Here is a 54,469-nt window from a genome sequence, read left to right as displayed (position 1 = left end):
GTAATTAAATTAAAAAATTGTATGAAAAGGTTGCATATTATAAATAAAGGTTCATACAATAAAAAAAATCGTGGGTGTGTCCCATACAGTAGAATAAACAGAGGCATCATACGAGCTTCCCTTTTAGCTACGTCACTCCACCCAGTGACAGTGCCGCGCAGCCCGGAAATGCTATCTTATTTTTCAAAATAAAACAAGTCGTTTCGGCCGTACACCGAAAACAACCCAAAAACAACCCCCTGGCGCTGTTTTTGTACGGTTTCTGTACTTGTTTTGATTATTATTATTTCTTGATTGTATGTAAATGTTGCATATTATAAATAAATGTTTATTAAATAAAATAAATAAATGTATGTAAAGGTTGCATATTATAAATAAATGTTTACACAATAAAAAAATAAAAATAAAAATCGTGGGTGTGTCCCATCAGTAGAATAAACAGAAGCATCATACGAGCTTCCCTTTTAGCTACGTCATTCCACCCAGTGACAGTGCCGCCTACCCCGGAAACGCTATCTCATTTTTCAAAATAAAACAAGTCGTTTCGGCAGTACAACGTCATCACAGCTAACTGTTTGCGAATGATTAGACGTCATTGCCTACGCTTTGTGATAGTCATTTCATGACTTATTCGAACGGCACCGACATAATTGTAACCCCGCATAGCGCCATGACAAGTTTAATCTGAAAAGAAACAAACGGAACTCGCTTCAGCCGAACATCGCGTATTTTCGCCTTCTTGCTTTCCTCCCGTCACCGCTGCTCGCCTTCTGCCTTAGCGACATCGGCCGAGCGAGCCGAGCTTTCACAGCGTCTAACGTTCCCAAATGATGCCGGCAGCGTGGTTTTAAGTCCACGCCGCCCGTTATGTCGCGCTGCTTGTAAGGCTGTTGTTCGCTCGGGAGAAAGTGAAGTCCAGGAAGCTTGGAGGAGGAGGAGAGAAAAAGGAAAAAAAAGAAAGAGAGCAGTCAGGAGGCCATAAGTCCTCCTCTCGCTAACACATAAATACACGCACACATCACCACGGCCTTGATGGTGATGTATGCAAGGAAACCAGCAAGAGTCAGTGATGGGTAAATGAAGCACCGCTGTCAACATTTTAACACTTCAAATACATTTTAACACAAGTCGGGTTTTCTGTTAGCAGTTAGCTGCTAAATGCTAACAAGTTGCTAACAATGCTAACATTTTTGTTTTAATATACCGTTAGCTAAACGTCAACAGCGCTAAACTTCTCTTCACGAAACATTCAGCAACAATTGTTAAGAATGAAGACGTGTATTTTGTTTTATTGCTAAATAATTTTATTACGTATTGCTTGGTCATCTTTGATAATGTGTTTCTTCTACGTAGGTGCACCGACAGAAGGGATTCACAATCCTATCAGGTATTCTTTTTACTTTATTTTCCCCCTTCCCATCAATAATTATATGGTTTTTAAACTCCCAACTATCTCTTAGAATAGAATAGAATGCCTTTCATTGTCACTATACACAGGTACAATGAGATAAAAACAGTGCGAGAGTCTACAAATATGCAAAACATAGAAAGAAAAATAGTGCTAAAAGGAGGTAAGGTGCACAGTCCGGTCCTAAGAACGAATGTTCAGAATGTGTTGTTTACAGGAATAAATATTATACTATATGTATATATATATATATTTATATATATATATATATATATATATATAGGGCTGTGTATGCCTTTTATTGTCACTATACACAGGTACAATGAGGTTAAATCAGTGCGACAGTCTACAAATATGCAAAACATAGGAAGAAAAGAAAGAAAAATAGTGCAAAAAGGAGGTAGGGTGCACAGTCCGGTTCTGAGAACGAATGTTCAGAATGTGTTGTTTACAGGAATAAATAGTATACTATATACATATATATGTAGGGCTTTGTATGCCTTTTATTGTCACTATACTCTGGTACAATGAGGTTAAATCAGTGCGACGGTCTATAAATATGCAAAACATAGGAAGAAAAGAAAGAAAAATAGTGCAAAAGGAGGTAAAGCGCACAGTCCGGTCCTGAGAACGAATATTCAGAATGTGTTGTTTACAGGAATAAATATTATACTATATACATATATATAGGGCTGTGTATGCCTTTTATTGTCACTATACACAGGTACAATCAGATAAAAACAGTGCGAGAGTCTACAACTATGCAAAACATAGGAAAAAAATAGCGCAAAAAGGAGGTAAGGTGCACAGTCCGGTCCTGAGAACAAGTGTTCAGAATGTGTTGTTTACAGGAATAAATAGTATACTACGGTATATAGAAATATATAGGGCTGTGTATGCCTTTTATTGTCACTATACACAGGAACAACGAGATAAAAACAGTGCGAGAGTCTACAAATATGCAAAATATAGGAAGAAAAGAAAGAAAAATAGTGCAAAAGGAGGTAAGGAAGGTGCAGTCCGGTCCTGAGAACGAATGTTCAGAATGTGTTGTTTACAGGAATTAATATTATACTATATATATAGGGCTGGGCGATATGGCCTTTTATTAATATCTTGATATTTTTAGGCCATGTCACGATACACTATATATAAAAATAATAATATATTTTATTTGTAAAAACACTTTACATTGAGCAAACAACCTCAAAGTGCTACAGTGCAATCAAAAAAATAAAAATAAAAACAGCCTAATAGCTAGAACTAGCACACATATCTAAAAAGAAGGGTTTATAAGCCTTTTTTCTAAGCGTCCACAGTCTGTGGTGCCCTCAGGTGGTCAGGGAGAGCGTTCCACAGACTGGGAGCGGCGGAGCAGAAAGCCTGGTCTCCCATCGTTCGGAGCTTTGTTGGAGGAGGTTAGCCTGTCCGGAGCGGAGGTGTCGTGTGGAGGATTTGGGGGTGAGCAGTTCTTTGAGGTAGAGGGGGGCATTTCCATGGAGGCACTGGTGGGTTAGTAGGGAGACTTTGTATTCAATCCTGAGTGGAACAGGAAGCCAGTGAAGGGATTTGAGAAGTGGTGTGAGGTGGTCGTATTTCCGCACTCTCATCATGATTCTAGCAGCATTATTTTGTAAGCACTGCAGCTTCTGGATGTTCTTGCTGGGGCTCCCGACAAGAAGTGAGTTGCAGTAGTCTAGCCTGGGGGAGACAAAGGTGTGGACGAGCCTCTCGGCATCAGGGAGAGTGAGTGAGGAGCGGAGTTTTGCAATGTTCCTGAGGTGGTAGAAGGAGGTTTTGCACAGTTGTTTTATGTGAGGGTCCATTCTAACACCCAGATTAGTGACTGAGGATGAGAGGTGAATGTCGTGGCCGGAGAAGGTGATGCTGGTGATGGCGGATGACCGGGTCTGATGTGGAGTGCCAAATAGAATGGCTTTGGTTTTGGAGCTGTTCAGTTGCAGAAAATTGTTTCATCCACGCCTTTATCCCCTCCAGGCAGTTGGTAAGTGTGGAAGATGGCAGGGCCGCAGAGGGGGTTGGGTTGGTTTTCAGGTAGAGTTGGGTGTCATCGGCATAGCAGTGGAATGATATTCCGTGCTGGCTGATGACACAACCAAGGGGGGAGCCGAGGACTGATCCTTGAGGGACACCATAGGTGACAGAGTGTCTGACTTTGCCTCTCCCAGAGAGACAAACGCCGTTCTTTCGGTGAGGTAGGACGTGATATATCTCGATATTTTGCCTTAGTCTTGAATGAACACTTGATGCATATAATCACAGCAGTATGATGATTCTATGTGTCTACATTAACACATTCTTCTTCATACTGCATTAATATATGCTACTTTTCAACTTTCATGCAGAGAGGGAAATCACAACTAAGTCAACTTACCAAAACTGTATTTATGTAGCAGTGGCACAAACATTCATGTCATTTCCAAAACAGAAAGTGCAAGATTGTCAGACATTTTAAAACAAGCTATTAGTGTATATAAACACAGTATAACATACATCTAGGGCTGCAACTAACGATTAATTTGATAATCGATTAATCTGTCGATTACTTCGATTAATAATCGGATAAAAGAGACAAACTAAATTTCTATCCTATCCAGTATTTTATTGGGAAAAAACAGCATACTGGCACCATACTTATTTTGATGATTGTTTCTCAGCTGTTTGTACATGTTGCAGTTTATAAATAAAGGTTTATTAAAAAAAATGAAAATCCTCTGCGCATGCGCATAGCATAGAACCAACGAATCGATGACTTAATTAATCGGGAACTATTTTAATAATCGATTTTAATCGATTAGTTGTTGCAGTCCTACATACATCCATAAACGTGGATGCATATGCAAAAGTGCAATATATTTATTTATATCTGCACCTTATTGCTCTTTTATCCTGCACTACCATGAGCTAGTGCAACAAAATTTCGTTCTTATCTGTACTGTAAAGTTCAAATTTGAATGACAATAAAAAGGAAGTCTAAGTCTAGTGCACTTTTTGTACAGAACGCCACTACAGTAGTTTAGAACAAATAAAGTGCACTTTTGTGCATGATGTCACACAACATATTTCAATAACTGTCAAATAAAAATGAGCTACATAATAGGAAATCAAATAGTTTGTCCTTCGATATGTGATACTGCGGACGTTATGTCCTTCTGTTGACTATTTTTTTCACACGGTGTTGATGTGGAAATGGTTGCTTCGGCATTTTGTTGGGTGGCACCGAACGGAGATGTTGACATGCGGAGTTTCAAGCACTTCATTCTCTAACGGGTGACTTTTCAAAGTAGCAGTGATGCTACTTTTTGTAGCAACGCTTTTGCCGCATACTTGACATATTACGTTTGTCTGTTCGACATCTTCCCGCTTGAAGCCAAACCACCGGCAGACGATGGACCCCCTGCTGTTCTTCTAGGGAATTAATTCTTCCTTCATTTGTTACCAGATTCGCACCTTCTTTCTCTCGTATTACCACTCGCACCACAGCTAACGTTACCCATGCCGCTACCTCTCTGCTCAACGAGGGCGTATACGTATGTGACGTATGTAAGAATGTGCGCTTGTTTTATGTCTCTGAGAAGGAGAGACAGGAAAGAGTGCGAAGAGCCTGTAGTGTAATGCCCGCAACTGCGTGAGAACGTATACTCGAATATAACGATATAGTCATTTTCTATATCGCACAGAGACAGACCCGCGATATATCGAGTATATTCGATATATCGCCCAGCCCTACATATATACAGAAGCATTCAGATTGTGGGTGGGAAGTGAAACTTGCACACAGAAAGGTGCTAAACTATAAAATTAGTGCCGATGAGAGTTCACCGTGGTTATGGCTTTAGGGAAAAAACTGTTCTTGAGTCTGTTTGTCTTAGACCTGATGACCCTGTAGCGCCTTAAGGGCAGCAGGTCAAACAGGTCAGAGCCAGGGTGGGAGCTGTCCTTGGTAATGTTGGTAGCTCTGCTGAGGCAGCAGGAGGTGTAAATGTCTTGTCAGGGAGGGGATAGGGCAGCCGATGATCCGCTGTGCTGCCTTTGCCACTCTCTGGAGCCTCTCACTGTCTGCAGTGGTGCAGCTGCCGTACCATGCTGCGATGCAGTATGTCAGCAGGCTCTCAATGGATGAGCGGTAGAAGGTCAGCAGCAGGTTGGGAGTCCAGGTCGTACTTCTTGAGGACTCTCAGCAAGTGCAGCCGCTGCTGAGCCTTCTTAGTGATGGCAGTAGTGTTATCTGACCGGGAGATGTTGTCAGAGATAAGGACGCCAAGAAACTGAAAGGTGTGGACCCTCTCCACACACTCACCCTTGATGTAGAGGGTGGTGTGTTTCCTGAAGCCGACAACGATATCCTTAGTTTTTTTAGTGTTCAGAGCAAGGTTGTTCTCTAGGCACCAGTCTGCCAACTTCCGGACCTCCTCTCTGTAGGCTGCCTCGTCCCCCTTTGAGATGAGTCCGACCACCGCAGTGTTGTCTGTGAACTTCACTATGAGGTTGTTTTTGTGGGTCGGACTGCAGTCGTAGGTGTAGAGTCAGTACAGAAGAGGGCTTGGCACATAGACCTCTGGGGAGCCGGTATTTAACGTGCGGGTGGAGGAGAGGTGGGGGCCAAACTATTAAGAGAACTGCTGTATTCAGAATATCCATCCATCCATCCATCTTCTTCCCAGACTTCCCTCTCCCCAGCCACTTCGTCCAGCTCCTCCCGGGGGATCCCGAGGTGTTCCCAGGCCAGCCGGGAGACATAGTCTTCCCAACGTGTCCTGGGTCTTCCCCGTGGCCTCCTACCGGTCGGACGTGTCCTAAACACCTCCCTAGGGAGGCGTTCGGGTGGCATCCTGACCAGATGCCCGAACCACCTCGTCTGGCTCCTCTCGATGTGGAGGAGCAGCGGCTTTACTTTGAGCTTCTCCCGAATGACAGAGCTTCTCACCCTATCTCTAAGGGAGAGACCCGCCACCCGGCGGAGGAAACTCTTGTACCCGTGATCTTGTCGGTCATAACCCAAAGCTCATGACCATAGGTGAGGATGGGAACGTAGATCGACCGGTAAATTGAGAGCTTTGCCTTCCGGCTCAGCTCCCTCTTCACCACAACGGTTCGATACAGCGTCCGCATTATTGAAGACGCCGCACCGATCCGCCTGTCGATCTCACGATCCACTCTTCCCTCACTCGTGAACAAGACTCCGAAGTACTTGAACTCCTCTCCAACCTGGAGATGGCACTCCACCCTTTTCCGGGCGAGAACCATATATTGATGTGAATTATGACAGACATGAAAACAAGAATTGACCATATATGTTTTAGTAAGCGCTAGATTTTTAGATGCATCGCAATTTGGACATGGACGATTATTAAATCCATTAGTAAAGGTAAATAATCGCTAATAGAATTAATTATTGTAAATAAAGTAGTGACGACAGTTCTAAACGTCGGCTGACTCAGAGAGCCACCTCAACGAGAGATCCGACCAGTTCCTTGTATTATAGGGCCCTTGTGTTGCAGTTTTGTACACATTTCCATTCATTTTAAAAGATGTGATGGGAATGAATTAAACGGTTTCTTAAACAAATGCATTGTTTTTAATAGTTGCAAGCGAGACACAACTATTTAGTGAAAGGAAAAGAAATGTCAAACGGAAATGTACAGTACAGGCCAAAAGTTGGGACACACCTCATTTCAATGCGTTTTCTTTATTTTCATGACTATTTACATTGTAGATTGTCACTGAAGGCATCAAAACAATGACACATGTGAAGTGAAAACCATTTCAGGTGACAAGCTCTTGAAGAGAGTGTGCAAAACAGTAATCAGAGCAAAGGGCGGCAATTTTGAAGAAAGTATCATAACAAACGTGTTTTCAGTTAAGTATATAACTTGCTGGAATATAAAGACAATATAACATACATCCATAAACGTGGATGCTTATGCAAAAGTGCAATATATTTATCTGTACAGTAAATCTATTTATAGCTGCACCTTATTGCTCTTTTATCCTGCAATACAACGAGCTAATGGAACAAAATTTTGTTCTTATCTGTACTGTACATTTCCAAATGTGAATGACAATAAAAGGAAGTCTTAAGTCTCTAAGTCTAACTCCACATGTGTTCATTCATAGTTTTGATGCCTTCAGTGACAATCTACAATGTAAATAGTCATGAAAACAAAGAAAACACATTTAATGAGAAGGTGTGTCCAAACTTTTGGCCTGTGCTGTATATAAATTAAAGACACCAATAATCGTTTTTTAATCGAATCGTAGCTCCTGAATCGTAATCGAATCGTGAGGTGCCCAAAATTCCCACCTCTAGCAAGTGCTATGAATTGGAAATGGGTAGAATTAAATAAGCTTTACTTCTTCCTACCCCTTTTCGGACATGTTGCAAAGAGGAATGAGAATACAAAAATTATGTAATGCTCGAAATAAACCAGCCAACCTAATTTATTAATCTCACTCATTAATATTTGTGAACACATTTGATTTGAATGGTAATAGGTATGTGTGTAACATTAGAAAATGCATTTACATCCAACCAATATTATCAGACAGGTCTTGTAAAGACGATTGCAGTAGTGTAAGTATCATTTTCCTGTGATAAATATTAAGTGTTATGGTGGAAATGCACCAAATTATGGTCAACTTCTTCAATACAAAGTCAATGGGGCTCAAGATTTTAGGTGTGATCTTGTTAAAAATACAATAACTTTCCTAAAGACGTCATATTATTCTACATTTCAAACACTTCCTTGTGGTCTACATAACATGTAATGGGGGTTCTTTGGTCAAAATGTTGCATAGATTGTTTTATGGACCATCTTCAAGCCGCTTTATGACAGTCTTATGGTGCGTTAAAAGTCAGAATTTACAAGTTCCTAATCGGAATTTCAACTGGAAGACCACTTGGTCGGATTTCCACAAATGCAGAGTTGGCTTCAAAGATGGCTGCTCTGGGTATAAACAATAATATTTGCTTCTATAATACCTGTTTTTAGCCTTTTTGTCGCACTAAATCAGCCATAAACGATCTATTGTTGAACGTTTACATATGGTAACGTTACTGTAGCTACATTTATTACGTGCGGTACATACGTTCTACATTGCTAGGAATTTCCTAAAGATGTCATATTATTCTACATTTCAAACACTTCCTTGTGGTCTACATAACATGTTATGGTGGTTCTTTGGTCAAAATGTTGCATGGATTATGTTTTATGGACCATCTTCAAGCCGCTTTCTGACAGTATTATGGTGCATTCAAAGTCAGGATTTATAAGTTCCTAATCGGAATTTCAAACGGAAGACCCTTTGGTCGGATTTCCGACTTGGAAAGTCTGAGCATTTTCACAAACGCAGAGTTGGCTTCAAAGATGGCTGCTTCTATAATACCTGTTTTTAGCACTTTTGTCGCACTAAATCAGCCATAAACAATCTATTGTTGAACGTTTACATATGGTAACGTTACTCTAGCTACATTTATTACGTGCGGTACATACGTTCTACATTGCTAGGAATAGCGTTTGTGTTCTCTTTAAGGTTGCAAAACAGTGCATATGTTCACATAAGTTGTTAATGTGCAAAAATAGCTTTTGTGGATGTGGCTGTCTTGATTCCCCGCCTCCTATAACAGTGACGTCATTCCAAGCTCCGATTTCCAACTTCCGAGGTTAATGGAACGCACCATCAATTACGCGGCTCGACTTCGGCAGCGTCTTCTCCCCGCCATCTTTGTTGTAGGGTTTTGGCGCTTCCGTAGCGAGTTTACTCACCGTTTAAGTTCAAGCAGTACGCTATTTGGTATTAGGAATAGCAACAGCGGTGGATTCACGTGCATGTACGAGCCAGTCTGCCCCACAACAAGAGGATGGAGAAAAAGAAGGACCCTTTTATTGACTAAGATGTCGGACCCGCGCAAAGCCCTTTGGGTACATTTGTACCATATATGGATAATCCCTTGACGTCACTAATGGGGCAAATTTCGAACGGCTCGTTTCCAAGAGGTATGAAGGAAGGCAAGATTGTTTTATAAATATTTTCACAATGCCTCAATAGTTTCATTGCACATTTTCAGGACTTATTCAGATTTCAAATACACCTATAGGTAAGAAAAGTCGATTTTGCATAATAGAAAGAGCTCCATTTTAGGTATGTGTAGAACATTTTAATATTTGATTGATTTACATCAGGGGTGTCCAAAGTGCGGCCCGGGGGCCATTTGCGGCCCGCAGCTAATTGTCCGCCACACAATCTTCAAAAATTGCAAAATTGATAATATTGCAAAAATTGAATGAGGTGAAATCTAAAAAGAAAAAGTTGCAATGTTGACACAAAGCTTCCATGCAGGCTGTTTTTTTTCTTTTGTCTTTGTTTATTTTTCTTTTTTTTTTGCCATTGCTAAAGAAAAAAAAAACTAAAAATTTATGTTATAATGAATTATCACTTAAAAAATATCACTTTCAAATGTTTTATGTGGAAAAAATATTGCATGTATTGTGTGGTTGCCATAAAAAAACATCAAAGTTTTATTTGACAAAAGAGCATAATACAAACAAAATAATAGTTCAAACGTAAAATTGACAGATATATCTGAAGTTGATCTCGTAATTTAAGTGTTAAAAGTAAAAAAAACCTAATAAAAATGTATCACTTTGAGTGGGGGACCTTTTGGATCCCAAATATATTTAGTAGGATTTTATTTAACATTTCACTGTGATTACTCAAAAATATTAAAGAATTAAAATCAATGGTGTCCTGCATTATTGATCTTTTAGGGCTCTAATTCCTAAATACTGCATATTTCAGTTTTACTATAAAAAACAAAGTTGTGTTTGACAGAAAAGGCATAAAACCTTTTTTTTTTTTTTTTTTTACTTTATATCAACCTGAAGTTGATATAGAGATTTACTGTAAGTGTTAAATAAAAAATAATAATAATTTGACTTATTTTTTACATTTTAATGACTGAGACCCTTTATGGTCCCCGGGAGCCCTAAAGGTTAAAAAAAAAAAAAATCCATATATTTTGTTGAGGTTTGAAAATGAAAAATATCAAAATGGCCCCCGCATGCTTAAATTTTTCCGTGTACGGCCCTCAGTGGAAAAAGTTTGGACACCCCTGATTTACATGAAACCAGTATCATCAGACAGGTCTTGTAAAGACGATTCCAGTAGTATAAGTATAATTTTCCTGTGATAAATATTAATAAAGTTATGGTGGAAATGCACCAAAGTGTGGTCAACTTCTTCAGTACAAAGTAAATGGGGCTCAAGATGTTAGCTGTGACCTTTCCTGGTAAATATGTCGTATTTTTCTTAATATTTATGCTACTTTTAAAGGTTGGAAACTTTGGAAAGAAAAGAACCAAAAAAAGGGGATTCACAGTTACGGTGTATTTGTAAATGATTCATGAAATTAGCTTTGGTAGTTATGGAAAATTTGAGTGAACATGGCTGGTTGGACTTGACTTGTAAGTAACATAAAAAAATCATTGTGCGAATCGATTATTTTAAAACATATTTGGCAAACTCCCAGATAAATGCACAACTTATATTATAATAAGGATTCCAATGAACATTTTACTAACCAGAGATGTTTTGCAGAGGAGTTTTGTTGCGTTAACTTCCCAAATTTTGTTAGAGCTTTGTGGTGAACTGTGAAAACAAGGGTTTGGTTGGTACTCAGATTGCACGACGAGTGACCACTGCGATTATCCAGCCAGCGGCGAATACACACATACCCTCCTATTAGTACGGCAATCCCAGTTAACATGGCAAAGGACATCCTGTTTTTCACCCCTTACTAAACAATACACATCCGACCGCCAACATAATGTATTTACGTCATATTTCTGCTTTCCAGACCCACAAATCTCAGCCAAAGAGCCAGTCCAGCAGCCTTCACCGTTACGACAAGGTGCGGGATGCCTCGTCCGAGTCGACGCCCCCTAATAAGATGCTGCGGCGCTCAGATGAGAGTCCTGTCAACAGGCACGTTGACAGCGCAGGACACGGCAAGGCAAAAATCTCGCACACGGTTCGGGCCAAAAATGGTAAGTCAGAACTTTGGAGTGTCGCACATGTGTTTTGTCTGCAGACAGAATACGACATGTCTTGTTTGTGACCGCGGAGTTCCAAAATGTTTATTTTTTTAAATGCAACCATTTTAATTTCCCGCTTTCTATGTTGAGATGTAATATGTATTGTTAATGTTTGTAATGTATGAAAGAACAAAGAGGTCAATGTCACCATTTAAAAAAAGTTGAGTTGCAACTAACTCGTGATAAGATAACAATAGTAACACAATGCAGATATTGTTATACAAAGTATTACATTATCTATGTCAGTGTTTTTCAACCACATATAGTCTGGTGTGCCGTGGGAGATTATCTAATTTCACGTATTTGGGTTAAAAATATTTTTTGCAAACCAGTAATTATAGTCTGCAAATGATGTGTTGTTGTTGAGTGTCGGTGCTGTCTAGAGCTCCGCAGAGTAACCGTGTAATACTCTTCCTTATCAGTAGGTGGCAGCAGGTAGCTAATTGCTTTGTAGATGTTGGAAACAGCGGGAGGCATTGTGAAGTTAAAAAGGTGTGAAGTGAAGTGAATTCTATTTATATAGCGCTTTTCTCTAGTGACTCAAAGCGCTTTACATAGTGAAACCCCAATATCTAAGTTACATTTAAACCAGTGTGGGTGGCACTGAGAGCAGGTGGGTAAAGTGTCTTGCCCAAGGACACAACAGCAGTGACTAGGATGGCGGAAGCGGGGATCGAACCTGCAACCCTCAGGTTGATGGCACGGCCGCTCTACCAACCGAGCTATACCGCCCCTAGGTGTCTAATGCTTAAAGGCCTACTGAAATGAATTTTTTTTATTTAAACGGGAATAGCAGATCCATTCTATGTGTCATACTTGATCATTTCGCGATATTGCCATATTTTTGCTGAAAGGATTTAGTATAGAACGACGACGATAAAGTTCGCAACTTTTGGTCGCTGATAAAAAAAAGCCTTGCCTATACCGGAAGTAGCGTGACGTCACAGGAGGAAGGATTCCTCACAATTCCCCGTTGTTTACAATGGAGCGAGAGAGATTCGGACCGAGAAAGCGACGATTACCCCATTAATTTGAGCGAGGATGAAAGATTCGTTGATGAGGAACGTTAGAGTGAAGGACTAGAGTGTACTGCAGGGTGTATCTTTTTTCGCTCTGACCGTAACTTAGGTACAAGGGTTCATTGGATTCCACACTTTCTCCTTTTTCTATTGTGGATCACGGATTTGTATTTTAAACCACCTCGGATACTATATCCTCTTGAAAATGAGAGTCGAGAACGCGAAATGGACATTCACAGTGACTTTTATCTCCACGACAATACATCGGTGAAGCTCTTTAGCTACAGAGCAAACGTGATAGCATCAGGCTCAAACGCAGATAGAAACAAAATTAAAAAAAACCCTGACTGGAAGGATAGACAGAAGATCAACAATACTATTAAACCATGAACATGTAAATACACGGTTAATAATTTCCAGCTTGGCGAAGCTTAACAATTGAAGCTAACTTAGCTACGGAGCGGCGGCGGGCGTTGTAGCTTTCGACGACACCCCGGCCAACATCAGAGTCGGCAAGAAACATATATTTCCCCAAAGTTACGTACGTGACATGCACATAGCGACACGCACGTACGGGCAAGCGATCAAATGTTTGGAAGCCAAAGCTGTACTCACGGTAGCGCTTCTGCTATCCAGCTCAAACACAACACAACCTCCTGGTGTTGCTACAGCCAGCCGCTAATACACAGATCGCACCTACAACTTTCTTCTTTGCAGTCTCCAATGTCCATTAAACAAATTGCAAAAGATTCACCAACACAGATGTCCAGAATACTGTGGAATTTTTCGATGAAAACAGAGCAGTTTGTATGGTGACACATTGGGTCCGAATACTTCCGTTGCCGTCGTGACGTCACGCGCATACGTCCTCATACATAGACGTTTTCAAGCGGAAGTTTCCCGGTACATTTAAAATTGCACTTTATAAGTTAACCCGGCCGTATTGGCATGTGTTGCAATGTTAATATTTCATCATTGATATATAAACTATCAGACTGCGTGGTCGGTAGTAGTGGCTTTCAGTAGGCCTTTAAACCAAAAATAAACAAAAGGTGAGTGTCCCTAAGAAAAGGCATTGAAGCTTAGGGAAGGCTATGCAGAACGAAACTAAAACTGAACTGGCTACAAAGTAAACAAAAACAGAATGCTGGACGACAGCAAAGACTTACTGTGGAGCAAAGACGGCGTCCACAATGTACATCCGAACATGACATGACAATCAACAATGTCCCCACAAAGAAGGATAAAAACAACTTAAATAGTCTTGATTGCTAAAACAAAGTAGATGCGGTAAATATCGCTCAAAGGAAGACAGGAAACTGCTTCAGGAAAATACTAAAAAAAGAGAAAAAGCCACCAAATTAGGAGCGCAAGACAAGAACTAAAACACTACACACAGGAAAACGGCAAAAAACTCAAAATAAGTCACAGCGTGATGTGACAGGTTGTGACAGCACACCTACTTTGAGACAAGCGCTATAGTGATGCATGCTTGGTTATTGTTTAAAGTCACATCCAACAATTGCGACAACGACTTTTGAGTTTCGTTTTTTAATGATTTCTGCTGGTGGTGTGCCTCCGGATTTTGTCAACGCAAAAAATGTGCCTTGGCTCAAAAAAGGTTGAAAAATGTAACTGACAGAGCAAACATTTCTAGAAATTGTGTTCTTACAAAAATTATTTGATAAACTACAGGTTGGGAAAATTATATTCTCCGACGGCTGATTCTGAATAAATGGACAAATGTCCAAATATCGATTATTTATGTACAGTACAGGCCAAAAGTTTGGACACACCTTCTCATTTCAATGTGTTTCCTTTATTTTCATGACTATTTACATCGTAGATTGTCACTGAAGGCATCAAAACTATGACACCTGTGAAGTGAAAACCATTTCAGGTTACCTCTTGAAGCTCATGGAGAGAATGCCAAGAGTGTGCAAAGCAGTAATAAGAGCAAAGGGTGGCTATTTTGAAGAAACTAGAATATAAAACATGTTTTTAGTTATTTCACCTTTTGTTGTTAAGTACATTACTCCACATGTGTTCATTCATAGTTTTGATGCCTTCAGTGACAATCTACAATGTAAATAGTCATGAAAATAAAGAAAACACATTGAATGAGAAGGTTGTGTCCAAACATTTGGCCTGTACTGTATATATTATATGTATATTTATATGTACTTCAACATATTTATTTATATAAATAAAATATTTATAATATGTATATAGATACATGTATATATATATAATCTAATCCAAAAAATGTAAATAACGCAATACCGCATACATATATATTATTGACGATCAAATATAATGCATTTATAATATATAAAACAATGCAATATAATAATTAAAGATGCATACGTAATTGATTTATAATCAAATTGTAGCCTTAAATCGTAATGGATTCGTAAAGTACCCAAAGATTCCCACCTCAAAAGCACACCTTTCTTTCACAGTGTTTAAACAGGTTGTTTCATGAAATGCTGACGTCCCATTTTTTTTATCAGCAAAAAAAAATCACTTTCACCTTTAAATAATCGATAGCAAAATAAAATGTCTATAGAAAGACAGTTATCACTATACTGTCCTTATATGTTGTACTGCATTGATCAGAATTCATGCTCATTGCATTAGTTTAGCACAATTATAAGTTTTCATGGTTGGCTTTCTTCTCAAAACATACTTTAAACATTTAAGGTTGGTGCTACAGGGTTTATTAAAAACAATGCAACAACTCCATTTTTCCACAGTATTTTCACAATTGGTTTTAAAAATCATTAAAAAGCAACTCCTCATTCCTGGCCAGCAATACAATCATTATGTAATGTTAGTGTTGTGATACTGTGATAACAAATAACAATGACAATAAATATAATGTTAATGTATAAATAATTACGGTATACTAATTACAATCAGTTCAAGGGGAAATTAATTTTACAGTCTGCTGTATAAAATGTTGCATACCATGCATACAGTCATGGTCAAAAGTTTACATACACTTGTAAAGAACATAATGTCATGGCTGTCTTGAGTTTCCAATCATTTCTACAACTCTTATTTTTTTGTGATAGAGTGATTGGAGCACATACTTGTTGGTCACAAAAAACATTCATGAAGTTTGGCTCTTTTATGAATTTATTATGAGTCTACTGAAAATGTGAGCAAATCTGCTGCGTCAAAAGTATACATACAGCAATGTTAATATTTGGTTACATGTCCCTTGGCAAGTTTCACTGCAATAAGGCGCTTTTGGTAGCCATACACAAACTCCTGGTTGAATTTTTGACCACTCTTCTTGACAAAATTGGTGCAGTTCAGTTAAATGTCTTGGTTTTCTGACATGGACTTGTTTCTTCAGCATTGTCCACACGTTTAAGTCAGGACATTTGGAAGGCCATTCTAAAACCTTCATTCTAGCCTGATTTAGCCATTCCTTTACCACTTTTGACGTGTGTTTGAGGTCATTGTCCTGTTGGAACACCCAACTGCGCCCAAGACCCAACCTCCGGTCCGATTAGTTTAGGTTGTCCTGAAGAATTTGGAGGTTATCCTCCTTTTTCATTGTCCATTTACTCTCTGTAAAGCACCAGTTCCATTGGCAGCAAAACAGGCCCAGAGCATAATACTACTACCACCATGCTTGACGGTAGGAATGGTGTTCCTGGGATTGAAGGCCTCACCTTTTGTCCTCCAAACATATTCTGGGTATTGTGGCCAAACAGCTCAATTTTTGTTTCATCTGACCACAGAACTTTCCTCCAGAAGGTCACAAAGGTCCATGTGATGTCAGACTTTTGACCACGACTGTAACTTAACCATACTAACAAATGTTTGCAAGCTACTTTATCTGTTCTTTTAACTTGTATGATGTGATTAAAAACGTTGTGAAAATGGCCACCTTGAATTACTTGATGAAAAATATGATGAGTCATGTCATTTGTTTTTAGGGACCAGTGAATCTCCTCATGAGAACGCTCAGAACAACAGCGCACACCATGGTGCCGACTCGCATTCAGCTCAGAGCAAGCCTGCGGAACGAGTAAGAGGGTGTTTGGCGTTGATTGAAAACCTTTCCTATAGGGCTGGGCGATTATATGATCGTGATCGTTGACCGTGATTCATTTTGAGTTTGATCACGGTCATCAGATGTAAGCATATTTCCTCGATCAAACATGGCGGAACTGTCTGTTAGAAGTTACCGCAGTAGTAAACAGTAGGGAAGCAACAATGCTTTGTACAATCCACCTTTACTGATCGTGATCGTGTGTGTGAATGTGTGTTTGTGTACGTTTGCGTGTGTTTTTGGGAAAGTGTTTGTGTCCGTGACCTCCTGTTACACCGTGCGAAAATCAGTCTCGTCACAACATATTTAATGTTCAATCAGCGTTGTGCCTCTTCCCTTTACACAGCTGGAAGTGCAGCCCAGAATAACAAAATAAAGAAATATGACAAACACGAGCGTAGAAGTTGAAACAGCATTTAGAAGGAGCAGCGGCTTTAGTGACACCCTTTAATTTTACTATCTGCTGCAGCACACTAGTAATCCTGCCCTGAATACAGACTTGCAGGCAGTCACAGGAGTCTTTATTAGTCCCGACTAGGATTAATAAAAACACACCCACTAGTTTAATCAGAATAAGGCATTTTTATATCTAAATGTCAGAGTTTTTGTTTGTGTCTGCAAAGATTAAACTCCTCTGACATAACATGTACTAAAAAACTCTGAAGACAGACACTTTGTGTTCAAATCTTTTTGAGTTTGTGCATAAGAAAACAAATTTTTCCTGGAATAATCATTAAACTTATTTTACAGTACCGTATTTTCTGGACTATAAGGCGAACTTAAAATCCTTTTTTTTCCCCTCAAAACTCGACTGTGCGCAAATGTAAGGAATAAGTTTGGTTGAGCTTACCCACTTCAAAGCAATATTATTTGGTACATGGTGTAATGATAAGTGTGACCAGTAGATGGCAGTCAAACATAAGAGATACGTGTAGGCTGCACCGTTTGATGTGCTTCAACATAGGAGTATTATTATGGTGTGTGTATAAGGTAAGACATATTATCTAGTGTTTTGTTTCGCAATATTATGCAGAAGCAACTTTTCTTACCTTCTGGTACCTGCTGATCTGTATTTGGGATCTGCATAAAACCTGAAAAATTGCGCGCATCTGCCTTCGTAGTCCGTGGTGACACCGTAGTCAATAAGCTTGTTCTTTTTCCTCTATCTTCTTGTTATGGGATATTCATCCTCAGCTGTTGCCATTTCTAAACTAAAGTAGTGTAAAGTTATTATTTATATCTGTCAGTAAACTCGCCATGAAAGCGCTAAAACATACCGGTGTAGTGAGTTTACATTATTCACCCAAGGAACTTGAGTTATTAGAGAGTTCCGGTCGGACGTTTTTTTCACAGGACACATTTCCGGTGTTGTTTCCGGATGAGGAGATGCTGCTCCGTTATTTGTTTTAAGTAAAGTCTGAATGTCATTAAAACAGTTAGCTCTATCTTTTTGACACTTCTTCCACTCCCGTCCTTGCACGCTACACCGCTACAACAAAGATGACGGGGTGGAGACGCTGTCGAAGGTGAGCCACGTATATAAGACCGCCCACAAAACGGCGCTTCCGGAAGCGACTGTCAGAAAGCGGTTTGAAGATGATCTGTAAAACATCATCTATGCAACATTTTGACCAACGAACCACCATTACATGTTATGTAGACCACAAGGAAGTGTTTTACATTTAGAAAAAAATTATAATAATATGACTCCTTTAATGCGCCCTTTAATCCGGTGTGCCTCATATATGAAAAAAGATAAAAAATAGACCATTCATCGGCAGTGCGCTTTATAATCCGGTGCGCCCTATGGTCCGGAAAACATGGTACTCAAATTCAAACTGCTTTTTATTGTAATTTTATTCAATATATGCTACAGTATTTGAGTTTTAAAAACTCCACGATTTGGGTCACCACTTGTTGTTTGCCAAAGCACTGGTGAGAAGCACTGATGTATACAACTAAAGAGTACAAATAATAATTTGTCATTTGAAAGTGTTGTTTAGTAAATGTTAACTTGAAGTAGAAGTATTTCAGTATTCGGTAAACAAAGTATCATTGGTGTACTGAATGCCGTAAGACTTTTATGCACTTTTTGATGACAAGCAAAATAACAAAAGAACTTCGAGAGAGAAAAAAAGTTGTCTTTACTCCCACAAAATGTACCGAAAAAGAAGCAAAACCGAGGTACGGACCGGAGTGTGGGTTGCCTGTACTGTAAGCACAATTATATATACAAAACAGTCAGTTGTCAGCTGTTAGCATATATTATTACCTCGATCATACATGGCAGAAATGTCTGTCACAAGAAGATACTGCAATACTAGGGAAGCAACGGTAAACTCTATACACCTGCACGGGACAATCCGACTTTAATTAAAAAAAGATAATCGTGATATTAATCGAGATCGGATGCTATGAAAAAGTAATTGTGATAATTTTTTGCCATATCGCCCAGCCCTACTTTCTTAACTACACATGACCATATGCAATACACTATGCAAGCCGTGATGCACTGTTTTCTATCAAATTGTCCTTTTTCACCATTTTCCCTTACAGTGAACATATTAATGAGTGGTTTATCTCATTGAAATAGAAATGCAACTATGTCTTGTCATGACCAGGAACCAGCGGATGACTGGACAGAACACATCAGCTCTTCTGGGAAGAAGTACTACTATAACTGTAGAACTGAGGTCTCCCAGTGGGAGAAGCCCAAGGACCTGTTGGAGAGGCAAGCTCCCCCTGTTATGACTACTGACATTGTTCCTTGCTTATTGGAATGTTTTTCTGTTGTAACTTCTGCTTTGCATTTCCTCCAGAGAGCAACGGCAGAGGGACTCAGTCAAGTTGCCAGCAAACAGTTTCCCACGGGACATGGACTACAGACAAGAGGCCTTACAGGACAAATCTACAAGTAAGTGTGAGCGTGCCTTGCAGAATTTAAAAAGTGTTGTTTTTGAAGCGGCGACTTACCGTATTTTTCCCACCACAAGGCACACTTAAAATCCTTTCATTTTCTCAAAAATCAACATTGTGCCTTATAACCTGGTGCGCCTTATATATGTATTCTGGTTGTGCTTTTTCTGGTTTTGGTACATGGTATAATAAGTGTGACCAGTAGAGGGCAGTCACATGTAAGAGATACTTGTGGACTGCAGGTTGACAACTGTTCAATAAATGACCTGAGCAGGTACCAGTAAACAAGCAAGACCAAAACTTTGATGTTTCATAGGGAATAAAGAACATTACATATGGCGCCCAAAAATCTGTGAAAATGTTTTAATTTGACTTTTTTGTCCATGTTGATGTGAAATGGTCTGAAATGATATTTATTATGATCTTAAAAAAAGTCTTAAAGTCTTAGATTTGACCTACAGTGGTATTAAAGGGTGTTCTGATCCGGGATTCATTTTTGCTGCCAATTCTGATACCGATCATCCATAAGTGAAATCAGTTACTACAATCACATGTATTAACTGTAATTGTTTGAATTTGTTATGAAGACTGCCACTTACTGTATGATCTTAAAAAAAGAACAAAGAAAATCACCTTAGTTTTTGGGAAGTGAAATAGTGGGTCATATTACAATACAAATTTGTGAATCAGTCCAATGGTATGTCGTTACCTGGGCAGTATTGATTGATTGATTGATTGATTGATTGAAACTTTTATTAGTAGATTGCACAGTACGATTTGTGAATCAGTCCAATGGTATGTCATTACCTGGGCAGTATTGATTGATTGATTTTTGATTGAAACTTTTATTAGTAGATTGCACAGTACAATTGACCACTAAATGGTAACACCCGAATAGGTTTTTCAACTTGTTTAAGTCGGGGTCCACGTTAATCAATTCATGGTATTGGCCCAACCGGTTGTGATACCGATACTTTTAAGGTCACTTAATGATTTTTCTTTTCAAATTTTAATCACAATTAAAATCAGCAGAAAGACACAGGAACAACAAAAAATGTTGGCAACATCTTGCTGCGTGTTTAGATAACGATACAAAACAAACAATTTTTGGAAGGTCTGGCTCCATTTCTTGCCCAAAAGTCCACCACGTTGGCGACAGTTTGAACACGTACAACTTCTTAAATGCTATTACCGACTTGTGTACTACTCTTTGCAGTGTAGATCTGCTTTCTGAAGCAATATTGAACGATGTTACAATTGTGCTACTAGAGTTTCAAACATGGGAAATCAGTTATTTGCTGGTTCTTAAAAATGTCTTATACAAAGGTTATTTTGATTACACTCTGGCTGAGCACAACTCGATTTGTAGACTTGTTGACAGCTGCCTGAGACAACATATTGGAATTGTTTCATCAATTGTCTCCTTTCGATCGCCTGTAATTGTCCACACACAGCCAAGCTTAAGTCTGCCGGTAAAAAAAAAAAAAAATCGTTGTGTGTTCTGCTTCAGTCCACCACCACTACCAATTGGAAACAACTGTTAGTTTTCAGCCTAGTTGTATACACATTGAGCGAACATGATCCATCTAAGCATCAGAAGCAAAGGGTTATAACTCATGACCATGTGTTGATTAACCCCAATGACATTCAATCAATAAAAACTCTCTGGAGTATTGATGATACAGCATTGGCTAGCCATACTATCACATTCACATTGGTTTTGCTAGTTCTCTTCTGTGCTGCTATGGAACCTTTTAGTCTGAATCGCTTGCAATGCTTGCAGAACGACTAGAAAACAAAGTGACTTGTCTATCCACAGTGATACTGAAACAAACAATGCTCCAATGGTCAATATACAGTCGTGGTCACTTGTAAAGAACATAATGTCATGGCTGTCTTGAGTTGCCAATAATTTCTACAACTCTTATTTTTTTGTGATAGTGATTGGAGCACATACTTGTTGGTCACACAAAACATTAATGAAGTTTGGTTCTTTTATGAATTTATTATGGGTCTACTGAAAATGTGAGCAAATCTCCTGGGTCAAAAGTATACATACAGCAATGTTAATATTTGGTTACATGTCCCTTGGCAAGTTTCACTGCAATAAGGCGCTTTTGGTAGCCATCCACAAACTTCTGCTTGGATTTTTGACCACTCCTCTTGACAAAATTGGTGCAGTTCAGCTAAATTTGTTAGTTATCTGACATGGACTTCTTTCTTCAGCATTGTCCACACGTTTAAGTCAGGACTTTGGGAAGGCCATTCTAAAACATTAATTCTAGCCTGATTTAGCCATTCCTTTACCACGTGTGTTTGGGGTCATTGTCCTGTTGGAACACCCAACTGCGCCCAAGACCCAACCTCCGGGCTGATGATTTTAGGTTGTCCTGAAGAATTTGGAGGTAATCCTCCTTTTTCATTGTCCCATTTACTCTCTGTAAAGCACCAGTTCCATTGGCAGCAAAATATTTTCAGTAGACCCATAATAAATTCATGAAAGAACCAAACTTCATGGATGTTTTTTGTGGCCAACAAGTATGTGCTCCACACTCTATCACAAAAAATAAGAGTTGTAGAAATGATTGGAAACTCAAGACAGCCATTTGAAAAAAAAAATTTTTTCATTTATTTATTTATTTCAGGCAATGACATAAAAAAATAATAATTAAAAAAAAAAGTACAAAGTTGACAACACATAATATAAATTAATATAGTGCAAAAGGTAATGTACATTATGTAAGCATGATTGTCCAGTTTTGCCTGAAAGGGAGTGGGAAGAAGATCATTTATTTAATCCCACCCCCAGTTCTCCATTCAGTGATTATTCACATGAGTTTCACTGTTACTTTGTTTAAGGATTATAATACAAATGTTGTATCATAGTAGCATTACCACAGGTAACAATAATTATTACACTGTAACAATAATTTGTATCAACAATATAGGAAGAATGAATATAATGGTAATACACAAAATACCAACAATGGTATTAGACAACATAGCAATAATGACATTGTTCTTTACAAGTGCATGTAAACTTTTGACCACGACTGTATAGTCAAGGTATTGGATATTGCACAGAAGGGGGTTCACTATCGCAGTTGTCCATTTCTGTGGGAAACCCCAACAATGGTCTCGCTGTCTTTGGATCTGTAATGTAAGCAAGTTCCTTTCTACTTGTCTTTTCAGAGAACACTTCAGGGGACCAATCTAGCGCGTCCAATTCGGGGCATGTGTGCTCTTCCTCACAGAGCCTAAACACAACGTCCGTCCCCACGACCACGTCCTCGTCCTCCTCTTCCACGGCCCAGTTAACTCAAAGCGTCCAGTCCCCGTCTCCGGCGCTACTTCAGGACCCGGCCCTGCTGCGCCAGCTCCTGCCCGCACTTCAAGCTACTCTGCAGATGAGCAATGGAGGGATGGACATGGCGAAGCTCAATGAGGGTGAGGATGATATGTAGATATCATTTCATCATATCATATTGTGCTTATTATTGCTGCTTTTAACATGTAAGAAGAGGTGTCTGTTATGTCCTAACAGTCCCAAGAAAAGTCCTAACACTCTTGATTTTATAGTGCCCCTAAATGTTGTGTACACAGCTCATAAAGCTTCCGGTTTGTTCCTTGCCTGTTAGTGTTTGTTTTTGAACCAGTTTTTAGTGGCTGTTCCTAACCAGGATGTGCCGATTAGACACGAGCATGCTTGTAAAGTTTCATTTTTAATAAGCTGTCTGTTGACGGTGATGTCTATGTACAGATGTGTATTTTTGTTTCTACTGTTTTCTAACATCGCTGTACTTTAGCGCTGCACCCACTTGTTGTGTGTCACTCACCTGTATGTTTGTGTGTGTGTGTTTGCGTTTCCTCTTCCTCCAGTCTTGGCAGCTGCTGTCACCCAAGCTTCCTTGCGGTCTGTGCTTCATAAGCTCCTCACTGCTGGACCCGCTTTCAACATCACTGCTCTGCTCTCAGCTGCTCAGCACGCCAACCAAGGTACGAGCTCCACGCTGTTTTTCCACCACCTGCTGGTGCTAACCCTGTACCTTGTCGACGGTCCGACTGTCCTTTATGTCCCTAACTCAGTTTGCTGAGTGCAGCCTCAAACCCACTGTTGTCACTGACCTTCACGCAGAGAAGTTCCACACAATGTTAACTTTGAGTCTACAGTCTGAGACCAGACTGGGGTTGCAAAGGGGTGGAAAGTTTCCAGGAAATTTCCGGAAATTTACCACAGGAAGTTAAGCTCGGGAAGTTTGGAAACATTGACCATTTTTTGATTATTCAAAGTTGGACACCGTCCATGAGAATATCTGTGAATTAATGGGGAATTACAATAATAATATATTATTGGGCACTTGTCTATATGCTGCTGCATTTTTATGGCATTTTTGACGTAGTTCTTTGCACAGTATTTGCTAGGAGTGTAACGGTACACAAAAATTTCGGTTCGGTACGTACCTCGGTTTAGAGGTCACTGTTCGGTTCATTTTCAGTACAGTAAGAAAACAACAAAATATACATTTTTGGGTTATTTATTTACCAAATTTGCAAAATCTTCCACCAAAAATATTTTTCTTCGTGCAATATTTGATGTGAAGTAATCGGAACCTTGGATAGGTCCATAATTCATAATAACATTGATTTTGATTCAATATTATGTTTTGAGCAATGACCGTTTGAAAGAAAAAAAACCAGCTTTCTTTTATTAGTCAACATTGCAACTTTTTCTAAAGTAAGCTTTTTTATTTCACTTTTGTTATGTTTTTGTTTATTTTAATAGTATTTTTAGAATGTGCCGTGGGCCTTTAAAACATTAGCTGTGGGCCGCAAATGGCCTCCGGGGCACACTTTTGACACCCCTGCTATAGATAATAAAATATTAAATCTGATAAATCTATGGATAAAAAGCAGAGCCTGGCGACGCATGCGCGTTTATCATAACTCTCTCGCTCTCTCTGTCTCTGCCCCTCCCTCACCAATGCTGCTGCGCGCACAATTTGTTTTGTTTTTAACCCCTTCTTAACCCTGAACGTACATTGAAAATACATGCAACCCTAACTCAAAATGCCGGACATTTGAGGCATTTAAGAAACTTCGCCCGGACAGCCCCGCCAAAGAGGACATGTCCGGTGATAAGAGGACGTATGGTCAGTCTATCGTAGCCTGTTAGCTGCTAGCATGCCGTGTGTTGTGCCTCGGTGTGCTTGTTTACACAACGTGCGTTACGCTACTTAATATGTCCGTGTGGAAACTCGTTCGGTAGACCTCCGAACCGAACCGGAACCCCCGTACCGAAACGGTTCAATACAAATACACGTACCGTTACACCCCTAGTATTTGCAAATGTACACAGCCTTTCCGCCTACTTTGGTTGGGGTGAAATGTGTTTGTGGCATTATTCTGTTTGTATTTATTTATTCTGGTAAAGCACTAATGCAATGCCACACACAGATATAAATAGTCAGCTAAACAACTGGAGTAGTCTTTAAAAATATTTTACCGAAGGCCAAATGAATAGAAATAGGCGAGATGAATAAATGAACACTCAATCAGCATGCTAAATCAAACTATAACCTACATTCTTGTATGACAACAGAATGGCTAGCAGAACAGAAGGCAGAGGAAACTACACCTTTTGATTTAGTATTTGCTAGTTGAACTTTGCAGATCACAAAAAAGGTAAATTCGGATCGCTAACGTTGTTAGCATAAATGAATGGGATTTAACATAGAGAAAATTAGCATCACGGCTAACGGAGAAATATTTTCGGTTCATTATGAGACTGGTGGTACATAAACCTAGCTAGCTAGATCTATTGGCCCCCAAATCATTTAACAAGTACAGAAACAGCTAGCTAGCTTGAGTGGAAATCTGCTGGAGTAGTCTACAGTCATACAGTAACAAGCAATTACACCTCTATTACACTTAAATACCATAGATCAAATATATTTACCCCAGTAATATCATCAAAACTTACCTGACTGGATGAAGTCCTTGGGCTCAAATACTAGTGTGGCCTCAATAGCCCTGCTTTAGTGTGCTGGGAATTATCTGTGCATGTGATGGAGGAATGCACCGTGCAGGGTTGAAATTTTACTGAATTTGCATTAAATCAGGTTGTTTTAGCTAATAATCATGCTGCAAGTTCTAGCATGTTGCATTCAATGTTTATTCCCATTAATTTCCCATTAATTCTCATTAATTCCCATACATTCCCGTTGATTCCCATGGAAAGTTTCCAACTTTGAATATTCTCTTAATTTTGCAACCCTAACCACTATTAGATATGTTGTTTAGGCAAAACTAATACAACTACAATGTCACTACAATGCAGACCTTTACCAAGGCTGCATTTTTAGAATAATCTGTCCATTGGCAATTTACAGACCTGATGTAGACTTAGTCCACACGTGCCAAACTCAAGGCCCAAGGGCCATATCTTAGACTTAGACTTCATTTTATTGTCACTCAAATTTGAACTTTACAGTACAGACAAGAATGATTAGTACATTGTTTGATTGCTTTGCTTATAAATGATAAATGGGTTATCCTTGTACAGCGCTTTTCTACCTTCAAGGTACTCAAAGCGCTTTGACAGTATTTCCACATTTACCCATTCACACACACATTCCACACACTGATGGTGGGAGCTGCCATGCAAGGCGCTAACCAGCAGCCATCAGAGGCAAAGGGTGAAGTGTCTTGCCCAAGGACACAACGGACGTGACTAGGAAGGTAGAAGGTGGGAATTGAACCCCAGTAACCAGCAACACTCCGATTGCTGGCACAGCCACTCTACCAACTTCGCCACGCCGTCCGTGCTTAATCCATTCCATCATTTAATTCCACATACAGATATACTGAAGGTCTTAAGTGTTGTACGTGCATACAAATGTTTTAAATTGCATTTTTCTCTAAGATTATATTTCTCCTCTTTTTTTGAGAATTGTTGTATATTCTTGGGTAGCAGGTTATAGTTTGCTTACTTTAGCTGTTTGCAAATTCACTATGTTGTGGAATTTCAGTATTTTTGATTCAATAAATAAAGGGTTTGTATGTTCTCTATATCCAACATTACATATTCTAACTGATCTTTTTTGTAACACTGTTAATGAATGAAGTGTACTTTTGTAGTTATTTCCCCATATTTCTACACAATAACTCAGATATGGTAACACTAGCGAGCAGTAGAGAATATGAAGGGATTTTTGGTCTATAGGGTTTGTAGCTATACTGTGTTTAGAACCAAAGACTATACTGGTGGTTTTAGTCGTATTTAAAACCAGTCTATTGCTATTCACCCATTCAAACACTGCATTCAAGTCCTTGGAAAGGACAGAGTTAAGTTCACTTACGGTAGAATCAGAAGCAGAATTAAAGTTGGTTAAAACTAGTTTTTGGCCTTTAAACTGTTGTACATTAAATCATACCAGCATATTCTTTATTTTCAGTGTTTTGTACTGTATGTTAATAACTCAAAATAATCCATACCCTCCGTAGTTATTGAGATGTTTTTGTGATCAAATAAATGCCGTTGTCAAGTTTATTTATGACTTATGTTACTAACAAGTGAAATAACAACAATATTCTTTATTTCATGGATTTTTTATTAATAGATTTTCATGTCACATGTAAGTCCTAAACAAACTGGACTGTGTATTCATTGAAATAATGAGTGTGAATCATTTTGAGGACAAGAGTACGTCTACACTTTGATCAGTCGGTTTGCTTTGGAGTGTCTTATGTAAATGGATCACAGTCTTACTCGTCTTCATTGATCTTACGTCATAACCTCCGCAGCCCAGCACTCCAGTCAGTCGCCTGCATCTCTGACATCAGACACATCGTCGCCTCGGCCTTACGTTTCGCCACGGAATGGCACGCAGCAAGGCAACCAGAAAACCCCCAGCGGCGGCACATCTTTGCAGACTAGAGTGAGGCAACACTTTTGAAGCTTTGTGTTAACTCACCTTGCTGCTGTGGCAACCCTTATTTTGTCCGATAAATCTTCCACTCTTTCCGTCTCCTTTTGCATCTGCAGGGTGGTACATCTTCCGCTAAGCAAGGCCCTACCCCCCTGGCTCAGACTTTGGAGAAGCGCCCAGAGGACCCCAGGACTCTCCAGCAAAGAAGGTAGTTATGATGCAGCAATGTTGATTCCCAACATCTCCTGATTTTCCCAAAAATTAAGGCATTGTGAAATCCGCATTTTTAAACATTCATTTTTATGTCAAAATATCACTTAAATTTTTATGAAATATTAAAAAAAAACAAAAAACGATGTAAACACAGCCGCAAGTACTCACTGTTCCTCTTGTCTAAATGCTGAACTGAGGTCCAGGACGGGGCCCCCAAATAAGCTTGCTAGTTAGCATCAACTAGCTGGCTTACTTGCTGTCGTTACCGGCTTTCTATTTGGATGATTACAATTTAAACATTGTTAGTTCCGTAACTAGAGATGTCCGATAATATCGGCCTGCCGATAAATGCTTTAAAATGTAATATCGGAAATTATCGTTATCGTTTTTTTTATTATCGGTATCGTTTTTTTTGTGTTTTTTTTTTATTAAATCAACATAAAAAACACAAGATACACTTACAATTAGTGCACCAACCCAAAAAACCTCCCTCCCCCATTTACACTCATTCACACAAAAGGGTTGTTTCTTTCTGTTATTAATATTCTGGTTCCTACGTTATATATCAATATATATCAATACAGTCTGCAAGGGATACAGTCCGTAAGCACACATGATTGTGCGTGCTGCTGGTCCACTAATAGTAGTACAACAGTTAATTTTACTCATTTTCATTAATTACTAGTTTCTATGTAACTGTTTTATATTGTTTTACTTTCTTTTTTATTCAAGAATTTTTTTTAAATTTATTTATCTTATATTATAAACATTTTTAAAAAAAGGACCTTATCTTCACCATACCTGGTTGTCCAAATTAGGCATAATAATGTGTTAATTCCACGACTGTATATATCTGTATCGGTTGATATCGGTATCGGTAATTAAGAGTTGGACAATATCGGAATATCGGATATCGGCAAAAAAGCCATTATCGGACATCCCTATCCGTAACCAGTTGTAGTTCTAGTGTATTTATTAGTAGCCTGATTGTAAACAGAGATCACAACACAGGAAGTATATTACCTGAAGGGGCGTGGCAACAGGATAGAGTTGCCAAATGGGAAACATTTTCTCAGTTCCTTGCGTGCATGTTTTAGAATTTTACATTACATTTTTAATGATAATAATGTTAGTAAATTATCTACTAAGAAAAGAAAAAGTTCTATGGTACATTACATGGGACATGTACAGTATACTTGTAAAGAACATAATGTCATGGCTGTCTTGCGTTTCCAATCATTTCTACAACTCTTATTTTTTTGTGATAGAGTGATTGGAGCACATACTTGTTGGTCACAAAAAACATTCATGAAGTTTGGTTCTTTTATGAATTTATTATGGGTCTACTGAAAAAGTTAGCAAATCTGCTGGGTCAAAAGTATACATACAGCAATGTTAATATAAGATAAGTGTTATAAAAGATAAGACCTTCTGGAGGAAAGTTCTGTGGTCAGATGAAACAAAAATTGAGGCCTTTAATCCCAGGAACACCATTCCTACCGTCAAGCATGGTGGTGGTAGTATTATGCTCGGGGCCTGTTTTGCTGCCAATGGAACTGGTGTTTTACAGAGAGTAAATGGGACAATGAAAAAGGAGGATTACCTCCAAATTCTTCAAGACAACCTAAAATCATCAGCCCGAATGTTGGGTCTTGGGCGCAGTTGGGTGTTCCAACAGGACAATGACCCCCAACACGTCAAAAATGGTAAAGGAATGGCTAAATCAGGCTAGTATTAAGGTTTTAGAATGGCCTTCCCAAAGTCCTGACTTAAACGTGTGGACAATGCTGAAGAAACAAGTCCATGTCAGAAAACCAACACATTTAGCTGAACTGCAACAATTTTGTCAAGAGGAGTGGTCAAAAATTCAAGCAGAAGCTTGTGGATGGCTACCAAAAGTGCCTTATTGCAGTGAAACTTGCCAAGGGACATGTAAGCAAATATTAACAATGCTGTATGTATACTTTTGACCCAGCACATTTGGTCACATTTTCAGTAGACCCATAATAAATTCATAAAAGAACCAAACTTCATGAATATTTTGTGTGACCAACAAGTATGTGCTCCAATCACTCTATCACAAAAAAATAAGAGTTGTAGAAATGATTGGAAACTTAAGACAGCCATGACATTATGTTCTTTACAAGTGTATGTCAACTTTTGATCGTGACTGTGTGTTAAAAAGACAGCCAAAAGAGGTTGGTGGATGAGAATAAATCTAAAGGTAAAATGTAGTGTAGAAATGCACACAATTGCAGGAAATGTTGTCTTGATTTTGTACATTTTCTTTCAGGGTTTGCATGGTAGCACATGCTGATAGAAATTTTGCTCGTTTTTTCCGTCGAGTGCTCACATGCCTGAATATTAAACTTTTCCATCACTTGTCTCTCTTCCTGCAGTCAGGAACTTCTCTCAATGGGATCAAACACAGCTGGTGCTGCGTTGTCCCACGCCGCTTCCAGCAACAGCGGTCAAAGTCACTCTGACGCCCCCAGCTCCTTCACCCCCTCCCTGGCAGCTCACTTTGATGAGAATCTCATTAAACATATCCAAGGATGGCCTTCAGAGAACACTGAGAAACAGGTAATGTGAGAAAATATACAGAACTTTTAGCAATATTGTCTTCTGATTGCATCTTTTTCTCTGACTGCAATAGTTTGGTCCCCACATTTTTAGCCTTGATGCTGAAGTTTAGACAATTCCCGTAATTTCTGGACTATACAGCGCACCGGTATATAAGATGCACCCACCAAATTTTGGAAGAGAATTTTTTTTTTCCATATATTAGCCGCATCAGCTGCAGATAGATATGTTGTGAAATGAGGTATTTACGTAGAAAGATTTTCTAAGTAACACGGCAGTAAAACGGCTGATCAAACAAAGCAGAAGTCATCGTCATGTACCCACTAGCTGCGGAAGCAAGGTCTCCGGTCGGTTAAGCAGACGTTTTGGTGAATTTACAGAGGAATGTGTGAAACTGAAACAATGCAAAAAGACTGCCATTGTAAGTTAATAATACTAACACAGACACTTGCAAACTGTTAGCATGTTAGCTAACGCTGACGACGCTAGTTTGATAACATTACGATATTGCGAATTGTTTTAGTTGTATTGTAAAACTTACAAAGGTTGCTTGGAGTGACGGATGAAGAAACCATACAAGTAAAAACGCTCTGGATGACTAGTAGACAGAATAGCACTTGTACTTCCAGTCCATAGCACTAAACAGAAATGACTGCAATGAGTGCGGTGAGCGAACACGTCTAAAATATGGCACCATAGCACAAACAATAACACTATTTCAGTGTTCCATTGGGTGTTTTATGAAAACAATTAGTTGAATACAAAACATTACGGCCGTTAGCGAAGAAAAATCCTACAATTAGCTGCACCGTTTTATAAGCTGCGCAGTGCAAAGCGTAGGAAATGAGTAACGACAAATAGTCCTATTTGATTAGCCCTATTTTATGTCTTTAAGCTGTTTTTCCACGCCCGTCTCCAACAATGTTTGACCGTAACAAGCGCTATTGTACAGGTCTTCTGATTTTTACATATACACTAACTAGCGATGTGTCGACTCTTCGGTATTGGACGATTTTCAATTAATGCCGATTAGTGAATTTTATTGCTGATCACAAACGTCGGTCTCCTCTGGCTGACACTTATCTTTAGTCTTCCTGCTGACAAGCAGCTGGCAGCTATTTACGTGTGTCCATACACAGTGTGGAGTAATAATGAGATACTACCATAACAGAAAATAAACGGCATTGTTTTGTATCTTTAGTATCATTATCCATGGAAGCCAAGGCTAAACATGTTATACACAGTCAAGAGAATAAGGAACCAGTTTGAATATTGTGTTATTTTTAAAGTGTCAAGCGGAACGTCCCCAACACTAACTGCATCTGCCCAATGTAAAAATATGTCCAACTTGATATTACTGAGTGAGGGATGACACAAATGTTAGCAACACTAGCCTAGCTGAGTGAGCCACAGTGCTAGCATCACAGTTTCATTTGAAAAAGTTATGCCAGGTTAACTTGCTTGCCAAAGAAAACAAGGTGATCAAACTTAGGATGGCATAGACTTTATTTATTTCACAATGGGGAAATGATGTGGTTGCGGTGCAGATTCAAAAAGTCCACAACAAATAAGGTAAAAACAAGAGGGAAACAAAACCGCTCCCTTAAGATAGTTGGCAGTATTTATGTGGTGTAGCAATGTCTGCTTTTTACAAAGCTCGGGTGTGGGCCAGTGTTTCCCAGGTTCAGGGGGCTGGCATAAAAATGGCCATAATGCAAATTGTGAGTGGGGGGAGAAAAACAAGAAGCAAACAAAATACGTTCAGAACCACAAACAAACATTCCTCTGTCGTTTCTTTTTGTTGATCTTTTAAAGTCACAATAATATAACTAATATAGACACTTACACCATGTGTTGCCTTCATTATAACACTTATATAAGACTTTTAAAGTCATTTTGATAGTAAGCTAATACAACTAATACAGACACATCATGTGTTGCCTTCATTATAACACTTATATAAGGCTTTTAATTTGTTGTGGCTCGACACAGAATTTTTTTGCATTTTTGGCCCAATATGGCTCTTTCAATATTTTGGGTTGCTGAAAAGCCTGACTGGACTGAAAAAGCCACAACATTTCACCCGCGAGCCAAAAAAAAGCGCTTCCCTGAAAAGACAGTTTGTCGCTACACAGTCCAACGACACAACAGTTGTATCGGTCACATGGTTTTTTCCTTAAAGTGACAGACACCAAAGGACAGAGCGTCGCTCCTCCTGTTTCATAATACTTCTGTAGTGGTCGTCCTACACTACACACTGTCCCTTCTCTGTGTCAGGCGGCCCGGCTGCGCGAGGACATCCACAACATGGGCAGCTTGTACATGTCGGAGCTGTGCACCGAGATGAAGAACCTCCGCTCCCTGGTCCGGGTCAGTGAAATCCAGGCCACACTGAGGGAACAAAGGTGAGGCCACTGACTAAGAAAACAAATGTGCCGTATTTTTCGGAGTATAAGTCGCTCCGGAGTATAAATCGCACCGGCCGAAAATGCATAATGGGGACGGCGTGGCGAAGTTGGGAGAGTGGCCGTGCCAGCAATCTGAGGGTTACTGGTTCAATCCCCACCTTCTACCATCCTAGTCACGTCCGTTGTGTCCTTGAGCAAGACACTTGACCCTTGCTCCTGATGGGCCTGGTTAGCGCCGTGCATGGCAGCTCCCGCCATCAGTGTGTGAATGTGTGTGTGAATGGGTGAATGTGGAAATAGTGTCAAAGCGCTTTGAGTTCCTTAAAAAAAGGTAGAAAAGCGCTATACAAGTACGACCCCATTTACCATAATAAAGAAGGAAAAAAAACATAAGTCGCACTAGAGTATAGGTCGCATTTTTGGGGGAAATTTATTTGATAAAATAAATTAAGGCTGAAAATAAGGCTGAATAAGTACGTTATATGACGCATAAATAACGAACTGAGAACGTGCCTGGTATGTTAACGTAATATACCGTATTTTTCGGACTATTAAGTCAGTTTTTTTCATAGTTTGGCCGGGGGTGCGACTTATACTCAGGAACGACTTATGTGTAAAATTATTAACACATTAGCGTAAAATATCAAATAATATTATTTAGCTCATTCACGTAAGAGACTAGACGTATAAGATTTCATGGGATTTAGCGATTAGGAGTGACAGATTGTTTGGTAAACGTATAGCATGTTCTATATGTTATAGTTATTTGAATGACTCTTACCATAATATGTTACGTTAACATACCAGGCACGTTCTCAGTTGGTTATTTATGCCTCATATAACGTAAACTTTTTCAGCCTGTTGTTCACTATTCTTTATTTATTTTAAATTGCCTTTCAAATGTCTATTCCTGGTGTTGGATTTTATCAAATAAATTTCCCCCAAAAATGCGACTTATACTCCAGTCCGACTTATGTTTTTTTCCTTCTTTATTATGCATTTTCGGCCGGTGCGACTTATACTCCGAAAAATACGGTATTATGGTAAGAGTCATTCAAATGACTATAATATATAGGACATGCTATACGTTTACCAAACAATCTGTCACTCGCTAAATCCCATGAAATCTTCTTCCTCTGTGTCGCTTCTAAACAACTCTGCCAACTCCAAAGGTAGACAATGCGCCACTTCCTCTTCTATTGGTACGTCGCTTACGTCAGAGTCATTGTCAGAAAAATGGTATATAAATTATCAAAAAACTTTCCGTTCTCTGAGTTCCCAATGAACAGACAAGAGGCTGTCTTTGTTGCACCAAGCAAAGGCTTGGAAAATTCCATTGTGTACGATGGGAGGAGACGGGATGGGGGTTATCTATTGTCATGGAAGACCTGCTCAAGCTGAAGCCAGGACCAGCCCAAGCCCATCTTTTTCTTTTGTGTTATTGTGACCGAAAACAATGACTGTTTACATACTCCCCATTCCTTTGGAAGCAGATGTTGTTGTGTAAACAGGGAGTGTCCAAATAAAGGAGGAGACGTAAACCTTTTTCGTCAGAGCGTGCTAAGACACTAAGAGGTTACAGGTCGACGGCGTCTCTCCTCAATTGAGTCCAAATTAAATTCTGTCTCTGTTTGATTCTTTGCTTCTTGTCTTGTTTAATAGACGTCTTCAGTGTTTGAACCTGACAGTCATCGTCAGTTGCAGTTCCAATTATTCCAGCCTTTCTGAATCCGGACAGGATGGTTTCGGTTGCTGATATACGTCTAGTCTCTTGCGTGAATGAGATAAATAATATTATTTGATATTTTACGGTAATGTGTTAATAATTTCGCACACAAGTCGCTCCAGAGCACTGCAAAAACTGAAATCTAAGTCAAATTAAATATTTCAAATAAGGTTGATATTTGCTTATTTTCTGTCTGATAAGATAATTCTTCTCACTAAGCAAATTTTATGTTAGTGTTTTACTTGTTTTAAGGGTTTTGGTCCGAAATGATCTCAGTAAGATATTACAGTTTGTTGCTGAGATTTGATGACCTGTATTGAGTAAAACATGCTCGAAACTAGAATATCAAGTGTTGCAAAGCTGTGTCATCAACACTCACAAGTATAAAACTACCTTTTTAAAATAATAATTTCTTAAAGCATGAAAAAAAAAGCGCATATCATTGTCAAGATAATGGCACTACCATTTACTTAAATTATGAATATTTTTAAACATATTGAGCAAAAAGGTCTCTTTTTTTTCTACCAAGAAAAGTGAACTTGTCATTAGTGAGAATATACTTATTTTAAGGTATTTTTGGGTTCATTGAGGTTTGCTAATTTTACTTGTTTTGGAAAGTCTTGACAAGCAGAATTTTCTTGTTCTATTGGCAGATAATTTTGCTTAGTTCAAGTACAATACCCCTAAATTTTGTATTTTTAGGGACCGCAATGTCCCTTTGGGACAGAGGACCCTATTGAAATTGTAAGGTTTTATTCTTTCTTTCTTATTATTATTATTCCGCAGCTTTACGCTGTAATTTGACCCCCTTAACATGCTTCAAAACTCACCAAATTTGACACACACATCAGTACCGGCGAACAAAGCGATATAATCAAAAACCCAAACCCCAAAACTCAAAATTGTGCTCTAGCGCCCCCTAGGAAGAAAACACAGACAAAACTGCCTCTAACTCCCAGTACGAATGTCGTAGAGACATGAAACAAAAACCTCTATGTAGGTCTGACTTAGACCTACATTTCATACATTAACTTCCTTCAGCAAAAATCAACAGGAAGTTGGCAATTCCCCCTTCAAAACAAAAGTTTACTAAAAACAGTCACTTTTGCCTCTTTGAGCTGTAATTTGACCCCCTTAACACGCTTCAAAACTCGCCAAACTGGACACACACATCAGGACTGGCAAAAATTGTGATCTAATAAAAAAAAATTAAAAAAAATAAAAATAAAAATTGCGCCCCCTAGTTTTACTTGTTTTGGAAAGTCTTCACAAGCCGAATTTTCTTGTTCTATTGGCAGATAATTTTGCTTAGTTCAAATACAATACCCCTAAATTTTGTAATTTTTTTTCTTGTTTTTGAACACTGACTTTTTGCAGTGAGTATAAGTCGCACCCCCGGTCAAACTATGAAAAAAAACCTGCGACTTATAATCCGAAAAATACGGTAATGACCCGCTCTTGAAAACACGACTAAATCCATGCCGTCTGCTTCCAGAATCCTGTTTCTGAGGCAGCAGAGCAAAGAGCTGGACAAGCTGAAGAACCAGAACTCTTACATGGTCTGAGCAGAACTGACTGGGACCGGGGACAGCTGCTCCTTGCCTGCCTGTTTATTCCCCTCACAAGAGCAACTGAGAGAGACTGTTAGATGGCAGCGGCTTTTTCCAAAAGGGTGAGCTCCGTCATCCCGAACATGTCCGCCATGTTTGTTTTAGTTTTCCTCCAACCCTCCGCTTGCGAGTCGCTCTCACTTGAGAGGTGAAAAGTGACGGCTCACCAAGCTGGACACGAGAGGACCTCAGGCTCTTTTCAAACGGCACCTTCTCGGATTGTGTGTATTGTACCGAGTTTTGTTTTCAGGTGTGTTTAGATGTTGTGGTCAGACAAAGATTAGTTTATTACCTTGAAAAAACAACTGTCCAAACATTATCGGCGACGAGCGGTCGGTGGCAGAAGCGTCCACCTTCCAACACGTGAATCAGACTTTTAATGTACGATCTAGTGGCAGTGATGTTACACCTTTCCTTCCGCTACTATTATCACCATTCCGGTTCTACATGCAGCAGACTCACATTTTACCTTTTTTACATTTTGCTTTGTCCCAATTAATGGAGCTCCTTCCACTAATAATCCTAGTAACTTTCAGAATCCTGACGTTTGAAAGCCATTTTGAAGGAGAATTAAAAAAAAAAAAAAGCCCACGTTTTCGGACCTCGGTCAGCTGCTAGTACATACGAGGTCGTTATGTGATCTCTTGATCCGTTCTGCTTTTTTTTTTTTTTTTTTATGTCAAATTTTCCATTCCTTTTGTGCAGTGTAGCAAGTGCTTGTGTAAAATAGCAAAGTGACTGACTTGGCAGTCATGTAAATTATTGTTAAACATGATTGAGTTTTTGTGGTTGTAGTCATAATGCAAAAATCTAGTTGGAAAGGTTTTTTTTTTTTTTACTATTTCAAAATAAAATTCAACATGGATTTTACTTTGTCAGCTGCTGTGGCTGATACCTTTCAACACCCCAAAATAATTTGTGCCGTGTGGGTTTACTTTTTTTTTTTTTCTATGAACCGAGAGATCACGCCGAGCTACATTTGTACACTTTAACACCCGGAAATGCAATTTATTTTGTGTCTCAGCTGTTTTAGTTACTTTTTTTTTGACTAGATTCCACAAGATGATGTGCACACTTTTTCTTGACAGGGCGGGTTGGGTTAGGCTGGTTGGACGAGTCTGTGGGAGGGGGGGGTGCAAGGGCTTTGTATTCCGTAAAATATGAGATTAAAATATAATACCACACCTACTCACACAGTCCTGTTGTCCGAGGGTGTCATTTAGGAATTAATACGTCTTGAAAGCGGTTTCTTTCCTGTGCCCACACGATGGCGACAGTGAGCAAGTGTTCACGTGCGGCTTTCTCAGCAAAATGACCCTGTAGGTCACGTGTTGAGTGACCAGAACAAACAAAAGGCTGGTAAAATGTGTGTCAAGCTGTCTTGAGCAGGATGAAAGCGTCTTGAAAGTCTTTGGCCCATGTTGTGTATAATAGACCCTTTTAGTCACAACTTCTCAGCATCTTTTCCTGTTTGCACAGCTTCAAAATACACACTTTTAGCAAATTGTTTCCCGAAAGGTCAGACCTTAACCTTATTCAAGCCTCACCTAGTTTTTCCACCTCTTTAAGTGCAGAGCTGACACATTTTTCTGCCTGTAAAGTAAGTCAAACCTGTATTGTAATTAAACATGTCTACCACTAATATAATGTAAAACACCCCAGCAGTAAAATATCAGGGTGGCTGATACTGGGAATTTTGGTATCAATATAAGTACAAAACCAGTGAAGTTGGCACGTTGTGTAAATGGTAAATAAAAACAATGATTTGCAAAACCTATATTCAATTGAATAGACTGCAGAGACAAGATATTTAACATTCGAACTGGAAAACTGTTATTTTTTGCAAATATTAGCTCATTTGGATTTTGATGCCTGCGACATGTTTCAAAAAAGCTGGCACAAGTGGCAAAAAAGACGGGAGACAGTTGAGGAATGCTCGTCAAACACTTATTTGGAACATCCCACAAGTGAACGGGCTAATTGGGAACAGGTGGGTGCCATGATTGGGTATAAAAGCAGCTTCCGTGAAATGCTCGGTCATTCACAAAACAAGGACGGGGCGAGGGTCACCACTTTGTGAACAAATGCGTGAGCAAACTGTCGAACAGTTCAAGAACAACATTTCTCAATGAGGTATTGCAAGGAATTTAGGGATTTCACCATTTACGGTCCGTAATATCATCAAAGGGTTCAGAGAATCTGGAGAAACCCCACATCTGCGGTACCCTCCCAAGGTTTCTCAGTGTCATCCCATTGGGTTGAGGTCTTTGTTGCCCTGATGTGGGATCGGAGCCGAGGATGTCGTTGTGGCTTGTGCAGCCCTTTGAGACACTCGTGATTTAGGGCTATATAAGTAAATATTGACATTGATTAGCCGCATACCCCACTGTATGTATTTAATGTAGTTTGCCTTTTTTTTTACCCACCCCTGTAATGCTATATTAATTTCCTCCGCCTACAATAAAACAAAACAAAACGGCACGTATCCAAATCTTGACAAAAACAAAACAAAGACTTGTGTGTTGTTTGGGAACAGTTAGTAATGGTTATGTACCGTAAAACTTTTCATGAACGCAACTTACCTTAATGTGTGTTCCGAAATTTGTGTTGGACGTCTTAAAAGAAGAGAGCAGTTAGGATTTTGGTTTACAGCGTAAACAAAAACTAAGGTTTTGGGTAGAGATGTCCGATAATGGCTTTTTTGCCGATATTCCGATATTGTCCAACTCTTAATTACCGATTCCGATATCAACCGATACCGATATATACAGTCGTGGAATTAACACATTATTATGCCTAATTTGGTTGTGATGCCCCGCTGGATGCATTAAACAAAGTAACAAGGTTTTCCAAAATAAATCAACTCAAGTTATGGAAAAAAAATGCCAACATGGCACTGCCATATTTATTATTGAAGTCACAAAGTGCGTTATTTTTTTTAACATGCCTCAAAACAGCAGCTTGGAATTTGGGACATGCTCTCCCTGAGAGAGCATGAGGAGGTTGAGGGGGGTGGGGTTTTGGGGGTAGGGGGTAGCGGGGGGTGTATATTGTAGCGTCCCGGAAGAGTTAGTGCTGCAAGGGGTTCTGGGTATTTGTTCTGTTGTGTTTATGTTGTGTTACGGTGCGGATGTTCTCCCGAAATGTGTTTGTCATTCTTGTTTGGCGTGGGTTCACAGTGTGGTGCATATTTGTAACAGTGTTAAAGTTGTTTATACGGGCCACCCTCAAGTGTGACCTGTATGGCTGTTGACCAAGTATGCCTTGCATTCACTTGTGTGTGTGAAAAGCCGTAGATATTATGTGATTGGGCCGGCACGCAAAGGCACTGGCCCCAATATTGTTGTCTGGGTGGAAATCGGGAGAAATTGGGGAGAATGGTTGCGCCGGGAGATTTTCGGGAGGGGCACTGAAATTCGGGAGTCTCCCGGGAAAATCGGGAGGGTTGGGAGACGCAACTGCTCTGTACTTCTCTCTACGTCCGTGTACCACTCCGTACAGCGGCGTTTTAAAAAGTCATACATTTTACTTTTTAAATTCCGATATTACATTTTAAAGCATTTATCGGCCAATATTATCGGACATCTCTAGTTTTGGGCAATGTTTTCTCTAAATACATTTGTCTAAATATGGCCGAGGACACACATTAGTGTGGGTTTCCTGAACATCGTCTTCATCACTAAAGGAGAAATCTAGTCTGTGGTAGAGAATCCATCTGCCATTTTCAAGCATGTTTTATTTTTTTGGAGTGGTCAGCTTGACGCGTCCCTCTGTCTCCGACTCCCTCATCCTCATGTGACATACAGGGAGGCCTTATCTTGCCTCTGATTGGCCAGTCCGTAATGTTTCACTCTAACCTTAGCCAATTGTGACTCATCATACGAACACCATCATGGATTTTCTCTGTATGTATGTATGGATGTTGTCATTCATCCAGGTCATTGCATTTTCTCCATATTTTTTTCTGACCTTTATTCGCAGTCTTTTATCTCTCTTTCTAGCTTGTAGCTTTGATTTTAGCTACCCCGCTACATGTCTCTAAAAGTAGCTCAGCTATAAGGACTCTCTACTCGTTCAAAAGCTATCGCCAAACTACTGGAAGAAGTAGTAAAGTTACCATCACTGGAAATAAGTGCCAATGTTGGGGAAAGTTCTCAGCCACTTAAAGTTTATGTGCAAAGCTCAGCTTTTTTCCCCAACCGCGATCTTGTCTCAGTCCACTTATTTCCTCCCGCAAAGTCACGTCCTGGCTTCCTAACCCAGTCGAGGCGCTCAGCGGGGGGCTGAAGGGAAACCAAATGACATCTCCTACGCACAACAGCCCCCCAGCACACTCGGCGCCGTTTGTTCCCCGGTAAAAGTAGATCCAACCGAAAGATACCACCGCGGATAAATTGCCCCCGAGCTGAACTTTGTTTGCTTTCTTCTCACCGCCGCTTATGCAGGATCCTCTTCTGGGTCACCAGAATTTGTGTTTGAACTTTTCAGGAACACCACTTTATATTAACTGTAGCTGTTTCTAAGCAACACAGGTGCAACCATGCTGCCCCTGCATTGGGGTGCGGTGCTTTTTGGGGTAATTTACCCTGTTATTCTTAACCCTTATGTGAGACAAGAACTCATGTGTTATCATACCATACCAACTTTATTTATAAAGCCCTTTAAAAACAACCACAGTTGAAGAACAAAGGGCTGTACACCACAAAGAAATACAGGCACAGACTAAAAAATAACATTTAAAAGAGAAGTAAAATACACATTGAAAAAGCAAATGCAAATTACCCTAAAATCAATTTGTTAGATAAAAAGCAGTTAAAAAGTTAAAAACAGTTTAAAGTCTCATGCTGGGTCAAGCCAGTGAATAAAAATTTAATAATTGTGCATTGTAAATCGTAAAAAATTAAAAAAGATTCGATCTACTCCGCTTATGAAGCAAAAAAATCCAAAAACGTCCAATGTTTTACAAAACCCAAAACCAGTGAAGTTGGCACGTTGTGTAAATGGTAAATAAAAACAGAATACAATGATTTGCAAATCCTTTTCAACTTATATTCAATTGAATAGACTGCAAAAACAAGATATTTAATGTTCAAACTGAGCAACTTTATTTGTTTTTGAAAATAATCATTAACTTACAATTTAATGGCAGCAACACATTGCAAAAAAGAGGCATTTTTACCACTGTGTTACATGGCCTTTCCTTTTAACAACACTCAGTAAACATTTGGGAACTGAGGAGACACATTTTTGAAGCTTCTCAGGTGGAATTCTTTCCCATTCTTGCTTGATGTACAGCTTAAGTTGTTCAACAGTCCGGGGGTCTCCGTTGTGCTATTTTAGGCTTCATAATGTGCCACACATTTTCAATGGGAGACAGGTCTGGACTACAGGCAGGCCAGTCTAGTACCCGTACTCTTTTACTATGAAGCCACGCTGTTGTAACACGTGGCTTGGCATTGTCTTGCTGAAATAAGCAGGGGCGTCCATGGTAACGTTGCTTGGACGGCAACATATGTTGCTCCAAAAAATGTATGTACCTTTCAGCATTAATGGCGCCTTCACAGATGTGTAAGTTACCCATGTCTTGGGCACTAATACACCCCCATACCATCACATATGCTATCTATCTGTGTTGGCCCTGTGATGAGGTGGCGACTTGTCCAGGGTGTACCCCGCCTTCCGCCCGAATGCAGCTGAGATAGGCTCCAGCACCCCCCGCGACCCCGAAAGGGACAAGCGGTAGAAACTGGATGGATGGAATTTGAAATGTGGACTTGTCAGAACACTTTTACACTTTGTATCAGTCCATCTTAGATCAATCAATCAATCAATCAATCAAAGTTTACTTATATAGTCCTAAATCACGAGTGTCTCAAAGGGCTGCACAAGCCACAACGATATCCTCGGCTCAGATCCCACATCAGGGCAAGAAAAAACTCAACGCAATGAGATGACAATGACAAACCTTGGAGGGGACCACAGATGTTGACGTCGAGTTGATCTAGCACAATATTGTGAGAGTCCAGTCCATAGTGGATCTAACATAGTAGTGCTCGGGATGAGATGAGCGAAGCCGGCAGGGTTTCTGGGTGTTGTTGATAAATGGCTTTCGCTTTGCATAAAAGAGTTTTAACTTGCACTTACAGATGTACCGACAACCTGTAGTTACTGACAGTGGTTTTCTAAAGTGTTCCTGAGCCCATGTGGTGATATCCTTTACACACTGATGTCGCTTTTTCATGCAGTACCGCCTCAGTGATCGAAGGTCCGCAATATCATCGCTTACGTGCAGTGATTTCTCCAGATTCTCTGAACCTTTTGATACAATTACGGATCGTAGATGGTGAAATCCCTAAATTCCTTGCAATAGCTGGTTGAGAAATGTTGTTCTTAAGCTGTTCGACAATTTGCTCACGCATTTGTTGACAAAGTGGTGACCCTCGCCCCATCCTTGTTTGTGAACGATTTGAGCATTTCATGGAAGCTGCTTTTTATAACCAATCATGGCACCCACCTGTTCCCAATTAGCCTGTTTACCTGTGGGATGTTCCAAATAAGTGTTGAGCATTCCTCAATTTTCTCAGTCTTTTTTGCCACTTGTGCCCGCTTTTTTGAAACATGTCGCAGCCATCAAATTCCAAATGAGCTATAATGTTTGCAAAAAAATAACGTTTTACAGTTCGAACGTTAAATAGATGAATGCTGTTAGCTGACTCGTACTAGCCGTTTTTTTGCTATTTAGACTGCACAAAACAGGGGGTTTTGTCTCAAAAAAGGAATTTCTCTTTAGAAGGTTCATATTGCCCACAAACAGAACTCCAACTTTCTTTGTGGGGAACTTTTTGCACTGTTGTTGTTGGAGTGGAACCAACATGGCCCGGCCCGGTCCATTAGAAGGCAGAGCTGCGTTGCCGATGTCAGCAAGAATGTACGTTTCTGTGAGAGGCAGCCCCGGACAAGATATCGCTGTCGTCGCCCGTGAAGCACCGCAGGATCCGGCGTCTCTTCAAGCCCGGTAGACTTGATCACTGTCACCTCACATAACAAGCGATATTTCTCCAGGCCAGGTGATGGATGGAGGCCATCAGCGCCGCCTTCGATCCTCCATCCTTCCCTGGTCAAAGGTCATCTGCACTTAACAGCGAGCGGTGGGGGGGGGTTGGCCAATGTCTCTTCAGCACCAGAGGCCTCAATCAGGCGTCCCATCGCTCAGCCTCACGGGGGACGCAGAGCGGACCCCTGGTCCTGTGAGACCCTTGGACTTGCTCTGTCCTTGGGAGACGTGCTTTAACGCCGCTGATTGCCTGTCACGGCGTATATTTATCGCTGTCAAGTTTATTTACGAGTCCCCACGTTTAGTTTTTTTTCCAACCCTCCTCTCGGTGCGTCAATTAGTCTTTTTCCAACTCCACAATGATCAACTCGTCTCCCACGGACTTACTTTACGCCGCTTTGGGGAAACTTCTGATGGATGACAGAGCCGATGGTCGTCGCATTTTTATTGGCCGCGCCGTTTCCTCTGTCCCTGGGACTTACGAGACGTGCCCGGGACCTGTGTCATTATGCAGCCACATGCTGTAAAGATTTCAGCCCCGACTGAAGCTTTGATGGCCGATGGTCGCCTTACATGCCGGCGAGCTGCAAATCAGGTCATGTGATCCCGTATCTGCCCGATTCCAGAGACGTCCTTTTGTGAAGGCGCCGACTATATCGAAGTGTCAATCTTCAATTAACTCCACAAACTAAATTACCGGCCGCCTATTTCTTAACGATCAGCACTTGTGGATATATTGATCAGTGACCAACCCTCAGAGAATTACTCTTCACTCCCAGACCTTATTTATTCCTAAGATCACTAGACTTTCCTCTCCAGGCTGTAGCAGGAGAAGAACTTCAAGGGGTCTTAGACTTAACCTCTTAAGGCCCAAGCTGTTTGTTTACATGCTTTTTTTATTTCTCTTTGCTATTTGGGCTTATTGGACCCTAATTAGAAGAAAAACTAAGAATCATCTTTTGATATGATGTACTTAGTCCACAAGTACACAAATGTGTACTTCATGTTTAGTGACATGCTAATTCTTATTTTTACTCATTTTTTAAATAAATTCGATTGTATGTTATACTCTTCTGACACCACCAGATGGCAGTATAAGTGTCCATTTTTTGGGGGGGGGTTTTTGTCATTAAAAAATACAATCATGCGTGCTTACGGACTGTATCCCTGCAGACTGTATTGATCTATATTGATATATAATGTAGGAACCAGAATATTAATAACAGAAAGAAACAACCCTTTTGTGTGAATGAGTGTTCATGGGGGAGGGAGGTTTTTTGGGTTGGTGCACTAATTGTAAGTGTATCTTGTGTTTTTTATGTTGATTTAATTTTAAAAAATATATATATATATATTTTTTTAAATTTTTATTTCTTGTGCGGCCCGGTACCAATCGATCCACGGCCGGTGGTTGGGGACCACTGCTCTAGATGGTGTCCAAAAAGCTGCATCAATAGAATAGAAAGTACTTTATTGATCCCTGGGGGAAATTCGGCACCACAGTTCGCTCACAATAGACAAAAACACTTAGGTATTTTTTAAATGTGAATAATATAAATACAGTCTATTATACAGCATTATTCACATGTGAATAATGTAAATACAGTCAATTATACAGCATTTTTCACCTGTGAATAATATAAACACAGTCTATTATACAGCATTATTTACATGTGAATAATATAAATACAGTCTATTATACAGCATTATTCACATGTGAATAATACATTTACAGTCTATTATACAACATTATTCACATGTGAATAATATAAACAGTCTATTATACAGCATTATTCACATGTGAGTTCAGATACAGCCTATTATACAGCATTATTCACATGTGAATAATATAAATACAGTCTATTATACAGCATTATTCACATGTGAATAATATAAATACATTCTATTATACAGCATTATTCACATGTGAATAATATAAATACAGTCTATTATACAGCATTATTCACATTTGAATAATATAAATACAGTCTATTATACAGCATTATTTACATGTGAATAATATAAATACAGTCTATTATACAGCATTATTTACATGTGAATAATATAAATACAGTCTATTATACAGCATTATTCACATGTGAATAATATAAATACAGTCTATTATACAGCATTATTTACTTGTGAATAATATAAATACAGTCTATTATACAGCATTATTTACATGTGAATAATATAAATACAGTCTATTATACAGCATTATTCACATGTGAATAATATAAACACAGTCTATTATACAGAATGATTCACATGTGAATAATATAAATACAGTCTATTATACAGCATTATTTACATGTGAATAATATAAATACAGTCTATTATACAGCATTATTCACATGTGAATAATATAAACACAGTCTATTATACAGAATGATTCACATGTGAATAATATAAAGACAGTCTATTAGACAGCATTATTCACCTGTGAATAATATAAAGACAGTCTATTAGACAGCATTATTCACCTGTGAATAATATAAATACAGTCTATTATACAGCATTATTCACATGTGAATAATATAAACACAGTCTATTATACAGAATGATTCACATGTGAATAATATAAACACAGTCTATTAGACAGCATTATTCACCTGTGAATAATATAAAGACAGTCTATTATACAGCATTATTCACCTGTGAATAATATAAACACAGTCTATTATACAGCATTATTCACATGTGAATATAAATACAGTGTATTATACAGCATTATTCACATGTGAATAATATAAATACAGTCTATTATAAAGCATTGTTCACATGTGAATAATATAAACACAGTCCATTATACAGCATTATTCACATGTGAATAATATAAATACAGTCTATTATACATTTAAGTACAGTCAAAAAGGAACATATGCATTATACAGTCTGATGGCTGTTGTCAGACTTCTAAATTGAGTGTTATTTCCCTGTGGGCCAGAATCCTTATTAAACTCATGATGTATCGTGGGCCAATTTAAAGAAGTCGACGGGCTGCACTTAACCCCGCGGGCCCTGTCTTAAACATTCTTAATTTGATTCAAGCAACCTTATTATTGAACTTTCAAGGCTAAATTATGTTTCTAGCGTACTAACACATCTGTGTGCTTCGGTATTAGCCGTAAAAACCTAACTACGGCGAGAGATAAGCTCGCTACTACGTCAGCACCTGAATTGAGTTTCAGTTTGTAATGCACTCCATTTATGTCGAAATAGCTTGGCTCCAAGTTGTGTGAGGTGAATTATATTTATATAGCAATTTTCTCTTTACATAGTGAAACCCAATATCTAAGTTACATTTAAACCAATGTCTTTTCACATTTATAACGTGGTCACTTTCACCCCACTCTCTCAGCTTCCGTCCGCTCCAACGTTTCACTCTACTAGAAGCAGTAGTTCATCCTCCGTATATTCACCTTCAAAAAATATAAAGTTGTCCAAAAATAGTCGTCTCCGTTGTCCGATTAGAACACAACACACATTTGTTTCCGGAAGTAGAAATACATTCGTTGCCAGAAGTCGGAATTGCGTTGCTATGGAAACGGAATGCATACAATGACCAACATACGAACATATATGAACATATTACATATTGTTATGGATGTGTGTGTCACTACATTATATATAGACTTGCAGTGTGTATATAACATGTTTATGGAGTTATTTTAAAGGGCTTTGAAGGCTACAACGTTTTTAATCATCTTTAAAATCCTAATAAAATTTAAAAAAAAAGTGTATTCCTGTCTCTCATAATGATTGTGAACGATAGGCAAAATTTTAAAAAAGTGCAGTCCCCTTTAAGTCTTGCTGACTACAACAAAATGATAAAAGTTGCTGACGCCTCACACCAGAGGGGCCGGGGTCAAAATTTGGCTGCGGACTTTTAGGATTTTCAGGTCCGGACTGGCTCACAAGATCAACTTTGGACAGATCCTCCGATCAGTATGTGGACATGGACCAGCATTGTGACCCCACTTGAAGACTTTTACTTATGGAGTGGTGAGTCACTTCAAAATGTTCATTTCCTTGACGACTCTTCACTTTTAACATGTTTTCTTATTCTCTCGAGTAAACCCTGACTACGGACTGGAGTATGCGCACAAAGACCGTTCTGGTGAGCCTCTGATTGACACATGCAAGGTGAGTTTTTGTTTCTGATCGCATAGTCTTATTTCTCAAAATGTAGTACCAAAGTGTTTTATTTTCCTATATTCAAACACAGTGTTACTGTTCAAAATGTGTGTAATGTTCAAACTGATAAACTTTTTTTTTTTGTGCAAATAATCATTAACTTTAGAATTTGATGCCAGCAACACATGACAAAGAAGTTGGGAAAGGTGGCAATAAATACTGATAAAGTTGAGGAATGCTCATCAAACACTTATTTGGAACATCCCACAGGTGAACAGGCAAATTGGGAACAGGTGGGTGCCATGATTGGGTATAAAAGTAGATTCCATGAAATGCTCAGTCATTCACAAACAAGGACGGGGCCTTGTTGACTACTTTGTCAACAAATGCGTTGACCAGCCGCTGTGGTCAAAAACACATTTCAAAATATTCAACTACTGCCATCTGGTGGCTGAAGTAGATAGTAGATGCCCCAAATTTGTCACGTTTCATGTGTCAGGTAAACCGCGACAAATGGGGCCATACTGCATTAATGAGTTAAACCAGCCGCTGTGGTCAAAATTGGAATGGCCGCAAAACACATTTTAAAATATTCAACACTGGCTAAAGTATATAGTGCACACCCCAAATTTGTCACGTTTCATGTGTCAGGTAAACCGCGACAAATGGGGCCATACTGTATTAATGAGTTAAACCAGCCGCTGTGGTCAAAATTGGAACGGCCGCAAAACACATTTTTAAATATTCAACCCTACTGCCATCTGGTGGCTAAAGTAGATAGTGCACACCCCAAATTTGTCACGTTTCATGTGTCAGGTAAACCGCAACAAATGGGGCCATACTGTATTAATGAGTTAAACCAGCCGCTGTGGTCAAAATTGGAACGGCCACAAAACACATTTTTAAATATTCAACACTACTGCCATCTGGTGGCTAAAGTAGATGGTGCATGCCCCAAATTTGTCACGTTTCATGTGTCTGGTAAACCGCGACAAATGGCGCCATACTGTACAAAAGAACAGCAACCGCCTGTCAAAATAAAATGCATTAGAAAGATGAAGTGCTTTGTCTTACGGTTTTCAAACTTTTTCCACAGAGTCGTGTTAAAAAAAATTTAAGTACGCGGAGCCATGTCTGTTATTGTAATAATTAATGTATCGTTCATAATTTCCATATTTTATTAAATGTACCAAGAGATGATAAACAACTGCAAAAAAACACGCTTACCCTGTTTGCAGGTGTACCTAATGTTGTGGCTCACTAGTAATTGCTGTGAAAAAGCCAAAACAATCCTAAATGTCAGGTTATTGATGCGTGCAACACTGTGAAGGATTTTCCATCAATTATTCAAATCCCAGCTTTTTTCCGCCCCCAATTTGTGCTTTAATTTACGTTTATTTATGCTTTAAGATAATACAAACCAACGTAATAGTTATATCTAAAACACAACAACAACAGTTGTTTATGCTCCAAGGTGCAGAAATTATTACGCAACCAGCAGAAAATCCTTGTAAACAAGTATGACGGGGAAACAAAATGCATCGAGATATATTTGCAAACACAATCTGTCAGATCTGAGGCGGTGTGCAATTTAAAGTAGCGGCGGATTTACCGTCCTGTCAGTTGGGACATAAATAAACATTCTTATATATATATTTGGCCAAATAAAGTGCAGAATATATTTCTAGTGACAGGCCTGATAAGGTACAAGTGGAGAGGAGGTGTAATACCGCACAGTCACCACAGGAAGGTGCTGTTTGATCAGTAAATCAACATTTGAGTCCAAGTTTGGGATGAATAATAATGAGCTGATACAGTTGTTCAAAGAGGGAGATTGAATGTAATCATTTGTGGAGAAAAAAGATAAGAACAAAACCATCCTGAAGAGGATTTGTGTTCCCTCGCACTTTCCAGCTGGTGGTTTATTCACTAATCCAATATTTTACGCATGACAACAGTTTCTGCAATATGACTGTTTTTGGGTTTTTTAACTGTGTGACGGAAGTTTTTTTTTTTTTTTTACCCAAATCATTGATGCCAAACCAAATTACATCAAAATGCAGATGGAATTAAATGATTTGGCAGAGATTATTCCGCGTAAAAACAAACAAAAGACAAAAATAAATAGTACATCCACCAAATACTACAATACTATCAATGTCGGAAGGAACTAAGCATGAAGGAAATTTGGCGATATTTATAAAATATAATAATCAAATAACATTTTTAAAATTAAATAACATAAAATGAAATTAGATTAAATAAACAAAATGAAAAACAATGAAATGAAATAACATAACACAATAAAATGAAATACCACAACATAAAATAAAGTGAAATAACACAACATAAAATAAAATGAAATAACATAAAATGAAATGAAATCAAATAAACACAATTAAAAAACAATGAAATTAAATAACACACTACAAAAAAATACAATTAAATAAAACAACATAAAATAAAATGAAATAATATAAATGAAATAACGTTAAATTAAATCAAATGTAATTTTTTATACACTAAAATGTTTTACATTAATATATTTTTACACTTAATTTTTTTACACCCAAATTTCTAAATACCGATTTTTTTTTACACTGAATTTTTAAACACAAATTTTTTTCTACACCAACATTTTTTACACTGAATATTTTTACACCCAAATTTTTATTCACTGAATATTTATACACTGAATTTTCATACACTGACTTTTAAAACACTACATTTTTGTTCACTGAATTTTTAAACACAATTTTTTTATACACTAAAATGTTCTACATTGATATATTTTCACACCCAAATTTTTAAACACCGATTTTTTTTTTTACACGTAATTTTTTTTACACTGGATTTTTAAACACACGCATTTTGATAATTATTTTTCAGTGAAAGTGTCGGCATAATTTGACGTAAAATAATTCAGTTCACAAAGTTCAAATGCAAAAAATGTTACATGTATTCAGTGTCAAATAAAAGCTTTCGTAAGAAAGACACAAATTAACCTCCATACTAAACGACAGGGAAAAAAAGAGAGAAAATGACCAAAAAATATTTTTGTAATATTTTTAATATGTGGGATAAAAGTCCACTCGGAGTCAAAAATCACACCCGGATCTTTTATACATTGTTTTTTTAATTTTTTTAAATTGTAATTCTGGTCAAAGTTTCTCCCTCTGGCTTTCAAGACTTATAACTAAAAAATGCCGTGTCTCCCAATGACGTCCCCACGAAGCAGCATATATAGATTCAAAAGACTGGGACCTAAAATTGAGCCTTGAGGAACCCCACATCTTATCTCATGGGTTCCTGAGGAACATACTCACATAAAAACATCTGTGGACCTCCCTAGTGGTTGTGACCCTAAACCAGTGATTGTCAACTAGTGGTACGCCAAATAATCACTTGGTTGAACTACATTGTTTTACTTTCCTATATTCAAACACAATGTTACTGTTCAAACTTTGTGTAATGTTACAGTGGCCAAAATATGAATAATACTTGTTAAATAAAACCTCTGCCTTGTTTTTAATGGATACTTAGGCCTACTACGCTACTGTATTTCAATGTTGGTCATTGAATTTTCTTCTGAGGTGGGACTTGGTGTTAAAAAGTCTGAGAAGCACTGCCCGAAACAACCGCAAAGAGTGGGGTCCTGTTCCTTGACATATAGGGGAACCTCTAATAACTCAGCCATTCATTCCACGCCCACTCACTCACTCACTGTATTTCTGCGGGTGTGCCAGGTCCAAATCGTCACAATAGCAGAGAGTTTCCCGAGGAAAGGCAGTCTGGACACGTTTCACCAAAGTGGTCAAATCAATACACTACATCACAGTGAGTTATAGACTTTTTTTTAGACCTATTATTTTAATTGGCGCAGCGTTTTTAATAGTAGGCCTATTCAGCCAACCGATCACGCTGGTGGCTTACAAAACAAATTGAAGGAGCTGACTTTCATTTTCTAGATCGCTAATTATCCAGCATCGAATAAACAATCTTTTAGCGGAGTCCTAAAGATTGTGCAGCTACACACACACACACACACACACACACATTCTTGTATTTCTCACCTTCTTGAGACCTCCGAAAAATGGCTACCTCTTTAGGACCACCCTTCCAGATATATAAAGATTTGTATTTATAACAATTAGAGATGTCCGATAATATCGGCCTGCCGATATTATCGGCCGATATATGCGTTAAAATGTAATATCGGAAATTGTCAGTATCGTTTTTTTTATTATCGGTATCGTTTTTTTTTGTTTTTTTTTAATTAAATCAACATAAAAAACACAAGATACACTTACAATTAGTGCACCAACCCAAAAAACCTCCCTCCCCCATTTACACTCATTCACACAAAAGGGTTGTTTCCTTCTGTTATGAATATTCTGGTTCCTACATTATATATCAATATATATCAATACAGTCTGCAAGGGATACAGTCCGTAAGCACACATGATTGTGCGTGCTGCTGGTCCACTAATAGTACTAACCTTTAACAGTTAATTTTACTAATTTTCATTCATTACTAGTTTCTATGTAACTGTTTTTATATTGTTGTACTTTCTTTTTTATTCAAAAAAATGTTTTTAATTTATTTATCTTATTTTACTAATTTTTTTAAAAAGTACCTTATCTTCACCATACCTGGTTGTCCAAATTAGGCATAATAATGTGTTAATTCCACGACTGCATATATCGGTTGATATCGATATCGGTTGATATCGGTATCGGTAATTAAAGAGTTGGACAATATCGGAATATCGGATATCGGCAAAAAGCCATTATCGGACATCCAAATAACAATAATATATACATACTAAGCAAATATAAAAAAAGATTGTTTTGAAAAATTAGTTGGAATTTCACAAGAAAAACCTACAACTTTGGCAGTTTTATAATAAAAGTCGTAATTTTACTCATCGCAAGTCGAAATTTTACAAGAAAAACTGAACATTTGTGCAATATTATGATACAGGTTGGAATTTTACTCAATAAAAATTTGGTGATTTTTATTAAGAGTCCTAATTTTACTCGACAAGTCACAATTTTATAAGAAAACTTAAAATGTTTGGCAATGTTATAACAAATTTTTACAAGAAAATATTGCAATATTACAGAAACGGAAAGAATATGAGAAATTGTTCCTAATTTTATAAGACAAAAGTCAACACTGAGAAAAAGACTTTTAGTTAATTTATTATTTTTTTGAATTTTTTTGTTTTGTTTTTTTTAATCTTCATTATTTACCTCAAATTATCAAGATTTTTCGGGGAAGAATAGGGAAGTCCTTCTTTTGCTGCCGTCTTGTTTTAGCACATATTGCTGCCTTTGCACCTGTCAATGTTTACTTTTGTATGCACATTGAATCAACAAAAAATCCTGACTTTGGAGCAATGTTCACAGACTCTAGTATTTGGCTCTCTATTAGATGCAATGGTTTTCCCTATTGGGACCATGATTTATGTCCTAACTTGTTCACATGGAAGGAACTTTTCCTTGTTGATGTCTCAAGAAGGATATAAGTACAAGAAACCACGCGCACACACACACACACACACGTTTTCTTGTATTTCTTACCTTCTTGAGACCTCCGAAAAAGGCTTACGTCTTTAGGCCCACCCTTTCTAGATAAATAAAGATTTGTATTTACAACATTAATAATATATACATACTGTGCAAATATAAAAAAGCTTGTGAAAAATGAGTTGGAATTTCACAAGAAAAAGGTCAATTTCACAAGAAAAACCTAGAATTTTGCCAGTATTATAATAAAAGTCATCATTTTACTCAACGCAAGCCCAAATTTTGCAAGAAAAACTGAACATTTGTGCAATATTAAGGCAAAAGTAGTAATTTTACTCAATAACAGTCGCAATTTTGTAAGAAAACTTTACAATTTTGGCAATATTATAATAATAATCTGAATTTTACTTGGCAAAATTACGACAAGTCATGATTTTACTCAAAAAATGTCACTATTTTACAAGGACAACAATAAAATTGTGATAAAAGTCCAAATTTTCTGACAAATGTCACCATTTTGCATTAAAAAGTAATTTTACATCAAAAAGTGATACTTTTACGAGAAAAAGTGCAATTTTACAGAAACAGAAAGGATATGAGAAATTGTTTCTGATTTTATGAGAAATCGACCCATTGTGAGAATTTTTTTTTTTTTAATGTTTTGTTTGTAATTGGTTTTTAATCTTCATTATTTACTTCATTAGAGTATGTCTAATAATAATTTTACTCAATAACAGTCGCAATTTTACAAGAAAGGCTTAACATTTTGGCCATTTTATGAAGAGTCGTAATTTTACTTGACAAAAGTCAGTTTTATACAAAAACTTGAACATTTTGGCAATATTGTAATAATAATCTGAATTTTGCTTAGCAAAATTATGACAAAAATGTCATCATTTTACTCAAAAAAAAATTCACAATTTTGCAAGAACAAAAAAAAATGGCAATGTGATAAAAGTCAGGATTTTATGACAAATGTCACCATTTTACATAAAAAAGTAATAATTTTACAAGAAAATATTGCAATATTACAGAAACAGAAAGAATATGAGAAATCGAAAAAAGAAGAAAAAAGTAGACACATTGTGAGATTTTATTTTTATTTTTTGTTTGTAATTGGTTTTTAATCTTCATTATTTACTTCGTTATTACAGTATGTCTCTATATACATATTTATTTATTTTTTTAAATTAATTTTGGCAAAGGGGGCGCATTTCAATTTCTTACACACACTTGTTATTTCATATGTTGACCAGAGGGGAGCACTTTTAAACCGACACACAGTCAATTTAAAAAATCCCTCCTTTTTGGGACCACCCTCATTTTGATAGATTTCACCACCAGGGGTGCAAATGAGACATTCTCTATTAGATGCAATGGTTTTCCGTATTGGGACCATGATTTATGTTCTAACTTGTTCACGCGTCCTCATATGGAAGGTACTTTTCCTTGTTGGTGTCTCAAGAAAGGTAGAAATACAAGAACACACACACACACACTTTCTTGTATTTCTTACCTTCTTGAGACCGTCGAAAAATGCCTACCTCTTTAAGACCACTCTTTAGTATTTACAACATTAATAATATGTACATACTGTACAATATAAAAAAGCTTGTTGTGAAAAATGAGTTGGAATTTCACAAGAAAAACCTAGAATTTTGGCAGTATTATAATAAGTCGTAATTTTACTCAAACGCAAGTCAACATTTTGCAAGAAAAACTGAACATTTGTGCAATATTAGGCAAAAGTT

At 38.4% G+C, this 54,469-nt stretch overlaps 1 protein-coding gene across 1 annotated transcript; it reads left to right on the top strand.

Annotated features, from left to right (window-relative positions):
• Positions 1-547: 547 nt before the first annotated feature.
• LOC133665056 (WW domain-containing adapter protein with coiled-coil-like) lies at positions 548-36,682 on the top strand. Its single transcript, XM_062070218.1, has 13 exons — positions 548-1,073; positions 1,354-1,387; positions 11,286-11,475; positions 16,496-16,587; positions 19,233-19,342; positions 19,431-19,525; positions 22,720-22,974; positions 23,407-23,523; positions 27,331-27,464; positions 27,572-27,663; positions 30,068-30,251; positions 32,529-32,656; positions 35,881-36,682. The coding sequence occupies exons 1-13, from the start codon at positions 1,033-1,035 to the stop codon at positions 35,948-35,950; spliced, it is 1,542 nt and encodes a 513-aa protein (XP_061926202.1). The 5' UTR covers positions 548-1,032; the 3' UTR covers positions 35,951-36,682.
• The last annotated feature ends 17,787 nt before the right edge of the window (positions 36,683-54,469 follow it).

The sequence above is a fragment of the Entelurus aequoreus genome, linkage group LG14 (assembly GCF_033978785.1).
Source record: "Entelurus aequoreus isolate RoL-2023_Sb linkage group LG14, RoL_Eaeq_v1.1, whole genome shotgun sequence".
NCBI lineage: Eukaryota > Metazoa > Chordata > Actinopteri > Syngnathiformes > Syngnathidae > Entelurus > Entelurus aequoreus.
The sequence above is the reverse complement of the archived record's forward strand: the minus strand, read 5'-3'. Positions and strand labels throughout refer to the sequence as shown.

What these genes read in the sequence shown, in the direction of transcription:
- LOC133665056 (XM_062070218.1), top strand. Translation starts at nt 1,033, where the DNA reads ATGGTGATGTATGCAAGGAAACCAGCAAGAGTCAGTGATGG. An exon ending in CATGGCGAAGCTCAATGAGG is followed by an intron (nt 22,975 to 23,406) that starts GTGAGGATGATA and finishes CTCTTCCTCCAG; the next exon opens with TCTTGGCAGCTGCTGTCACC. An exon ending in AGGACTCTCCAGCAAAGAAG is followed by an intron (nt 27,664 to 30,067) that starts GTAGTTATGATG and finishes CTCTTCCTGCAG; the next exon opens with TCAGGAACTTCTCTCAATGG.